This window comes from Diuraphis noxia, unplaced genomic scaffold, assembly GCF_037042655.1.
Source record: "Diuraphis noxia isolate RWA-SAM2 unplaced genomic scaffold, SU_Dnox_SAM2 contig0003, whole genome shotgun sequence".
Lineage (NCBI taxonomy): Eukaryota > Metazoa > Arthropoda > Insecta > Hemiptera > Aphididae > Diuraphis > Diuraphis noxia.
The window spans coordinates 15,978,582-16,050,670 of record NW_028301713.1 but is presented as its reverse complement, the minus strand read 5'-3'; the positions used below and the strand labels follow the sequence as shown (position 1 = coordinate 16,050,670).

The following is a 72,089-nucleotide window of genomic DNA, read 5'->3' as shown; positions in this document are numbered from 1 at the left end:
TTTAAAGAAATGTCTCTAAAATTTTCTATTATATCTGTTAATAGTAAAACATCGATCTTATTATATAATCTGGTGAATTCACGAAGATTTTGTATATTAAATACTTTCCAAATTTTTTGTGAGTTTTCATATTCCTCTTTGGTTATATTTTTATCAGTGAGAGAACTATAAAAATTTTCTATAGGTGGTAAACATGTTTCATTAAATTTTTCTTCAGAATCCATATACTCATAAGGATAAGCTAACTTCCTAGTTATTAAATTTAAATGTTTTTTAGGAAAATATTTACTAAGTTCTTTAAATTGATGTTTTTCAAGATTATTTGCTAGTTTATCTAAAGAACTTGGTAAAAATTTAAATGAATCAATAAATCTTAATTCTGTTGTTAATATTGTTTCTTCACCTTTGATAACTTTTGTACGTTCTATAATTTTTGAAAACGAAAAATATTTTTCCTCATTACTTGAAATTAGTTTTATATCATTGTCATCATTCCCAAATTCTTTTATAAATAGATGGTCATCATAACCTGAAAGATTATGACATACAATTGGGATAAATTTAGGATTTTGATAAAGAAGATTACATATAGAATGAGCCGCCCCTCTATATTTTCCTGTCAAATGATCATGATCACAAACTTTTCTCATATTAATGTTTTTATTTATTTTTTCCTTAGATTTTGATATTTTTCAATATTTTCATCATCATTATATTCTTTATAATATTCAATAGCATTGTGAAAGATTTTTAATTTTTTCTCTAATCTTGGAGGTAACTCACTTAATAATCTTTCACATATATGACATTTATTAGAATTATTAAAATTATTTTTTTTGTTTGCAGTCATTAATTCCTTAGGAACTATTTTATCATATATTTCTGAAATAGCTGTTTCTTCATCATACATACATCTTAAAAATTCTTGAGCTACATTTGGACCAGAATATACTACAGGAGGTTTATAATCACCATTACTATATTTAATATAGTAACAAAAATTATTAGGTATATGTTTCTGATAACATTTTGTAAAAGACTCTTTATCATTTGGTTGACAAGTGTATATTGGTACGAGTGTACATTCATAGTCAACATTAATCTAAAAAGGGATTCTAAAAGAATGATTATACTTCTCAAATTCTAAAGTTTTATTAAAAGGTTCTGGTAGAATCATTTTAGCTGCTTTATTATTACAACAATAATGTTTATGTTCATTTAACTTATTTTCTGTATCAAAACTATTTAAACACATTTTACATAACTTTCTTTTTTGACCATCTTTTGTAATTTGACTCCCAACAAGTTTCCATAAATCCTTAATCCAACAATAATGACCTTTATTCTCATTATCCTCTCTTAAATACAACAAATCTATATGATTAGTTTTTTCAATTTTAGTTATTTCTAGTGGTAAAATTATATTTATATATTGTCCTTATTCTTCTAGATAGTAAATATTAATAGAAATATATTTTGTTCTTTTAACAAATTTTGGAACGTCTGTAGTTTTTACTGGAAAAGAAATACCTTTTAAGTCTTCATCAAATTCATTTTCCCATTTTTTACATTTTGTAACTCTTTGTGCATTTTGTTCAGCAAGGTGTAAAGCAGAGAGTACTTATCAAAGAAAACATTTATCATCTTCATTTTGAACATTTATAACAGCGTGTTTATTTTGAATATCTTCAGGTAATGGAATATATGAAGAACCTTTAAAAGGAACATATTTATTTATATTTATTCCCAAACTTAAAATTTGATCAAGTCTCCATTGAGATTCTTTCATTACAAAATCTTCTATTTCATTTACAATTGTAATTTTTACATTTGTATAAAACTCATTTAAGTTAGAATTTTTTGTTAAAATTTCATTTTGTGTTTTAAGATTACATTCTTTATATATCATATCTTCTTCAGATTTACCTTCCTTATATATAGCTAACATCATAATATTTACTTTTAAATCTTTCTTTTTTAATTCACGTTTAATGAGTCCTATTACTGGGTTATCTAAACGATTTAAAAACACTTGTGGATCTTTAATACCCATGTTATTTTCAATAACATAAGTTATAATCTACTTTTAAATGCAGTTTCTTCAATTTTTAGAATAGGTCGAATAGGTCGATTATCTTTCTTTTCAAACATTTTTGCACTAAATTTGAAAACCTTATGTGGTTTTGGTATTCTTTCTTTTTTTAATCTTATTTGTTGTTGTGGTTTTGGTATTCTTCTTTTTTTGTTCTTATTGGTTTTGTTGACATTTTTTTGTACATTTTATTAAATTTAGGTTTAATTGTTTGATCTACATAATTTGTTTGATGACGAATAGATTTCAAATGTCTAGACCAATTTTTGTAAGTAACTGTTAAGTTACATTTATCACAAGTTTTGTTAGGATATGTTTTTTTGTTCTCCATTTTATTATAGTTAACATTTCCTTTAACTAAAGGTTCATTTTTATTTAAACGGTTCATTCATTATCATATTATATATATATTTTTTTTACAGTCAATTTTTTAATAGAAATTATTCTATTAAAAATACACTTTTAAAATCTGATAAGAGTTGACCTACTTACTATCCCACCTCTCGTCTGTTGTATTATAGATATCACTTCCTTTAACTCATGTCATTTAAAAACAATGTGAAACATATAGTCGATTTATTTAATTTAATATTATTTTAATATTAAGATCCCATAATAAATTTACACATTTTCATATTTCCTAAATCTTGAAAAACATTAACATCTTCTAGAAAACGATGTCTATAATCACCTGTTGTAATTATCATATCGTTGGCTATTCTACAAAGTTCTAACCAACTTGGTGAATGTAATCGTTTAGAAATATAAGGATTTCTAGTATTATCATCTTCTTGATCAATAATGAAAATATTTCCATAAATTGGAATTTTATGTAGATTATATTTAATTGATTCAGTATTATCATGATATTCAAAAGCACAAAATTCAACATATAAATTATCTTTTTTTGAAAATTTTTTCATTTTTTTTTTTAATATCATTTTTCATTAATTTCAAATAATTATATTTGTTTTGTTTTTCTTGATTAATTGGTATACCTTTGTATGTTTTATTATATCTAAAAGGTACAATTGTTTGATCTATATCATTTTATTGATGACGAATAGATTTCAAATGAGCAGCCCAATTTTTGCTATCAAGTGTTAAGTTACATTTATCACAATTTTTGATATTCATTTTATTATTGTTATCAATTTCTTTAACTATGGGTACAATTGTATTTAATCCATCCATTCTTTATTATACCTATTCCATATTATTTTTTTTTTGCATTCAAATTTTTAACAGAATAATTTCTATTAAAAATATCATTTAAAATTTTGTTTTTTGCATTTCTTCGTTATAAAAACTCCCTTCAACCTCTTCATTATTTAAATCTATAATTGTATAGGTTATAGGATTTGTGTTTAAAATTTCATTAACTATAAATATTTCTCTTGTCCAATTATTACTATATTTATTACCAAATGTTTTTTTAAAAGCTTTTATTCTTACTCTATCACCTACACTAATTTTTGATTTAGTTTTGTTTTTTGTAGAAAATAATTTGTGTAGAACATTGTTTTCGTTAGATTTATTTACTTCACAAGGTTTCATACCAATAGCTCTATGTATATCATTGAAATTATATTCATCTAATAATGTTTGTAAAATTTTAATCCATTTTTTAGAATTTTGAACTTCAAAATATATTCTCATTTTTCCGTTTAATGTTCTATTAAAACGCTCAATAATTGCAGATTTTTCTTCGTTTTGTGTATGATACATATGAATATTATATTTTTCCAAAGTTTGTTTAAAATGTTTATTTACAAACTCCAAGCCTTTATCAACATGTAGTAATTTTGGTGGTTGATGTTTTTGTGATTTAGCTTGTTTTATTATTTTTTTCAAATGCTTTTGAAACACTAATACCATCTTTATTTTTGAGTGGAAATACCCATGCAAATTTTGAAAAAGTATCTATAACAGTAATTATATAACAATAACCTTCATTTTTATTTGAATAATTTCTCATTATAACTAAATCAGCAGCCCATAGATCATCAATACCTTTAGTGATAATCCTTCTTTTAGGAAATCTTAATCTGGCTGGTTTATGAAGTTCTTTAGCTAATAAAAATTTGTCTGTATTATTTGAAATATTTTGATTTATAGATTTATTGGTGACGGGTTGTTCAATTTCAGGTGATGTAAATTTACTTTCATTTGTTTTACAATCCAAACATTTTGTTGAAATTCTCCATCGACCATTAACTGTTTGAATTTTAATAGGATTAAAATTGTTTGTTCTTTTTTTAAATTTAAGGCAATGTATAGTTTGTAATAATTCATCGCTCATTTTAAATTACAGAAATTTTTTCAAAAATCTTTGGAAATGGTTTTAGACTATCAGGCTTTGAGAGGGACTTAAAAAGAATTAAAATTAAAAATGTTTAATCAAAACATGAACATTCTAACATAAATAGCATCCGAGTTGTACTTAAATCAAAAACATGAAGTGGAGGGTAAACTTTTAATATGTAGTGTAGATAAGTATATAAAACATGTATGTGCTGTTCCAACTTGATAATATCAAATATTAAATGAATTATCAGACTTAATAATAATAATAATAAAATATTTTAAATTGAAAAAAAAAATGCAAAAAATTTGCTTAAGTAGCCCCCCCCCCCCAGTTGTACAGACGTTTGAGTTGACCAGCTTTCCTCACACTTTTTAATTTTTTTATTTTTTTTTTTTCAATCATCTGTACAACTGGGGAGGGGGGGGGCTACTTGTTGTAGATAAGAGCCTTCATCGTAGCACAACACAGTGAGGAAGGTGTTATTTGTAGACTCCAGGGACCAGTGAGGAGAACATTAGTAATGATATCACAGGCGACACCACAGCGATTTCAACCCGCCAAGTATCATTACTTAACGAACAAACCACACATTGTCTGTAGCGCTGTAATTACCAGGACTAAATTCCCCCCAGCCAGTATCGAACATACTATGAATGCATTCAAAGCCTAACGCCTTACCCACTGAGCCACACTACTCAGGCATGTGTAATAGTATAAAACACACTATTTAAATAATAAAATTGGTATTCGACAAATGATAACATCCTGTAAATGTATACAATAAGTATTATTGTCACCCTATATATTAGATAACACTGCAATAACGGATGTTAAAAAAAAATAATCAGTCTAGCTACACAAACGTTGATATATTATATATTATTATTAATATTATACGTAAATATTATTATACGTAATTATTCAGCTTATAGTTATACAGTTATACGTAATTATTCAACGTAGTTATGTTGTTATGTTTTAATATATGTTTTAACGTTTCGATGTTTAAAAATTTTTATTTTTATTATAATAAATAATAGAAATGGGAAATGAAAAAGTTAAAAGTTAAATTAATTATATAAAAAGTCGACGTGCAGATCTGCACGGCAACTTTTTATATGAAAATCAACAATGTCTACGTGAATGTGAACGTGAACGTGAAAATCAACAACGACAACGTAAAAACACTAAACGTCGACGTGAACATAATTAATTGATTTACGTAGATATGTTGTTATGCTTAAATGTATGTTTTAATGTTTCGATGTTTAAAATTTTTTATTTTTATTATAATAAATTTATAATAGAAATGGAAAATTTTAAAGCATCTTTAAATAAATGCGGCAACACTCAATATGATTTTGTAAAATTAGATACATTAGAACAAGGAAAAAAATATGAGGTGACTTTTTTCGAATATTTTGATACAGAGCATGGTAAAACAATAACTGTTGTATTAGATAATAAAATTAGAGTATTTTTACCAAATAGTTATTTAGATAGGTAATGATGAAATGACAGATGAAAATATATCATTATATAAAAATTCGTAAACAAAATTTAATCTTATTTATAAAGGAATGAAAAAATTAAACAAAGGAAAATCAATGCATTTGATTGATTTTGAATAAATTAGAAAAAAAAAATATATAAACTTTTATAAATGGTATTTATAAAAGTAAAAAAAATGGTTATATTCATTTACCACAACCAGAATTCAATGATAATAATAAATTTAAAATAGGTCTCGAATCAATGTATTTAAAAAGTTTAAATTTGATTAATATTGAATCAGATTGTAAAATAGAAATTAAACATAGAGAAATATATATAAAAAAAAGGTATATATAGCATTTCATATTTAAATAAATTAATTGAACGGGTATTTTTATCTTATAATAATAAAAAAATTCAAATTGAATCTCCTTGATATTATAAATTAGATGAAAAATTAAAAAAAAAATTTAGGATTTGAAAATACAGAAGTTGATTTTTCATTAGTTGGTAATACTTTAATGTATTGTCCTAGTTCTGAAGAAAAATATATAAATATAGATCAAGAATGTACAATTAGATTAGTTAGAAATGGTGAAATACTGAAGATTGAAATTCCAATAGGAATATACACAATAAATGAAATTGAAAATTTAATGAATTGTTATGATTTTCCTAAAATAAGTCTTGAATTAATTGATGATTTTTTAAATATTACAGCCTCAATCGGTCTAAGTTTTGATGAATATTTATCAAATTGTTTAGGTTTTGATTATATGGGATATTTAATCCTTATAAATAGGGTATGGCCTGATTCATGGAAACTAGCTCCTGATATTGAATATAAAATAACAGGATCAAACAAACCAATTTTTTATACATAATGTTTTTAAAAAAATATAAACGGTGTTATATTTAGCCAAACAAAAAAAATTGATAAAATATATAAAACTGAAATTGAAGGTAACTTCAATTGATCAATTGAATAGTTTATTACCTTCAAATATCAAATTACCAAATGATAATAATTTTATTAAATTAACTTCAAAAAATACTTGTTTGATAGACGAAAATTTAAAATTAAGTTTAGGGATTGATAATAATTTTTTATATAAACATGTAGGAGATTCTGAAAAATTAGATAATAATATAAATAAACAATTATTAGAAGTACATTGCAACATAATTTATTGAAAAGTCTGTTTCATCTATTGATGAAAAAGTTATCGAAGAGAAACATTTGTTTGTTTTTTATTATGATTTAAATAATCTTTTTATAAGATGTAATCCAATAATGTACAGACAAGTAAATGTAAGAACAATTCAAAAGATAAATATATATATTCTTGATCAAAATGGTGATATTGTTAATTTTGGTGATGATTTTATTGTTTATCTTGATCTAATTGAAGAAAAACAAAATAAATATTAAAATTATTTTTCAATAGAAATATTTCTATTGAAAACACAAAAATTTATTCCAGAAAGAGGTGGAGTACTATTATTGTTGTCAGAAAGACATGAAAATAATTGTCTTAAAAGAAGTGTAAATCTATTATCTAATTTAATCAGTAAAAGATTCTTCAATTGTTCCTTTTTCAATATCAAATAAAAATTCATAATTTCTGACGAAAAATGCATAGCAAATTGTACTTTTAGGTAAATCTTCATTGAAATCCACATGTAAAATAATATTTTGTTTAGTTACAGAAATATTTGTTGGTTGTCTAGTCATGTTTACAAGATAGTAAAGAAAAATCTTTATTTGAAATACCTTCACGAGTTTTAGTGGTAGGAGCATCTGGCTGTGGTAAAACAACTTTGTTGTATAATATGATTATAAGTTATTGGATTCCATATAAAAATCTATATATTTTTACAAAAAATATTGATCAGCCAGTTTATAAAAAATTAAAAAAAATATTTGATGGAATATCTTCTATAAACATTCATTTTTCTAATGGTGATATAATATCTGTTGATGATTGTGAACCTAATAGTGTAGTGGTTATTGATGATTTTCTTTTAGAAGATCAAAAGTTGATAATAGAATATTTTATAAGATCGAGATCAAAGAATATTAGTGTTATTTATTTAACACAAAGTTATACTTCAGTAGATATAAAAACAATAAGAAATAATTTAACTGTTATAATTGTTTTTAATCAGTCAAATTATTATATTGAAAAAATATGGTCCGATTTTATTAGCAAAATTATACCATTAGACAAATTTAAAGACATTTTTAGAACTTATTGTAAAACATATGATAAAAAAAATAAAATAAAAACATATGGTTTCATAACAATAGACATAATAAAAAATTTTATCTATGACAATAAAGGTAATGATATTTTAAGTATTGATGAACGATGAAAATTATTTTTTATATAATAAATGGATATCAAACAAATTGAAAATGAATTTAAAAAAAAAATTAAAAAAAAAATAACGTTTGAAGACCAAAACAATTCCAAGGTAGGAAATAACATAGAAAACGAAACAGAAAAAATTAAAAATTAAAAAATATATTTTGATTCATTTTCGAGTACTCCTCCTCCTGAAATTTTAAATTATTTAGGTGATGATAATCTGTGGTATAACAATGACAAGTTTCAAAACTATAATGATCCTCCTATATGTGGACATCTATGTTTAGAATTTATTGACAATTATAAAAAATGTATTTAAATATAATATATTAAGATATTTTTAATAGAAATATTTCTATTAAAAAAATGACGATTATTTAGTTATATTCTAAGCAATTTGTGATCGGAATCTGTACCTCCCATGCCAAGACAACAAATTTTAATATTTCCTAAATCTTGAAAAACACAAATATCATAAAGATATTTGAATAAAAAAGTATCTGTTGTAATTATTAAATCATTAGCTATCTTACAAATTTCGAACCAAGTTGGTGATTCTAGTATTTTAGAAGCATAAGGGTTTCCATTTCCAGAAATATTGTGTCCATGATCGACAATTATAATATTTCCTTTAATAGGAATAGCATTAAGATTATATTTCATGATTTTAATATTTTTATTATTAGTAATATAGTATTCATATTTACAAAACTTAACAAATATTTTATTATTTAATATTGATTTTTCTATTTCATTTTCTTATAATTTATTAAAATCTTTGATAGTTGTATCCATTGTTTTATTATACATTTCAATTCCTTTAACTAAGGTATTCAATTTCTTTTTAATAATTATTGCATTTCAATTTTAATTATTAATATCATAAGTTTTGTAAAAAAAATAAAAAATATTTTAATAATTATTGCAATTCAATTTTTAATTATTAATTTCATAAGTTTTGTGAAAAATATTTTTGGGGAAATATTGCATTTCAATTTTTAATTATTAATATTATAAGTTTTGCGAAAAATATTTTAATAATTATTGCATTTCAATTGTCTGATCTTTTTGCACATTGTTTTCTTTGTGATCTTTTACTGATGGATTTAAGGACTGTGCCAGGAATGGTACATTTATACTACTTGTGGTCAATTGACCACATGATTCACCCCCATCCCAGATACGATTAGGAGAGTTAACAAATGAGGTAAATCCATAGTGTGACATTAAACTAACGTAGTTATTAGTCAGATATCATTGTTTAGTAAGTTAATATTTTGTCACCACAGAAAACTATGTTCATATTCTTGTTATCATGTATTAATTTAGGTAGAAGATATTTAACTGTTCTAAAAAGACGTTTCCATTACCATTTGGGGATCTGTATAATGATATTATACAGTAATTGTGCTTGTTTATTTTTGTATTCGTTATTATACAGTTAGCTTCGGAAAATATTAATTCTTTGTATGTAAATATGCAATCGTTTCTAATGAACAGAACAACTCCGTCACTTTTGTTAATGTTATTATTTGTATGGATTATTTGGTAATTATTTAGAAATACGAAATTTTTATCAAAATGTTTATTTAGCCATGCTTCAGATAATGAGATAATATGAACATGATTTCCGATTACTTTAATTATACAAGATAAGTCAGCTATGTGTTTATTTATACCACAGATATTCATGTTGATTAAATTAAAACTTGTGTCTATGTTATTCATTTTGTTTTTTAATTCATGAACGTATATTTTATCATTTAGGTATTGTTTTGATAGAATATTATTAAATAATATATTGTAATGAGCCATAACTGTGATATAAAGAGATGGTTATTTTTGTTTTAGATAAAGTTATATCAGTGTGGTATAGGTAGTATATATATATATATGTATATATATAAATTGAATTAAATAATGAATGGTGGATACAAATTGATTCAAAGTTTACGTAAATATAGTGTGGAATAATCTTTAATAACAAAATAAAACAGATAATAACTATACGGTGATTGTAGTACAAGCAATTGGGTTTCATTAGAACAAGATTAATAATCTAAAGTTATATTTATCGGAGAGATATTGAAGTAGGAGAAGATCTTGTTCAGTAAAAATTGTTCGTACCTTTGTATTTTCGTCTTTTCTGATTAAAATATCTGCGTCCTGGTTGATCCATATGTATTTGTAACCTTTTATTTTGGTGTGGCTCTAGCTTTACCGTGTAATTGTCTTTTATGTTTAGTGAGATGCTGATTTATATATAGTCGTTTATCATTAGACCACTCGGGATTAATGTTGGATAGATTTAATGTTTTATTTTGTTTACAGTTAGTGATTATGGCATTTTTCATACCCGGCTTTGCAAGACGGGCTATAATATTATGTTCACCATTCACCGTAATAGAAACGCAATAAGCTTCCTTTACGGTTATGACTGTGTTTAATACTGTCGCAAGTTGTGTTACTGTATCTATACATTTCTCATTGGTTACCTTAGGCATACCAATTATTTCTATTGTTGAATTAAGATTATTTTGTTCAATGCTATCTAATCGATATTTGAGATTCTCAATATCTTGAGAAAGCCTCTTATTGTTTTCATGAAGTTGTGTGTTCTCTTTACGTATTTCTTTCATTTCTTCAAGTAATTTGTTTACAGTACCGTTGAAATCATTGAATTTTTCACCCATAAATTTAACTGAATTAGCCAGGTCTTGTAATGTGAAATCTGTTGATTGGTATCCATATTATTCTTTGAGATATCCCATTTACATACGTTGCAGACACATCTGGTTCTTGTATTTTTAGAAAGTTTTCGGAAAGATAGCGTATTTAGACCTCCACAGGTGAAATTATAATTGTTATCGCACTCAGAACAAACAATTTTGTCTTCCGAAATTACCGTTTTCTTGCACTTCAAACAGTTAGACATCATTATTTTAAAATTTAGAACGGTGGGTAAATAATAAGATAAGACACTAATGTACATTACACACGTCGTATCCCGACGAGCGCAGGAATGAGACTGAATTCAACCGAGTACGTAATTATACCTACGGGGACGTATAAGTTGGATCAGTTGGAGTCAATTATACAAAAAATGATGCCCGACTATATCAGTATGTTTGAATTAAAAACAAACAGCAGAACATTTAAGTGTACGATATCGTGCTACATGAAGTCGATTTAGGGGTCGAAAATAGCGTAGCGAAATTGCTAGGTTTTAGAAATGTAGTATAAACTACTGGTGCTGCTCAAGAATCGGAAAATATAGTAAACATAATGAAAATAAACTGTATAAAAGTAGAGTGTAATTTAATAACCAGCTCATTCTGTGACGGAGCACCGAGCCAGATCATACACGAGCTTTATCCTACTGTACCTGCGGGATATAAAATCGTTGAGGTACCTAGGCATCCAGTTTTTTATGGTCTCAACACGACTTTAATAACTAAGGTAAATATCGTGCTAAAATATCAGAACAATTGTCTAATTAATCTGCGTGGTGAACCGATAACAGTTCATTTACGAATAACGCCTGGATATGGCACTCAAATTTAATTTAAAAAGAGCTACAATCAAAAAACCTCTCAGTATACCGCCTGCCGTTAAGAAGTCTACATCTAAACCGAAAAAACTCGAGATCAAGCTCACAAAAAATAATTTAAATTTTCTTCGTTCTTTGCAATGATGGATGACTCATATTTAGACGTGACGGCCGACTATGTCAACGATTGTAAGATAACACAAAAAAGTTACCATTCGTTCACGCCGTATTCAAACACAGCTCTATCATATAATGAGGAGATTAGAATTAACGTTCAAAACATGGATTCTTATACTTTGCTGTGAAAAATAAATATTGTTTTTATTTACAAAAATGTTTATGTAAATTACCTCTGACTGTCTAAGTGTAGCATATCTGAGTAGTGGATCGTCGTGTATGTTTAGATATAGGTGAAAGCATGGTGACTTCAGTGAATCAATTTCACGATTCTGTGACTAAAACAATTTTTTTTATTAAATATTTTATTTTTTTCCGTGTATAATAATAATATATATTTATGAATTACCTCATGCGACATCTGGTTTAGCACAGATTCTGCTAGTTGAACAGCTGCTCACATTTGTATTTGGCCGACCAAGTTTGGACAAGTTTTCTCCGTTCCATCGTCTGGCACGTTCTTAACGAATGTTATTATCTCTTCTAAATTTTTCGGTGGTGGTCTAAGGAGATCGCATTTCTCACATAGGTATGCCGCAAACTTATCAGTCTGTTTTATACATAATGGAGCGGTGTATATTTCTTTACACACAATACTCTCGAAAATACAGCATTCGAGATATTGAAGATGATAAGATCAGCTCGATTTAAGAGTACTCTGCATCCGTCTTCGGTTTTTGATTCAATTACAAGAACATCTTTACCGCTGTGGATCATGCTGGATATTTTATAAAATTTGGTTTCCAAAAATAAAATACGCTTATATTTCTCGGGTTGCTCCAATACGAATGACAGAATATTCCACATCAGCGAAAATATGCGTCTTAGAGATTCTGGTGTTATTTTGACATGTCATGATGAAGTTAATAAATGGACAACGACTTGTTACTTTTCAGTCGGGTCAATACCGATATACACAAACTTACGGGCTGCAAAATAAAGTGTGTAGCTTGCGGATTCGACGAGTTCAGCTTGCGACGTAGGTGGAATATATTTAAATTATTTCGGGTATACGACAGCCATGTTTTTGATCGAACCAGCCATGTTAATATTTATTTTAAACAGTAAAATAAAACCTCACGAAAATATTTTAAAGACAGAACGAGCAATTTTTACGTTAACTACGGATTATGGTAGATAAACGACTGCCAACTCTTACAGTCAAGAGTCTCTAGATGTTTTAGGACATTTTATCTACGCATGCGCTGATCAAACTGGGAGGGGGTTATCTGCTGCCAAAAGACAACGTAGTTCCCAGGTTCACGTTAAACCTTAACCGCTTACACTCGTCCTACATATAAATCGGTCACATCAAATACAACAATAAAGAGAAGACTATGGTCTGAGAAAGCTGTATAGCTGTAAAACTAAAGAGTGTGATATAAAAGGAGAGTCAAAAAGAATATCTGCCTGCCAAAGGACGAACCATGCTCACGATAATCCTTTGAAAAAAGCCTTCTACACTCACTGGTCAGCATCCCGTATCGGCAGTGTTTGAACACCTGTCTTCTCAAATCATAACATTTCTACACTGCGGTCGGCGAGCGCTATAAATTACCAATGACACAAGAGAGGACTATAGTCTAAGAAAGCGGTTTAACGGTAAAAGCAAAGAGTGTTACTTTCTTACATAAAAGGTTATCTGCCACCAAAGAACAATGCAGTTCCCAGGTTCCCGTTAACCCTTACCCATCTACACTCGTCCCACATATAAATCGGTCACAAATAATAATATACCAATGACAAAAAGAGTAACGGCACACACGCTTACTAGTATAAGGGTAAAATAAAAGAGTGTTACATAAAAGGAGAGTCAAAAAGGATATCTGCCGCTAAAAGACGAGCTATGCTCACGATAGTCCTTTGAAAAAGCCGCCTACATATAAATCGACCATGTCGTTTTTTTCAAAAGATATTAAATATAATTTATATTATTATGATTGCGTATTACAGTAAAACTAATGTTATATTTGATACATAATATTTATTTTTTTTATATTTTATTAAAATAAATATATTTTTATTTGCCTAGTTAATTGTTTTTTCCCGTCATATATCAACATTGTACACGTCTTGCGCGGATATTATATGATAAGCGATAACTGATAAGTGATAACATGAATAATATATATCTCATGCACGAAGAGCGTCCGGGTGCGCATGGTGCGGGTGCGGGTTCGGGTGCGGAGGGTCAGGGGATCAGCAGTGGCTAGTAGGGTCAAGGGGCCAAGGGCTAGGCACCAGAACATACATTTTTATCTTACTTATAATCATAAGATTAAACTTTAAACATATTTAAGAGGCATATTATAAATCGTGTAAAATTAAATAATTATTTAAAATTAAATCAACTTACCTGTTTCTATAATAGACAGAGAATACCCGATAGTAATAAATAAGTGTATAATATATTTTATAATTATGAAATATTCATAAAATGTTATGATTAAAGTGGAGAATCAAGTGATTTATTTGAAATGTTTGCAATGAATTTTAAAGTTTTTTGGTAAAATATAAATTTCAAAACATGGTAATAAGATTAGAAAAATCATTTGAACTTAATTTGAATTAGATTTCATAATTATAACATATTCTTACTTATATGTCTACTATCAGGCCATGCATAGAAGTAAACATTATAAACCCTGTGAGAGTATAGAGTTTTTAAAGGCTCTTTATACCACCCACAATGTAAGGGGAACACTTACATTGTGACCTGCAGGCCGCACCGCGTGTTGGCCCGAAGGCCAAGTCGGTGGAACTTGCAGGCTTTTATACACGCAGTGGGAAATGAATCCCAAAGATTTATTTAAAAAGGGGAAAAAGTAAAAAATAATATTAATAAAAAAAATGTGACAGAATATAAGGTAATCATATAGTTATATTTTACACGGTTATAAGTAAATGTTGTGTTTCAAACAACATGAATAAAATAATATAACATTAGGCACATGGAAATTGCAATTCAGAAAATATATAATAATTTAGCACATGGCAAAGTGCATAAAATACAGGGAAAAAATATATAATAATTTAGCACATGGCAAAGTGCATAAAATACAGGAAAAAATATATAATAATTTAGCACATGGCAAAGTTATAAGGAAAGTAATGGAGAAAAATACAAGATATAATGCTACGGCTCCGACAAGCGGTTACCGGCACGGAATGATAATCATCCGTCGGTATGACACATTATACTCTTAAATATATGTATTAAAGGAAAATACCCACGGCTCCGCATGACGGTTACCGGGGCACCTATTAGGAAAAATGGAGCATAAGATGAAATAAGTTGTAGTGATACATAATCAAAATGAAAAAAGGGGAATGTTGGGGGAAAAATAATTACGACTTTTGAGCTGCACGGTGTTGGCTCCGCCCGCCTCGGGCCCGTAGTGGTTAGCTTAGCCCATCATTTTGGCTGGTGACCGGGTTGACAACGTAGAAAAAAAACAAAATACACCAGGACCCAACGTGGTATTGTGTGCGGCACCTAGGCTCACGAGGTATCCGGCAGACAGTCGGTAGCTCTGCACGAAAGTGTAGTTGTAGCCGTTGAAAAAGAAAATGTCAAGCGAATGACGGTGGCGGTGTGCCTACGGCCGTCGACGGAACTTGATGCTTCATTTGTGTAGTGGGGCAGCTCAGTGTCGTACTTTTGCGGGATTATTACAATTATATCGTGGGAGTACAGTATTACATGCGGGCTGTACCGGCGGACGCGACGAAATCGCTGGAGGCGACGGGCGGCGGGCAACCACGGCACGTCGATGACGAACTGATGAAGGGGGAAACGGGGAACATTTATTGCATAACGCTGCGGTCATTGGTGCATTAGCGCGCGATATCTACGTTTTATTACTAATGGTTATAGGAATAAAGGTGCGTTGAATTGTCAACAACGTTAGCAATAGGTGTGTTCGGGGATTGTTATTATGATTTATAAGGCTACAAATTCCGTGACGTTACAACCCGTAATTTAAGGTTAATATTTAATTATAATAGATTATAACTAACAGCTTTATTATTTTAGAACACGGAAAATTGAATGCAGATATTTAAAATAATATTACACTACTTCTTTAAATCATGTTTAATATAATTTAAACATAAGATATAACTTTAAAGGTATTTAAAAGATACATGTTATAAATCGTGTGAAATTATATAATTATTTAAAATTAAATCAACTTACTTAATACTATAATTGAGAGAGAATACCCGATAATAATAAATAAGTGTATAATATATTTTATAATTATAACATTATTCATCAAATGTAATGATTAAAGTGGAAAATCAAGTGATTGATTTGAAGTGTTTGCCATGAATTTTCAATTTTTCCGGCAGAATATAAATTTCGAAATATAATAATTAGGGTAGAAAAATCATTAGAACCTTATTTAATATAGTTCATAGTTATAACATATTCATTCTTATAGGTATGTCTACTACCTATCAGGCCATCCATTGAAATAAACATTACAAACACATAGTTTAATGTAAATATTTAATTATAATAAATTATAAATAACAGCTTTATTTTTTTTTTAGAAACTAGGAAAATTGAATGCAGATAATTTAAAAAAAAATCACATTTCTTATCTAAATTATGTTGAACATTATATAAACATAAGATTCAATTTTAAAGGTTTTTAGATGCATATTATAAATCATGTAAAATTATATAATTTTTTGAAATTAAATCAACTTACATTGCTCTATAATAGACAGAGAATACCCGATAATAATAAATAAGTGTACAATTAATTTTATAATAATAAAATATTCATCAAATACTAAAGTGGAAAATCAAGTGATTAATTTGTAATGTTTGCAATTAATTTTAACGTTTTTCGGTAGAATTTAATTTCAAAATATAATCATTAGTGTAGAAAAATCATTTGAACTTAATTTGAAATACAAGTTCTTAGTTATAAAATATTCATACTTATACATGTGCCTACTATCATGCCATGCATAGAATTCAACATTATAAATAAGTGGATTAAGGTAAATATATAATTATAATAGATTATAACTAGCAGATTTTTTATAGGAACTCAGAAAATTGAATACAGATATTTAAAAAAAAAAATAAGATTAAACTTTAAACATATTTAAGATGCATATTATTAATCGTGTAAAATTAAATAGTTATTTCAAATTAAATCAACTTACTTTCAGCTAATAGACAGAGAATATCCGATAATAATTAATGAGTGTATAACATATTTTATAATTATGAAATATTCATCAAATGTTATGATTAATGTGGAAAATCAAGTGATTTATTTGAAATGTTTTCAATGAATTTTAACGTTTTTCGCTAGAATATAAATTTAAAAATATAGTAATTAGGGTAGAAAAATCATTTGAACTTAAATTGAAATATAGTTTTCAGTGATAAAATATTCATACTTATATGTCTATATTCAGGCCATGCATAGAATTATAATACAAAATAACTAACGATTTTTTTTTTTTTAGTAAATTGGAAAATTGAATACAGATTGTTGCATATTCAGCATTTATATTATATGATATTACACCTATACTGTTTATACTAACAATAATCATAAGTATCATATTACGATCGGTGGGGACTGTCCATCGGTTATTAGCGAGTAGAAATATATTGTACGTCATTACGATTTATACTGTTAACAATAAATGTCTATATAATACGTTTATGTTATTATTTATATTTATAATACATAACAAATTGGCGACGAAGAAAATAATAATTTAATCGTAATCACTAGTGCATTAGAAGTTTCAAGTATTGTATTCATACTAATACAAAATGGCAACTCCTAAGACAGAATCCATAACGAACTTCAATCAAGTTATTGGGTCACCTGGAAACTTTGAAACAGGTATGGATATCACAATTTTTGAGTCAAAATTGACAAATTTTTTTTTAGCAAATGCCATCGAAAATAATATTCAAAAAAGAGCCATTATATTATCATCAGTCAGTGAGGAAATTCACAAAGTACTTTTTAGTTTATGTGTTCCTAGCACGCCAAACGATGTTGAGTATGAAACTCTAATGAAAAGTTTGAACAAATATTTCAAACCAATAAAATCGTACTTCGCGGCTAGGTATACATTTTATCAAGCTAAACAAAGACAAGATGAATCGGTGTGCCAATGGGGTGCACGTGTCAAAAATCTTGCTTCAAAATGTGGGTTTTCGTTGGAACTAACAACAGTCATTAGAGACATATTTGTTTTCGGAATGGGTTCAGGACCAATCCAAGATCGTCTGTTAGAAGAGGATGCCTCAAAAATTGGAGTTACATATTCAAATCTAATGGAAATCGTGACAGCCAAAGAAGCTGCAATAAATGACAAGAGTGGCTGGAAAAAAGAAGAATACGCAGACTTGAAGTACCAACAAAAAAATAATGGACATACAGCCAAGCAGGGGTTCAACACATACAAGGAGTCAAAAATCAAATGCGGGATTTGTGGCCGTTCCAATCATTTTCAAAAAGACTGCAGATACAAGGACTTCGAGTGCAACAATTGTGGTGAAAAAGGTAATTTGTCCACCGTATGTAAAAAGGGTAAGAAAGAAAAGAAAAATATAAAAACACAAAATAAATTTTTGTATGATAATAATGATGATGACGAAACAGTTAATTATGATCTTTCGAATACTTTTTTTTCCATAATTGATCAAAATTTTCAAAATAAAGCGGTGAAACCGTTTACAGTTAATTTAATTGTACAAAACAATAATGTAAGCTTCGAAATTGATACCGGTTCACAACATAGCGTAATTTCAAAAAGATTATATCATCAACTGTTTAGTCATATCAAATTTAAAAAAAATGACATTTCGCTATCTGATTACGTCGGCAACGACATTAAACCGATAGGAAAAATATTTGTCGATTCGGTGTACCAAAATAAAAAATTTACAATGTGCCTTTATGTTATCGACAATGGTGGTCCTCCATTAATAGGTCGAAATGATATAAAAAACATAAAATGTTTTACCTTGTTTAGTATTGAAAATGACGTAAGTGTCGATAGTATTATAAAAAAATATAACAATGTTTTTAAAGATGAAATAGGCACTTTTAACAAATACGAAATTTCATTAAATATCAAAGCGGGGGCAGTACCTAAATTTTACAAACATAGGTCTATTCCATTAGCATTAAAGGGAAAAGTTGAAACCGAAATTGAGCGTTTAATTAAAAGCAACATTTTAGTTCCCGTCGACCACAGTGAATGGGCAACTCCAATAGTACCAATATTAAAACCAGACGGCACGGTTAGAATTTGCGGTGATTTTAAAATAACAATAAATCCGGTATTAGAAGGGACTGAATACCCTCTTCCAAAAATAGAACATTTATATGCAAATATTAGTGGTTCAAAATATTTTTCGAAAATAGATTTAAAAGACGCATACCAACAAATGGTTATTAAAGAATCTGATCGCAAATATACCACTATTAACACACATAAAGGTTTATTTAGCTATACACGTAACCCTTTTGGAATAAAGTCGTCAGCAGGGGAGTTTCAAGAAGCTATGGAAACTTCAACAGCAGATCTTGAGGGCATAGGTATATTCCAAGACGACATTATTGTTGCAGGTTCCACTATCACAGAGCACAATGCTCGTTTAGACAAATTACTAAATGTATTGTAAAATGCAGGTTTCAGAGTAAAGTTGAATAAATGCAAATTTATGCAAAAGTCAATTGAATATTTGGGTCACAGGTTAGATGAAAATGGTTTACACACACTAACAAAACACACAGATGTTATAAACGATGCCATTGTCCCAGAAAATAAAACATTGCTAAAATCATTTTTAGGTTTAGTTACGTATTATATAAAATTTATTCCAAACGCTGCAAATATTTTAAAACCATTGTACACTCTTTTGCGTAACGGCAGTGAATGGAATTGGACACCAAAATGTGACCAAGCATTCAATAAAGTCAAAAAAATTTTAATTTCGAAACCCGTATTGGCACATTATGATCATAATATTCCGATTAAACTCGTTGTAGACTCATCATCTTATGCACTAGGCGCAGTTCTTTCTCATGTGTACCTAGATCGTACTGAAAAACCTATAGCATATGCATCAAGAGTTCTATCTGCGTCAGAATGTAAATTTCCACAAATTGAAAAAGAAGCTTTAGCAATTGTTTACGGGGTTACGAAATTTTATGACTATTTATATGGTAGGCATTTTCTATTAGAAACCGACCATAAACCGTTAATATATATTTTCGGTGATAAGAAAGGTATCCCAATTTACGCGGCTAATAGGTTACAACGATGGGCCTATATTTTATCATCATTCGATTTCGACATAAAATATGTAAAATCCGAAGATAATACAGCCGATTTTTTATCACGAATAAAAAGTTCAAAATTAAAAATTGAAAATCATAATGAAGAATGTATTAGTCTTAATTTTATTCACGAACAATCGCCTTTCACATTAGACTGGTCTAAAATAAAAATTGAAACAAGTAGAGACACAATTCTCGCCAAAGTATTAAACGCAGTCAAAACAGGAGAATGGAATAGTGATTTTTCTAAAAATTTAGAACTTAATTCATATAATTTACGAAAAACTCAAATTGCAGTGGAACAGGGATGTCTATTATGGGGTTACCGTGTTATTATACCAGCTAAATTTCGAAATAATATACTCAAGGAACTTCATTCGTGTCATATGGGTTCTTCCAGTATGAAAAGTTTAGCGAGATCATACTTTTGGTGGCCAGGAATGGACAAAGAAATCGAAAATATCACACAAAGTTGCGACAATTGTATTAATGTCAGGCAAAATCCGCCAAAATCTGTAACATCACCTTGGAAATGGCCAGAAAAACCGTGGACTAGAGTGCATTGCGATTTTCTTGGACCATTTCAAAATAAATATTTTTTTGTCATTGTTGACGCAACCACAAAATGGTTAGAAGTATTTCAAATAAATTCTATGACAGCAGAAATTGTTATTCAAAAATTTTCAGAAACGATAGCACGATTTGGAATTCCAAAAACAATTACATCAGATGGTGCAAAATGTTTCACTGGTTTTGAATTTCAAGCATATTGCAAAAATCTAGGTATAAGGCATATGACAGGCGCTCCATTTCACCCAGAATCAAACGGCTGTGCGGAATCAGCAGTCAAAACAATAAAAAAATTTTTTTTTAAATGCTCGACTGCACAATCCCAATTATATACATTTCTTTTGATGTATCGTAATACACCTCATTCAACAACACGAGAAACGCCAGCTAAACTAATGTTAGGTCGATCAACACGTTTACAATTTGACGCGTTAATGCCGAATACAAGTGAAGTGGTTATTGAACGACAAATATCACAAATAAACAATGGTGGTAATAGGATAGTATCATTTAATACAGGTGATAATGTTTTAGCTAGAGATTATAGGAATAATAACAATAAATGGCAAAAGGGTAAAATTATCAAATCCATTAGTTGTAATACACACGATGTAGAGCTCGATGACGGAACTATTTGGAAGAGACACAATGATCAATTACTCATTGATAAATCGCTGACACCAGCGAATAATTCAATTTCACTTACACCCACTAGACAAATAAATGAAAATACTGAAAATATCGAAATCGTAGGTGCAAAACAAAATCCTGATACTATAATAATAAATAAAACACCCAGACCAATTAGATCTAGAAAACCACCTCAGCGATATTCTCCAAGTGATTATAATTAATGTAATTAAACTTACTAACACACTAACATAGCGATTAAGCAATACACAAAATACTACTTATATATATATATATTTTTTTTTAAGGAAAAAGATGTTGCATATTCAGCATTTATATTATTTGATATTACACCTATACTGTTTATACTAACAATAATCATAAGTATCATATTACGATCGGTGGGGACTGTTATTAGCGAGTAGAAATATATTGTACGTCATTACGATTTATACTGTCAACAATAAATGTCTATATAATACGTTTATGTTATTATTCATATTTATAATACATAACACAGATATTAAAAAAAAATCACCCTACTTATTTAAATGATGTTGGATATAATATAAAAATAGGTAAGATTAAACATTAAACATATATAAGATGCATGTTATAAATCGTGTAAAATTAAATAATTATTTAAAATTAAATTGACTTACTATCACCTAATTGACAGAGAATATCCGATAATAATTAATAAGTGTATAATATATTAGTAGTAAGTGGGGCACTTGAGCACACTTTTATTTTTTTATTAACATTAAAAATCATAAAAAAAACCATAAAAAACATAAACATTAAAAAAAACCAACCTTATATTTTTATGTTAAAAATTACAAAAAAATCTAGACATCTGTTAAAATTACAAAAAATATAAACTATTTTTAAATGAATCTAAATTTATATTTTACCTATTAAACAATACAAAAAAACATTATTCATAGAGTTATAATAATGATAACAGTAATTCTTCTTCATAAAATGTACCTTCTATATCATAAATTTTATAATAAGCAACATTTGATATAAAAACTTTTTCAATTGTAAATATTTCCTTAGACCAATTTGTTTTTAATTTATTTCTATATACATCAATTATTGATGATAATCTAACTCTATCATTTATCTCAAATTTAGGTATAGAATTACTAATATCATAGCTATAAACACTATTATGTAAATCATACTCATTATTCTTATTAACTTCAACAGGTTTCATTTTTATTGTTCTATGGTATGTATTGTTATATGTCTTAATAATCTTCGGCAATTCAGAGACATTATTTAAATAAAGTACTTTCTTTAATTTATCACCTAATGCACGGTTAAAACATTCGATCATAGAACTATTTTTATCAGTACCAGTACTATACATTGTTATGTTATATTTGTTTAGTAATTGTTTTAAATCTTTATTATAAAATTCTTTTCCTTTATCAACATGTAATTTTTCTGGTACAATATATTTAAATATTTGTGAAAATGCTTTAGATACTTCCAATCCAGACTTCGTCTTCAAAGGTATTGAATAAACATAATTAGAAAATGTATCGATGACATTAAGAATATATTTAAAGCCATTATTAGCCTTATACAATGTCTTATGATTATCATTAACTTTAATTGCATTATATTTATTTCTTAAATTATAATTGGGATCAATAATTTTTGATTTTGGTCTATAAAAACAGTATAAATCAGCTTGCCAAGTATCATTTATACCTCTTTGTATAAAAGATCTTGTATCAAAATGTTTTCTAGCTGGTTTAAATAACTAATAAACTTAAAGTTTAATAATAATAACCTAACCTAACCTAATAAAGTTCGGGTGGTTTTGATATATTGTTCTTTTTTGTATTACATTTTTTACAATAATCCATTTAATTAAGATATTATTATCTATATATTTTCTCTAATTGTATTACCTATTTGGAAGATCATAAAAAAATTCTGAACCAGATACTAAACAAATATAACAAATGGTAGCAGGCACATCTTCATTAAAGTCTGCATGTAAGACAATACTTGTTTTAGATCCAGAAATCTGTGATGGCTGCCTACTCATATTAATTACAAAAAATGGTCTGGTATCTTTAAATTGTTGTGGACTTATATACATTAAAGACAAATCTCGATGTAATCTACCTATTATAAACATGCTTATAATCCATCAACATATCATAAGCAATATTAAATTTTTCTTTTTTTAAATCTAAATTCAATAGTTCTTCCGGATATCTAATACTATCAATATCAAGCCAAATATTTTTAAATTACAATTATCAAACTGTATTGGATCTCTTAATTGATTATCTAGCTTATCTGTTTGGAAAGCTATGATATCACACAAAGGATTATTAATATTTCTATACATATTTGTTATGTCTTTGGTTAGTGTTTTACCACTAATATTTCTTTCTTCAATACATTGTCATGATTTGAATACAAACATATTATATTCGTTTCTTTTAGACTGTAAATTTAGTTTATTTATCAACTTAGTTTTATTCAAATCATCATAAGTCACAATTGGTATTCTAATAAGTAATTCATCAATAACAATTTTTCCAACACCAGCTAGATCACCTTTTTCATTTTTATCTCTAAATAAAGCATCATTGTCAGAACGTCTTAAAAAACTTATTTCAAAACCCCCTTTATATACTGGATATTATATATCTTTAAAAAATCCTAAACCTAAATTAGACAATTTGCCAATAGCACTCAAATAACCACCTTTATTAAATTTTGATTGAAATCCACTATTTATTGTGGGACCACTAAGATCTGCAGAATAACTAACTGTACCTTTAATTAAACTACATCTTCCATCATTATCAATTCTATCTATTTCTTTACCATGTTGTGTAACACAAATCCATTTAAACAAAAATGGAACAAAATTATCAACTAACAATATTTTTGAATCTGCTGGGTAGTTATTACCATCAGTAGGGCTGGGATTTTAATGCCCTCAAAAACCACGAAAAATGTCCTAAAAAAAATGCTTTTATGACCTAAAAACTCAAAATAATGCCCTAAAAACCCCTAAAAATGCCCTAAAAAAGGGCAATAAATCCACAAATTTTTTAATTTTTAATAATTTTAGTATAAATTACAATAAAAAGTTACTCAAACCTTTTCCGATAATATAATACGAATTAGGAGTACCTACTTATAATCTGTTATATTTATTTAAAAACCATGTTGGTGTAAAAATCTTAAAATCTTAAAATAAAATTTCAAATTCATACACTTGGTTTCCAAAAACTCAAAAAATACTCCAAAAACTCTAAAATGCCCTAAAAAATTAAGAAAATGACCTAAAAACTAAAAAATGCAAAATAAACTTTCTTATTCTCATTCAAATGTACATAAAATAAATTTGTGACAAGACGAGCATTGCACAGTAAGCTTTGAAAAACAATGCAAAGTGCATCAAAATCCCACCCCTAACCATCAGATTGTAAGACAGAGCCAGAAATTTGATACTTTGCTTTTTTAATATTTAAAAAACTATTTTCTTCCTTTATATTATAAGTAGTGATTTGATTAGGAGAATTAAGATTTGATGAAGATATAGGCCAATACACCTTATCTTGTTCACAGATAATAGCATGGTCATAATTAGCAAATATATTTTCCATTTATAATGAAAAAATTTATTAAAGTTTATAATTCTGTATAAAATCTAAACATAAATGACCACATATAGGTGAATCATTATAATTTGCAATTGTTCAGTGTTGTAATATAAATTATCTTTTCCTAAATAATTTACAATTTCTTTAATTGGAATTGAATCTCCATAAGAGTCAAATTATACATTTTTCTTATCACTTTTTAACCACGCCACCCAATGTGAACCAGGTTGATTACAATTATTTAAATTTAATATTCCACATTCATTTTTCCAAGGCACTGCATGTAACTCATCTTTCATAAAACAACCTCTAAAATTTTTTATATTTTTTGCTGCTTCAATAATATCATAATTAGTTAATGGTTTTATTTTTGTTTTTTTTAGTCCTGAACCAATTGTAAAGTCTTAATATTTTTAACATTCTCTCCCATTGCTTTATTATGTCTTTCTGCTTCATCTCGTTTTAATTTCTTATCTTTTGTATTGATAACGGTATTTGCAATAGCACTAGCACCTCCGGCTAATGCACTAACTAAGGGCTCCTATACCTGCTATAATAAGAGGTAAAAACACAACTACTTTATCCATATTTCCAAATTAAGATTTTGTAATTTTTAATCACACTTTTTTTATTATTTTTAGCATAAATTAGTTTATTTTTTTATCTATCAGTTAAATTAAATATTTTCCTTTTTGGCTACATTTTCAGGTAAACTATGCCAAATACGTCATTTTCAAATATTTTTCTCCTTTAATTGATTTAACAAGCCCAGTTTTTTTATCATTATTTTGATACATTGAATCAGTCTGAATTAATATATCTTTATACAGTAGAATCTCTCTAATCCGTCACCTTCAGGACTGTGGGTATGATCGGAACGTGAAAAAGATCGGATTATCAGAATATACAGAACATTTTTATTTACATATTACATACAAGATTATATTAGAAATGTATTGTATTTTACAATACTTAGAAAAAAAGCCAGTTATAGATTTTTGTTTAGCAAATGATATTCTAGACTTAGCTAAGTCTAATAAGGGAAATATTAAACTAGCAATTAATTTTATATACGAGGTGTGGCAATTAAATAACGAGAATTTGTTTCTAGCTTCTATAGTGGTAACACTGATACCTTGAAAATTTGTTGACTTAAAGTTCACGAGGTAATACACAAGTTTGCCAAGTTTGATAGTGATCGGTGTTATATTTTGTGCTCCCCGATTTTTTAAAGTTAGTAGTGTAGTGTCGTGACGTACAAAAATGTGTGACGTGAAAAACGAGCAACGAATCGTCATCAAGTTTCTGGTGAAATCTGGTGAAAAAACGGCCGAAATTTTTCGTAAATTGCAGCGTGTGTTCGGTAATGACTGCTTATCAAAACCACGTGTGTATGAATGGGCATCACGTTTCGCATCAGGTCGAGAATCGACGCAAGATGATGCAAGGTCGGGTGCCCCTAAAATTGTGCACACTAGGCAAAATGTTGAACGTTTGAGTGTGTTGGTGCGAACTGATCGACGCCTCACAGTCCGAATGATGTCCAGTGAACTCGGGATCAATAAAGAAACCATTCGCCAGATGTTACATGGTGATTTACTGATGCGCAAGCTCTGTGCAAAGCTTGTTCCGAAAATGCTGACGGTGGAGTAAAAAGAGTTGCGACGGTCGATTTGTGAGGACTTTCTTGAACGAATTCAGAGTGAAGGGCGTGACTGGATGAGTTCAATTATTACGGCAGATGAAAGCTGGGTATATCAATATGACCCTGAAACACGTAGGCAGAGCAAACAGTGGATTGAAGAGGGGGGAGAGCGCCCAACGAAAGCCAGGATGTCTCGAAGCCAAATCAAAACCATGCTGATCTGTTTCTTCAATGTTAGGGGTATTGTGCACAAAGAATTTGTTCCACAAGGTCAAACAGTGACAGGAGTATTTTATATTGAAGTTCTTAAGCGATTGTGTCATAGAATGTCTCGTGTAAGGCCGGAATTAGCCAAAAATGGTTGGATCCTTCACCATGACAATGCGCCTGCACACTCCTCATTAAAAGTCCAACAGTTTTTGACCAGTAGGAACATAACAACGCTCCCCCACCCCCCGTACAGCCCCGATCTGGCTCCACTGGACTTCTGGCTATTTCCAAAGTTAAAGGAACCAATGAAAGGACATCGCTATGAGGATTTGGAGGACATTCAACGTGCCGTAACAACGGTGTTGAAGAGTTTAACTTCTGGAGACTTCCAGGAGTGCTTCCAGAAATGGGAAGAACGCTGGACCAAGTGTGTTAGACTCGGAGGAGAGTACTGTGAAGGCATGGGCGCATAAATTATTGTAAATATTAAATAAATGTTATAAAATTAAAAATTCTCGTTATTTAATTGCCACACCTCGTATCTAAAAAAATTGGAAAATCAAATTGTACTTTTTAAATTACATACATAGTATTCATATCAATAATACTATGGTCGGATCAACCGGAGCGGCGGACTAGCCGAGGGCGTATGAGAGGGGTTCTACTGTAATTGTCAAAATCTGTCTCTGTATAATAATTAGGGGTTGCATACACAGAATAACATAATAAATTAAATAATCCTGTTGTTCCTTCATATGTTTTTCCATTTAAATTAAATTACCATCATTAAATACTACTACATCTTTTCCAATCATATATTGTTTATTATGAGTATTATAATATAATCCAAAAACTGAATTATTAATTCGAGGTAAATATTTGGTTGTATTTGGACCTAAAGTTATTATATTCTTTGAGGGCATATTTTTTTTTAATTGGTGACCTTATTTCTAGAGGTGATTTAACTGGAGTATTTGAACCATCTGTCAGCCTTAATATTTCTGGTCCTTTATATGGAACCATCACTTTTTTCATATCTTCGTCAGTTTTAATACTTATTTCTTTAAATTCATTAACTGCATTTACAATATTTTTTAATTCATTTGTTACTGGTCCAAAAGATTTTTCCTTTTCTTCTTCAGCATATATGTTTCTTAAAGCCGCATTTTTATAATCCTTCTTTAGCTTATTTTTAAGTTCAATTATTCTGTCTATTTCCCTAATTGAAACTTTTTCATTTTTTTCATTACAGAACCTCCTCTTTTTCTATCTTTTTCCAACCTTTTCATTCCTTGTAAAAAAATATTTCTCATATCCTTTATATCCATTTAATATGAAAAAATTTTAATAACCGTTTGCGTTTGCGTTAATGTTTATGTTAATATCTACGTTTGGGTTTGCGTTTGCATTAATATCTACGTTTGGGTTTACGTTTGCGTTGCTGAATTTGTTATAAATGTGTATACCTGTTAAATCAATAGATATAAACCCAAACTTATTTTTCCAGCAAGTTGAACATAAATTTTAAATTTATCAAAAGCTATATCATTACTCAAAAAATCTTTCCATATTCTCCTAATATAAAAATCTGACTGCTTAAATATAATTAAAAAATTACAATTTGTTCTTATTTCTTTTAAATCTAATAAACTTTAATATTCTGACTTATATAAATACACGGAATATTTTTAGATCTAGATCTTACAAAATAATCTTTTATTCTATCTTGTTTATCTAAAATATAATCATCAAAAACAACTAAACTATCTGATTCACAATCATCAACAGATACTATCTCTTCATTAGATATATATGCCTCAACATCATCCACACCATCAAATATGTCTTTTATTTTTTCATAGATTGGTTGCTTAATATTCTTTGTAAAAATATAAAGATTTTCAAAAGGAATCCAATACTTAATAATAATATTTGTTTAATAAATTGGTTTTCCCCGACCCGGACGATCCTATAATTAAACATCTCATAGGTATTGGAAATATTGATTCTGATATAATATTATCATCTAAATGAAACAATGTAATTTCATATTTTTTATCCATTTAATAAAGAAAAATAATATAAGCTTATAAATTAAATTTCCTATTAAAATTGTCTCTTACTAAATATAATATAAAAAATAAAAAATATCTGAATTAAAAAATTCTGACGCAATACCTTTAAAAGTACGTTTAAATAAACAGGGTAACAAATAAATTAAATTATCAGAATTGGAAATTAACAAAAAGTATGAAGTTACTGGTTTTGAAATTATTAACACTAATCAAAATGAAAAAATCCCTGTAATACTGGATAATAAATATAAACTCTTTTTACCAAATAGATATTTAAGAATTATCTCTAACAATCTATATGAAATGAATGATTTTCAGTGGAATACATTTTACATTTATTACAGACATGAAAAAATGTTTGATAATGGAAATGTATACCATCATTTAGAGTTTGAAGCTGACATTCCAGATAATGTTGCAGATAATTTAATAAAAGAATTAAATACAGAATATTTCAAATACAAATACAAATATATACAATTATCTAATCTAAATATCAATGAAAAAAAATAGAATAACATCCTTTAAAAAAATAACTACAAAATATGTAGAAAGAGTTTTTGTTTTATTAAATAATAAACATATATTATATTACCTTACAGATTTGTTAACACTATCTCTAAACAAGATATAGATAGATATAATGGTGAAATGTATATCATATATAAAGGAAAAAAAGTTCTTGACAGTGGGAAATCAATCAATTTGATAGAGTTTGAATAACTTATTAATATTTTTTCACTAATAAATGAAATTAATTAAAATCATATTATATAATCATATCTATTCATTTAGAACATTATATACATAATGAAAAACAAAAAAAATGTCTATTGGACTTTATGCTTTCTCATTTCCCCGTTCTGATAATTTAATTAAAATTGAAAAGATTGCCAAATTACAACTAACAATAACATAATTAATATCAATAATGGTCAATATACTAAAGAGCAACTAAATAAATTAATCAGTCCTTTAGTTATATCTTTTGTTGTAAAAAGGTTAAAATTGAATCCCCGTGTTACTGTAGTGATCACGTCGCCTACAGGTATCAGTAGTCAAGGATGATGTTTGGAAGGTGACTCTTGAGTTAATTACACAACGTAGAATTGTTCTTAATTAGATTAATTGTTTATTTATTGTGGTAAAACATATATTTATTTATAACATGAAAGCTGAATGTAAGTTAAGTATTCTGAATGATTAGAATAAATTCGGACTCGAATATTTTCTAAGTTCAAAATATTGTTTATAAGAAATTTTCTAAGTCCAATAAATTAAATTAAACAACAGACTGGCGTGAAGGTGCTCTGGCTAGTCTGGTCAAGTCGCGTCTGAATACAGGCCAGGCCGTTTCGGGGTCTCTTATATAGTGCTACCCTCTACTCCCATAGTCTACTTGCTCTTGTCGCTGTTCTCACGGATGTGGTATACTTATCTAGATTGACGGAAATGCCACTCGCCCACGTACGAGCTAAATGCGTATCACATGCAGCTACAGACCTCAATAATTTATATTATTATTAACATTATTATTATGTAAAAATATACATTATAATATTACATTATGACATTGTTTCTTGTAACTTTTTTATTGATGCATAACCCCACATCCTGTGCTCGCCTATCAATGATCTTTTATGGTCGTCTAACCACATGATTTCGTGTTGCCCTAACGTCAATGATTTCCACGAAATGCTTTCTCTCTTATAATTACAAAAGGTTCGGCTGGTACCTAGTTGACCGTGAACTAGACAATGCGGGACGCTAGTCCATAGCATTACTATAATCTAGATGAAAACTTAAAAAAATATCTGGGTTTTGAATATCTAAATTTTATAAAAACAAGTAACAAAATAATGATTTACTATCCTACTTCAGATGAAAAATATATAAATATAGAGAAACAATGTGAATTTAGATTAGGTCGAAATGGTCAAATCCCGTTAGGTACAATATTTATAGGTGTATATTCATTAAGTGAAATTGAAAATGTATTTAATTCATTCGGAGCTAAATTTGTGGAGGATTTTCCTAAAATAAGTCTTGAACTAATTGAAGGTTTTATAAATATTACAACCTCAATCGGTCTATGTTTTGATGAATATTTATCAAATTGCTTAGGCTTTGATTACATTGGAGACTTTAAAAAACAGATCATTCCTATAAATAAAACATGTCCAGATGTCCTAAAGGGAAAGGAGCAGCATTTGGTATTGAGTATACACCACCAGACATTGCTTACACGCTAATAGGATTAAAACCTCCAACATTTTACACACAAAGATTCTTAAAAGATATAAATGGGATTATTGAAACAAAAGATATCAAAACTGTAATAGAAAAGAAAAATTACAGTATTGATCAATTAAATAAATTACTACCATCTAATATAAAAATCCAACAAACAAATAACTAAATAAGATATAACAATTACATCTAAAGATTATTATTTATTGGATGAAAATCTAAGGCTTAGTTTAGGATTTGATGATAAATATGTTTATAATCATATTGGGTCGGATAGTATACATGGTCAATATTTTGTAAATAAACTTTTGGAAATACATTGTAATATAATTGAAAAATCCATTTATAACCATAAAACTGAACAATATTTGCATGAAGACGGTGATATCTTATATGTAATCAAATGTGATGTTGAAGGACAATATATAGCTAATGATATTAAATATATTCCTCTAAATGTAAAAGATTTTAAATATATTAAATTATTTATTTCTGATCAAGATAGCAATAAAATAAAAAATATTGAATTTGTCGCTTATTTAATCCTGAAATCATAAAAACATTAAACCCGAAAAAGGGACACGTTATTAATTAGGCATAAGATGTCAAAAGTTCATTTTTTAGAGTTTTTATAAATGATTATAAAAAATATAGTAAGAGATAGATATCCCCGAAAAAGGGACGCGTTTTTAATTATAGTTATTATAAATAGTCATATTTAAATGGAAACATATTTAGAAAAAAATATATTAGTTTATAGAAAAAGTTACAATTATTATACAAAAGTCAGTTTTTGTTTACTAGCTTTAAAATTGTTTCTGAGTAAAATTGGACCAATTGGATATGTTTTATTACCTTTATTAACAATGTTTTCATTATTAACTGGAATTGTAGACATTTTTGAAAAATCTTATAAGCTTAATGAAAGAATTATAGAATACAGAATTTGTTATAAATTTTATAATCAATTGACATTGATGTATAAGTCTAATAAAACAATCGAGGATAGTATATGTTTAAAAGAAGCAAATTTTAAAGAAACTATTAACTTTTTCCCTAGAGAAAAATACTTAAAGCAGACACAACTTAACGGCTACAAGTATACAGTATAATTAAACATTATATTAATTTAATTTCTTATAAATGGGTAATATATATTGTGTTAAATGTAAAAATGATTGTCTGCAAAGTGTAAAAAAATGTAATTCTTTAAAAAGTTGTTTCATTAAAACATAATATTAACTAATTTCTAGTAATATTATAATTTAATATAATATAATATAATATGTGCTCTTAAATATACCTTTTTCCTTCTTATTATCAACAAATGCCTGTAGTCTAATGGTTAATGCGACAGCATGCTTCCTGCCGGTAGCCCGTTCAAATCTCTGTGATTTTTTTGGGATTTTAACTGTTCTAATAAATGCCGCAGCGCGCTCTTCGTAGGAGCGAAGTCAAATAAAAATATCTCAGTATTAAAATGATAAAAAATATGATTTAAATGTAGGTAATAGGTGGTTCAAAGATATTTGGTTTCCATTATTTGAAGAAAAAATATATTAATAACTAGTGACATTTTAACCTTTATACACTATGATATTTCAGGGTGTATTTCCATACACCCTAAAGATATTGAAAATAATAAAGGAAATTTAATTAAAATTCTTGATACCTAATTATAATATAGAATAATAACATGTGTGTGAAATTCACGCATGTTATTATTCTATAAATCATGTTATAATTCTATAAAATTATGCATTTCTTTCTATATTTAACGCGTCCGAAAATAACGGACGCGTTATTAATATCACAAAATCCCATAAATTCTCAGTTATTAAAATTTCTTTTTTATTAAATAATGGAATCCATAATTCTAAAAATATATCATTTTTAAATTATATAAAAAATATTTATGTATATCCGTATGGTATTGTATCATAATTTGGTAATATTATTCTTTTAACATATTCAAAAGAGATTTTTTTTGTAACTGTTTTATTAACTAAAGTTTTATTAAGTGGATTACGTGTTATTTGATTGTATTCTAGTTCTATATTATTATTATTATTTTCTTAAATTAATTATATCATTGATTCCCCATTAAGTTTTAATAAATTTTGATAATTTAAAGTAAAACCCTTTATAACAGTTTTAAATTTAGTATAATTTGTTTTATAATAATAACTTTTAGGACCTGTCGATGCTCAATCTGTTATATATACAATATACATTTTCACCTAATTCATCAGTCCATTCTCCCAACAATGTTCCTGTTTTAATTTTATTAACACCATTATCGATATAGAAAATAGAGTCGGTATCAAAATAAACTACAGATCTACCTAATTTATCCAACATTTTATATAATCTTAATCTCACACTAGATGTTGTAAATAAAGCTATTAAAATATTTGTATTCTGAAAATTTTGAACGTAATAATCTTTATAATTATAACAAATTTGTATCATATTATCGTTTAATAATTTTATATTTATATTTTCTAATCTATCATCTAATAATATCTTGTAGAATTTTTGTGGGTCTGTAACAAACTCAGTTTTTTTTCATTTTTGCCGTTGTCCAAATTTTCCCCATAAACTACATAAACACTATTTTGCTACAGCCCGTCTACCTGGATTATCTTCTATTTTATCTTTACCTAATAATATGCCCAATTTATCAAAAATTATTTTTATATACTCTTCATTAGACCTATAATTATGTTTTGAAGTTTCTAATTTAATTTTTATAAAATCCTTAACATAGTCTTTAAATAAATCTGTTGATTTTTCTTTAAAATTCCACACCTCATAAATGTTTGTTATAATGTATCCTTTTTCCAAAGCTTTATTAACTTCATCTGTTGTCCATGTTCCTATAAATTGTATTTCGTTTTTAGAATGATCACATCTTTATTTTTGGTCTACAGCACATTTATAACACAAAGGAAATAATAACTTTTCACTTTTTTTCATTTTTATTTTAACTGGAAGTACAGGGTGATAAAGATTTCTTGGAGGTAATAGTTTACATTAATTAATCCAAACCATTTTTTATCATATACTTTTGGTTTAAATATTTTTTCAGGATGTCCAACAGGATAATAATCATAATAATTCACAGTTGGATATAAACTACACACATCAATATAACGCATTTTTGTATTTTTTACTCTTAATTTTGTAGCATTTGTTCTACCTCCAAAGAAAGCATCTCTTGGATTAATAGGTTCAACTATATCAGCTTTATCCATTTTTTTGTATGTATTGCTATTTATCCAATCACATTCCCATGTTTCAACAAGATTAATGCATTTTACTGATTTTTTTATTTGCATACTTCTGTCAATTGTATTTTCAAACAAATACTTCATTGTTTTATGATTTATATTATTTATAGTTTCTCTATCTTTATAGCATTTAGGACATCCATGCCAAAAACATCCATGATATTGATAAACTGTTAATGATTTTTCATCATAACCATCTACTTTAGATCCTGCTATTATTTTTTCACCACCATTTAAAGCGTGGCAGATATTTTTGTTATTAAAATATTGTAGCCATGATATAGATTGTTTTGAATATTTTCATTCTTTTCTTTATTTAAAATAGCTATAGTATCATTTATCAAATATTTTGACCTATAGATAGCCATAAAAACACTTGCTATGGTTATATATTGAAAAGGGTCAATATTAGCTATTTCTAAAAATTGCTTTCTGAATTCTAAAGATCCTCTTCGTAAAATATCTACATCTGAACTACAGTACGGCTCTAATTCTTCTTTTAAATTAAATATATAATTTTCTTTAATTTTAGTATCATACCATTTTTCAAATTCTTGTTTATTCTCTGTTTTCATTGTCTTGTATCCATAATATTCTTTATCAGGCAATACATTTATATAATTTGTATTCTCTTCTGTATTAAAAAAATGCGGAAAGTAACCTTTTTTCTGTACTTTGAGACCAGACGTTTTGCAAAAACTACTGATAGGACCTTGAATAAAATTAGAACTATCTATTATTTTTATATTTAAATTTTTAATTTCTAATAACATTAGTTTTGTACCATTATAAATTGTAAATGGCTTTAAAGTATTATCAACCAAGTATTTTAATATAAATTGTGAATCATATCCTTTTGCATAATGTGCTATAAATGTATAACCTTTATATTTCCTGGATATTATATGATTACAAAATTCTTCATTTGTGTCAAACATAATTTTATTTCCATCAAAATCATGTGCAATTATTTTATTTGCAATATGAATTCCTGTTTCTTTTTGAGGTTCATAATCAAAAAACATATATTTTTCTTTATAATAACAAAATTTATTTTTGATATTACCTTTTTTACATTTAGTAAAATCAATCATATTACAAATACCACCTTTCTGGTTTATAGGCTACATATAACATTTATGTTCATTTATTTTTACATATTCATTACAATTTCTACCTTCACTATACCCACATTTATGTTGTATAATATTTACTGTACGTTTTCTTGTTACTACTATATTGTTTCTGAATACTATTCAGCAAATTTAAATATCTTAATACATACCTTAGAATGATTATCTAAGCATTCTTGATTATAACAATACCTGTTACATTTTTTACAATATATTATTTTTTTTCTATCACTTAAATGTTCAGGTTGCATACACAATTTACATTTTTATCTATATTTTTTAATGAGTTGTTTTCTTGTTTGAATAAACTTTTATCTAACTTACAGAAGGGATTTTTATCTAACATTTTTAATGCAACTTGTTTTTTTATATTTTCTATTAAACAATCTTTTTTCATTTTACAAACATTTTTTATATCGTATTTTTTTGCTATTAACTTAAGCTCAGATACTTTCATTTTTTAAAATATAATATGATTCTGTGACTGTATTTTTTATTTTCATATTTTTATTTATAAAAGAAATTTTTTGTTTATTTTATTTTTATATTATTTAATGAATTTATTTTTTAATAACAAAATTTATTTCTGAGTAATGTTCTCTTTGGATATATAATCCGACCTCTTTATGTGATTTTTTATTTTAATTTATTGAATAAATTTTTATTTTTATATTATTTAATGAATTCATTTTTGTGAAATGTTCTCTTTGGATATATTATATAACCTCTTTATGTGATATTTGGATAGCAAATGATTGCTATAACATCTTAAATATTTTTTTTCCACATTCGCATTTTTTAAAATCATTATTAACTGTGGTTTTCATACAAACCTTAGACCATCTTTGGTTTTTAGTAAATTCATCAGGCCTCTTAAAATCTTGACATCTTGGACATAAAAATACTTCCCCTGTTTTTAATGATTGCAATAATCCTTCATTATTTTTATCTTTTCATAAAGACCAATAATTTTATTGTACTTGTTTTAATCCATTGTTTATATTTTATATTTATAGAGAAAATTGTTTTAATAATAATAATAATACATCTACTAGTTTTGAATTGTTTAATAGGTAAAATATAAATTTAGATTCATTTAAAAATAGTTTATGTTTTTTGTAATTTTAACAAATAAGTCTAGATGTTTTGTAATTTTTAAAATATAAAAATATAAGGTCGGTTTTTATTTAATGTTTATGTTTTTTATGGTTTTATTTATGATTTTTAATGTTGATAAAAAAAAAAAAGTGTGCTCAATTGACCCACTTACGACTTATATTTTATATTTATGAAATATTCATCAAATGTCATGACTAAAGTGGAAAATCTAGTGATTGATTTGAAATGTTTGGAATTAATTTTCAAGGTTTTCGGTAGAATATAAATTTCGAAATATAATAATTACGATAGAAAAATCATTTGAACTCAATTTGAATAAGAGATCATAGTTATAACATATTCTTATAACTTACATGTCTACTATCGGGCCATGCATAGAATTAAACATTATATACCCGCAAATTAAGGCTAATATTTAATTAAATCAACTTACGTAATACTATAACAGACAGAGAATACCCAAAAATAGTAAATAAGTGTATTATATATTTTATAATTATAAAATATTCATAAAATGTTATGATTAAAGTGGAAAATCTAGTGATTGATTTGAAATGTTTGCAATGAATTTTTAAGGTTTTTGATAGAATATAAATTTCGGAATACAAAAATAAGGGTAGAAAAATCATTAGAACCTTATTTGAAATATAATTCTTAGTTATAACATATTCGTAGTAATATATGCCTTCTATCAGGCCATGCATATAATTAAACATTATAAACACGTAGGTAGTTTAAGGTGAATATTTAATTATAATAGATTTTAAATTAAAAAAAAACCCCATTTCTCATCTAAATTAAGTTGAATATTATAAAAGCATAAGATTCAACCTTAATGATATATAAGATGCATATTATAAATCGTGTATAATACTCTATAATTATTTAAAATTAATTCAACTTACTTATCTCTATAATAGACAGATAATTCCCGATAATAATTAATAAGTGTAGTATAAATTTTATAATTATACAATATTCATATAAATGTTATGACTAATGTGGAAAATCTAGTGATTGATTTGAGATGTGTGCAACGAATTTCCAAGGTTTTCAGTAGAATATAAATCTCGAAACATAAAAATTAGGGTAGAAAAACCATTTGAACTTAAATTGAAAAAGAGTTTTTAGTTATAACATATTCATACTTATATGTCTACTATCAGGAAATAAATAGAATTAAACTTTATATATACGTAGTTTAAGGTTCATGTTCAATTATAATAGATAACTAACAGCTTTTTGTTATGGAAACTCGGAAAATTAAATAAAGATATTTAAAAAAAAATCATACTAGCTACTTATTTCAATCATGTTGTATATAATAAACACATAAGATTAAACTTAAAATATATATAAGATTCATATTAATATAAATCGTGTAAAATTAAATAATTATTTAAAATTAAATCAACTTACTTTTCTCTATAATAGACAGAGAATACCCGATAATAATGAATAACAGTATAATAATATGTTTTATAATTATAAAATATTCATCAAATGTTATGACTAATGTGGAAAATCTAATGATAATATTTGTGATGTTTCAATGAATTTTCAAGGTTTTTGGTAGAATATAAATTTTGAAACATAAAAATTAGGGTAGAAAAATCGTTTGAACTTAATTTGAAATTGAGTTTGTAGATATATATATATATATATATATATATATATATATATATATATATATATATATATATAATTTAATTATTGCAGATTATAACTGACAGCTTTTTTATTTTAGAAACTCGGAAAATTGAATGCAGATATTAAAAAAAAAATCACACTACTTGTTTAAATTATGTTTAATATAATATAAACATAAGATTAAACTTTAAAGGTATTAAGATACATATTAAAAAAGGGGTGAAATTATTTAATTATTTAAAATTAAATCAACTTACGTATTACTATAATTGACAAAGAATACCCGATAATAATAAATAAGTGTATAATATATTTTATAATTATAACATTATTCATCAAATGTAATGATTAAACTGGAAAATCAAGTGATTTACTTGAAATGTTTGCAATTAATTTTCAATTTTTTCGGTAGAATATAAATTTCGAAATATAATAATTAGGGTAGAAAAATCATTAGAACCTTATTTGAAATATAGTTCCTAGTTATAACATATTCATACTTATATGTCTACTATCAGTCCATCCATTGAAATAAACATAACAAACACATAGTTTAATGTTAATATATAATTATAATATATTATAATTTAAAGATTCTTTTTTTAGAAACTCGGAAAATTGAATTCAGACAATAAAACATAAAAAAATATAAAAGGGTAGAAAAATCATTTGAACTTAAATTGAAAAAGAGTTCTTAGTAACAACATATTCATAATTATATTTCTACCAAAATATCTTGAACTAAATTAAACATTATAAACACGTAGTTTAAGATTAATTTAATTTTAATAGATTATAACTAACAGTTTTTTTTTTTTAGAACTCGGAAAATGGAATGCAGATATTTAAAAAAAAAATCACACTACTTCATTAAATCATGTTTAATATAATATAAACATAAGATTAAACTTTAAACATATTTAAGATGCATATTATTAATCGTGTAAAATTAAATAGTTATTTAATATTAAATCAACTTACTTTCAGCTAATAGACAGAGAATATCCGATAATAATTAATGAGTGTATAATATATTTTATAATTAGGTAATATGCATCTTATGTTATGATTAATGTGGAAAATCAAGTGATTTATTTGAAATTTTAGCAACTAATTTTCAAGTTTTTCGGTAGAATATAAATCTAAAAACATAATAATTAGGGTAGAAAAATCAATAGAACCTATTAAATAGAGAATAGAATAGAAATCAAAAGAATATAGTTTTTAGTTATAACATATTCATACTTATATCATATAAGTATACAATAAGTTATTGTCTACTATGAGGACATGCATATAATTAAACATTATAAATGCATAGTTTAAATTAAATATTTAATTATAATAGATAACCTATAACTAACAGCTTTTATATTTTAGAATCTCGGAAAATTGAATTCACATAATATTGAAAAAAAATCATACTTCTTTTTTAAATCATGTTTAATATAATATACACATAAGATTAAACTGTATAGCTATTTAAGATGCATAATATAAATCGTGTAAAATTATATAATTATTTAAAATTAAACCAACTTACTTAATACTATATAATAGACAAAGAATATCCGCTAATAATTAATAAGTGTATAATATATTTTATAATTATAAAATATTTATCATATGTTATTATTAAAGTGGAAAATCAAATGATTGATTTGAGATGTGTGCAATGAATTTTCAAGGTTTTTGGTAGAATATAAATTTTGAAACATAAGAAAGAAAGAGGAAAAAAGGATTATATTATTATAGTCTCAAATTTCAATTGTTACGATTAATATCAAAATATCAAAATATAGGAAAGTAAATTTATTTTAGGAGACATTTTTGATATAAATTGATTCCTTTTTTTATATATAGATTAAAGCTACCTGAAAATAATGAAAGTGGAAAAAATAAAGAAAATTGTTCTTAGTATTGTTCAATAATTTTTATTTATAATATATTGTATTAATTAAATGTTCCAAAAATAAATTTTTTTATGCATATTTTTTTTTATTATTAGAAAATAAAATAATATACAATCTGTAAATATATATACAATAACTAATTTTGATGGTTTTTTTTAACAAGGCTTGATGACGTGAGTGAAGAAGGTGCCCAGTGACACTACTTCAACTTGATTAGATTGGTGGCTATTTAGTTAAAATGATTTTTTTTTTTTTTTTTTCTTACTGATGGTAATTGTTTTTAAGTGTTAAGTAGGTTGCGTAGCCATTTACGTCAGAGGCGGCGGAAAAGGTTATCTGTGAGTGAGAGAGAAGAGAAGTTTGAGATGAGAGGGTTAGGATGATTAATAGTATTTTTATGAAATATTTCGTAGTGGTTTGACGCTATTTCAGAGATAGTTGTAATTTTTAGATCCTTATGTAGAGTGCGATTGCTGACATACCAGGGAGAATTGGTTAAGAGTCGGAGATTGATTGATTGAAAGGCTTGGAATTTATTTAAGTTAGAGTTTTTAGAGGTTCCCCAAATTTGTATGCCATAAGTCATTGCAGGTCGAATGATTTGTTTGTATATGAGAAGTTTATTGTTAAGAGAGAGGTTAGATCGCAGGAGCTGTCTGAATTTATGTAGTTTTAGATTGAGGGAAGCTCTTTTGTTTTTTATGTGAGCTGTCCAAGTTAGCCTTTTGTCAAGATGAAGTCCAAGGTATTTTACGGAGTTTTGGGTTTGGATTGTTTTGTTGTTTAGTATTATGGGTTGACTGTTTTTAAGACCAAGAGTAAATGTGATGAATATTGATTTGTTTTCATTGATTTTTATTCTCCATTTATGGAACCAGTGTTGTAGAGTTACTAGATGTTCTTGGAGGTGGTTTGTGGAAGCTTGAAGACAAATTTTGGTAGATAGAATATCGGTATCGTCGGCAAAAGTAGCTAGAGTTGAGTTATTTGAGTGTGGTATGTCAGAGGTGAAAAGATTATATAACGTAGGAGCGAGAATGCTTCCCTATGCATATTTTAACATTTTAGTGCATATATTTATGCATATTTAAGATTTTTTAGCGCATATTCCATTGATTTTTAATGCATATAAATCCGCGATCTACTTATAAGATATTCATACTTATATGTCTACTATCAGGCATGCATATAATTAAACATTATAAATACGTGAATAGATTAATATTTAATTATAATAGATGATAACTAACGTACCACTTTTTATGTTATTACGCTCTGAAAATTGAATGCAGACATTTAAAAAATAAAATCACACTTCTTATTTAAATCATGTAGGATATAATATAAACATAAGATTAAACATTTAAACTTAAAATATATATAAGATGCAATATAAATCGTGTAAAATTAAATAATTATTTAAAATTAAATCAACTTACTTTTCTCTATAATAGACAGAGAATACCCGATAATAATGAATAACAGTATAAATTATTTTATAATTATGAAATATTCATCAAATGTTATGATTAGAGTGGAAAATCAAGTGATTTATTTGAAATGTTTGGAATGAATTTTCCAGTTTTTCAGTAGACTATAAATTTCAAAACATAGTAATTAGGGTAGAAAAATCGTTTGAACTTAATTTGAAATTGAGTTCGTAGATATAACATATTCATTTTTATATGTCTACTATCAGGCTATTCATAGAATTAAATATTATAAACGCGTAGTTTAAGGTTAATGACTAATAAAATAGATTAAAACTAGCGGCTTTTTGTTTTTAAAAACTCGGAAAATTGAATACAGATATTTAAAAAAAAATCACACTACTTGTTTAAATCATGTTGGATATAATATAAACATAAGATTAAACTTATACATATTTAAGATGCAAATTATAAATCGTGTACAATTTAATAATTATTTAAAATTAAATCAATTTACCTTTTGCTATAGTAGTCAGAGAATACTCGATAATAATAAATAAGTGTATAATATATTTTATAATTATATCATATTTATCAAATGTTATGGTTAAATTGGAAAATCAAGTGATTTATTTGAAATTTTTGCAATGAATTTTCAAGGTTTTCGGTAGAATATAAATTTTGAAACATAAAAATTAGGGTACAAAAATCATTATTTGAACTTAATTTGAAATAGAGTTCTTAGTTATAACATATTCATAATTATATGTGTTCTATCAGACCATGCATAGAATTAAACATTATAAACCCGTAATTTAAGGTTAATATTTAATTATAATAGATTATAAATAACAGCTTTATTATTTTAAAATTCGGAAAATTGAATGCAGATATTTAAAAAAATATTACACTACTTCTTTAAATCATGTTAGATATAATATAAACATAAGATTAAACTTTAAATATATTTAAGATGCATATTAATATACTTCGTGTAAAATTAAATCAACTTACTTTCCTCTATAATCGACAGAGAATATCCGATAATAATTAATAAGTGTATTTGATTTATTATCAATATTTTTTTATATATATTTATTATATAATAGATTTATTTGAAATATTTGCAATGAATTTTCAAGTTTTTCGTTAGAACATACATAATATCAAAACATAGTGTTGCCGCCCGAAATGCAACAACATTATTAATAATATGTTAAGGCCGCTTACCACCACCAAATCACAATCCCACTCGCACAATATAGTATTTGTTTTTACCAGTATTAGGTATATTATTATTATTTTTACTATGGTATAATAATATTGTCAGCTGCGAATTATATAATATGTAGATTACGAAGCGCATTATCACAATGCAGCTGCGTAATTATTATAAGACACGGCCGCTGTAATCCAGTCAGTTCGCACACCGCTGTCATCAAGACACGAAATTTATTGAGTGTGCCGGTCGCCGGTTTAAATTATATTAGTTAAGTTGAGGCGCGAATCGTCAATTTAGTATTATTATTATGCAAGGCGCGAATTGCCTTACATATTATAATTATTCAACTGTACGTCCGTACTTTTATTCTCGTGCACGAATCGCCGTATTTTTATTATTTATTAAAAAGGTGCGAATCGACAAATTATATTATTATTAAACGTTATTTGTACAGGTACTAATCGTCAATTATTATTTGTTGTAACTTATTGTTATATTTTGTATTATTTATTTTATTATATTGCTATAGTATAGAAGGTTAGGTAGCAGCTGGCCCGCGGTGCTCCGTCATACATACATTGTGAGTTTTATTTTACATTTATTTATTATCATATTATCATATTATTTGGCCATATATATATAATATATATATGTATATATAATTATTGGCGGCTCAAATAGATTGTCAAAAAATATAATAGATTGTTTTTTTTTCGCTATTGGCTATGGTATTATTTATTGTGATTATTTAAAACATATCATTATATTATATTAATATCATTCAATTTGTGTATTTCAATATTTAAAATACACACCCATACACATACACACATACTCACCGCACACTACCTAGCACTCAGAGTATTTGCTCGGCGATCCCGTCCACTATTCTTGAGTTGCTATATACATATTATACGCTATACATATCTGTCGTTGTGTGAGTGTTCTTGCGTACGAAGTATTTCGGTACCGGGCACACGAACTATTATTGTTACGATCCCAGCCCAAACACATAGTAATTAGGGTAGAAAAATCATTTGAACTCAATTTGAATAAGAGTTCATAGTTATAACATATTCATAATTGTATGTATTCTATCAGACCATGCATTGAATTAAACATTACAAACTAGTAATTTAAGGTTAATATTTTATAATTTAAAGATTTTTTTTTTGAAACTCGGAAAATAGAATTCAGACATTAAAAAAAAAAAACACACACTACTTATTTCAATCATGTTGGATATAAGATACACATAAGATTAAACTTAAAATATATATAAGATGCATATTAATATAAACCGTGTAAAATTAAATAATTATTTAAAATTAAATCAACTTACCATCCACTGTTATAGACAGAGAATACCCGATAATATTAGTAAATAAGTGTATAATATGTTTTATAATTATAAAATATTCATCAAATACTAAAGTGGAAAATCTAATGATTGATTTGTGATGTGTGCAATGCATTTTCAAGGTTTTCGGTAGAATATAAATTTCGAAACATAAAAATTAGGGTAGAAAAATCATTTGACCTTAAATTGAAAAAGAGTTCTTAGTTTTAACATATTCATACTTATATGTCTACTATCAGGAAATGCATAGAATGAAATACTATAAATACGTAGTTTAAGATTAATTTTATTAAAATAGATTATAACTAGGTAACAATTTTTTTTTTTTAGAACTCATAATATTGAATGCAGATGTCTAAAAAAAAATCACACTACATCTTTAAATCATGTTTAATATAATATAAACATAATATTAAACTTTAAAGGTATTTAAGATACATACATATTTTAAATCATGTGAAATTGTATAATTATTTAAAATTAACTCAACTTACTTAATACTATAATTGACAGCGATACCCGAAAATAATACATAAGTGTATAACATATTTTATAATTATAACATTATTGATCAAATATAATGATTAGAGTGGAAAATCAAGTGATTTATATGAAATTTTAGAAATTAATTTTCAAGTTTTTCGGTAGAATATAAATTTCAAAAAGTAATAATTAGGGTAGAAAAATCATTTGAACCTATATTGAAATAAGAGTTCTTAGCTATAACATATTCATACTTATATATGTCTACTATCAGACCATGCATAGAATTAAACATTATAAATACGTAGTTTAAGGTTAATGACTATTAAAATAGATTAAAACTAGCGGCTTTTTGTTTTTAAAAACTCGGAAAATTGAATACAGATATTTAAAAAAAAAATAATCACACTACTTATTTCATTAATGTTGGATATAATATAAACATATGATTAAACTTTAAACATAATAAATTAAGATGCATATTATAAATCGTGTAAAATTAAATAATTATTTAAAATTAAATCAACTTACTTTTCTCTATAAAAGACAGAGAATACCCGATAATAATGAATAACAGTATAATATATTTTATAATTATGAAACATTCATCAAATGTTATGATTAAAGTGGAAAATTTAATGATTGATTTGTGATGTGTGCAATGCATTTTCAAGGTTTTCTGTAGCATATAAATTTTGAAACATAAAAATTAGGGTACAAAAATCATTTGAACTTAATTTGAAAAAGAATTCATAGTTATAACATATTCATAATTATATGTGTTCTATCAGACCATGCATAGAATTAAACATTACAAACAAGTAATTTAAGGTTAATATATTATTATTATATATTATAATTTAAAGATTTTTTTTTAGAAACTCGGAAAATTGAATTCATACATAAAAAAATAAAAAAAATAAAACACTGCTTATTTCAATCATGTTGGATATAATATACACAAAAGATTAAACTTAATATATATATAAGATGCATATTAATATAAATCGTGTAAAATTAAATCAACTTACCGTATTCTATAATTGACAGAGAATAGCCGATAATAATAAATAAGTGTATAATATATTTTATAATTATAACATTATTCTTTAAATGTTATGATTAAAGTAGAAAATCAAGTGATTTATTTGAAATTTTAGCAATTAATTTTCAAGTTTTTCGGTAGAATATGAATTTTGAAACATAAAAATTAGGGTAGAAAAAGCATTTGAACTTAATTTGAAAAAGAGTTTTTAGTTAAAACATATTCATACTTATATGTCTACTATCAGAAAATGCATAGAATGAAACATTATAAATACGTAGTTTAAGATTAATTTTATTATAATAGATTATAACACACAATTCTTTTTAGAACTCGGAAAATTGAATGCAGATATTTAAAAAATAAAACCCCACTTCTAATCTAAATAATGTTGAATATTATATAAGCATAAGATTAAACTTTAAACATATTTAAGTTGCATATTATAAATCGTGTAAAATTAAATAATTGTTTAAAATTAAATCAATTTACCATCCACTGTTATAGACAGAGAATACCCGATAATATTAGTAAATAATTGTATAATATATTTTATAATTATATCATATTCATCAAATGTTATGGTTAAATTGGAAAATCAAGTGATTTATTTGAAATGTTTGCAATGAATTTTCAAGGTTTTCGGTAGAATATAAATTTTGAAACATAAAAATTAGGGTACAAAAATCATTTGAACTTAATTTGAAATAGAGTTTTTAGTTATAACATATTCATACTTATATATGTCTACTATCAGACCATGCATAGAATTAAACATTATAAACCCGTAATTTAAGGTTAATATTTAATTATAATAGATTATAAATAACAGCTTTATTATTTTAAAATTCGGAAAATTGAATGCAGATATTTAAAGAAATATTACACTACTTCTTTAAATCATGTTAGATATAATATAAACATAAAATTAAACTTTAAATATATTTAAGATGCATATTAATATACTTCTTGTAAAATTAAATCAACTTACTATTCTCTATAATCGACAGAGAATATCCGATAATAATTAATAAGTGTATAATATATTTTATAATTATATCATATTCATCAAATGTTATGATTAAAGTGGAAAATCAAGTGATTTATTTGAAATTTTTGCAATGAATTTTCAAGGTTTTCGGTAGAATATAAATTTTGAAACATAAAAATTAGGGTACAAAAATCATTATTTGAACTTAATTTGAAATAGAGTTCTTAGTTATAACATATTCATAATTATATGTGTTCTATCAGACCATGCATAGAATTAAACATTATAAACCCGTAATTTAAGGTTAATATTTAATTATAATAGATTATAAATAACAGCTTTATTATTTTAAAATTCGGAAAATTGAATGCAGATATTTAAAGAAATATTACACTACTTCTTTAAATCATGTTAGATATAATATAAACATAAAATTAAACTTTAAATATATTTAAGATGCATATTAATATACTTCTTGTAAAATTAAATCAACTTACTTTTCTCTATAATCGACAGAGAATATCCGATAATAATTAATAAGTGTATAATATATTTTATAATTATATCATATTCATCAAATGTTATGATTAAAGTGGAAAATCAATCGATTTATTTGAAATATTTGCAATGAATTTTCAAGTTTTTCGTTAGAACATACATAATATCAAAACATAGTGTTGCCGCCCGAAATGCAACAACATTATTAATAATATGTTAAGGCCGCTTACCACCACCAAATCACAATCCCACTCGCACAATATAGTATTTGTTTTTACCAGTATTAGGTATATTATTATTACTTTTACTATGGTATAATAATATTGTCAGCTGCGAATTATATAATATGTAGATTACGAAGCGCATTATCACAATGCAGCTGCGTAATTATTATAAGACACGGCCGCTGTAATCCAGTCAGTTCGCACTCCGCTGTCATCAAGACACGAAATTTATTGAGTGTGCCGGGTCGCCGGTTTAAATTATATTAGTTAAGTTGAGGCGCGAATCGCCAATTTAGTATTATTATTATGCAAGACGCGAATTGCCTTACATATTATAATTATTCAACTGTACGTCCGTACTTTTATTCTCGTGCGCGAATCGCCGTATTTTTATTATTAATTAAAAGTCGCTTCAAGTTCTTCATATACTTCACTTGCTGAAATATTGTCGATTTCAATTATCGTTATTGTGTCGCAAACTACCTTCAATTGATTTTGAATAAAATACAACCATGCATTAGAAACAGGGTTATCGAAATACTGTTTCAAAATTGTAGAACATTTATCTTAAGTTATAAAATACGTTTTTAATGCTGGAAATAAATCAAAAAATTCTAGTAGCAGCTAGTAACAAAGATAACCATCGTGTTTTTAACAGTACCCAAAATATTTTTGTACTTGACATTTACAAAATCACAAAATTCTTTGAATTGCTCCACATAAGACTACAGGCTTGTCGATACCGTAATACTTGTATTTGTAATAATTGAAAAACAAAAATAGCGGACGACAGTCGGCGTACACATACTTTTATATTTAAGGAATAATAATAATGGTGTAGCACAGTGGCGTGTACGTGGTTTGGTCGGTAGGTGCGATAAGACGACGACAACCGAAACAGTCGCTCAGCTGAACCACAGAATAGATGAAATAAGAATGGTCACTTCGGCCGCCCAAATAATAGTCCGCCATATTGAATGCAAGCACCAGTTTGACCATAAACTCAATTTTACTAAATTAACTAAATTTTATGTTCATTATAGCGACACTGTTGTAACGATATTTACCTTTTGAACCGTCTCTTATCCGATTGATTAACTAGTTGCTTGCTACCGTCGTCGTGCGGTCGTGGTGTCGTGTGAAAATCACGTTTTTCTAAAATTTTATTTAAGTTTTAAAGTTTTGTAAACTTGCGTCTTAGACCTTAGTGTTTATTTGTCAAATTTTAGTTGTTTTGCAATGGAATTTTCTGTAAATCAACGAGCCAAACAGTATTCAAAATGTTGCTTTACTAATTGTAAAAGCCACATTTTGAGTAAGGATTCTTTAAGTTTTTTCACTTTTCCAAAAGAACCTGCTAGGTAAGTAATATTTTTGCTAATTTGCACATACATTTTATTTTTGTTCACATTTTAAATACAGAAATGTATTACCCGTTAATACTTCATTCAGTTCAATTATTTTATAGTTACATACCTATCATTAATACAAATCTTAATAAAAATAATAAATTACACATTTTTAATCACAAACTTTTCAAGTACTAAATTAATTAATTAATTAATTATTGTGAGCATTAATTTAAGTCTAAACAATTTATATTATGTATTTCCTTAGGTCTTAATGAAATTTATTAAACTGTATTATTACATCCTAATGTCTTATTATTTGTTATTATTAATTATATTTATAATAATATTTTAGATGTGCTGTTTGGATTGAAAATTGCAAAAATCATCAATTGAAAACAATTAAAAACTTGGCTGTTAACACTAAGTATCGTCTTTGTTCATTGCATTTTGAAGCTGACATGTTTTCTAATTTTCAGAAAAATCGTTTGAAATCAGAAGCTATACCAACATTGTTTGATGCCATTGAAGTTGAGTGTGTGGATGAACCAGACAAAAATGATGATCCTGAATGTAGTACTTCAGACTTCATGCCATTGTCATGTTCAACGCCTGGTATGTCTTATACAATATACTTTTAATAATATACCTAATAAACTCTCGCTTGTACTCCATTGCCTCAACAACCTATTCCACAGTAATAGTATTCAACATTTTTTTTAAATCTTTTATTCATTGAATATTTTATCTTTGTTATAAGTTATTGTTTGTATAATGAATATTTGTGTTAGGGATAAGTAACTTGTATGTACTATAAAAAATAATTTTTACAGGTTCCTCTGCTCAATTACCAATGAACTCACCTTGTTTATCTGATGCATCAACTTCAATGGATATTGAAACAAGTGTTGTGGGTATACAAACTCCAAATTATTTATCATCTAGAACTCCCCGAAAAGTTACTCTTCTGAAAGAACTCAAGGACAGTGAGCGGGCTCAGGCTGAGTTGAAACAAATTATTATAAATTTGAATCGACAACTAGCAAATGAACCTAAAAATAAAATGGATATTTGCATGGAGGTATGTAAAAAAGAATTGTTACCTACCCTCTTCATGATAGTCAAATCTTATATTCAAAACAAGGAAAGAAACTACCGAGGGTTCAGGTATTCTAACGAAGTTAAGCAGCTTGCATTAAAGGCATACACAACCCAAAAAAAAAAAATTTTTTTATGCTTGGTTTTTATACTTAATGGTATAAAAAAATATATCATGAAAACAGAATGTGAAAAAAAAAATTATTTACAGAGTTACGGTGAAATCCAAATATACCTGTGACGTCATTGCGTCGGATGTCTCCGCGCGGCACTGGCAGGCGGTCGCAGCAACCGTATGAAGAATACGTATAATAATATTCTCATCGCCTGCCGATCGCTGATCGCCGATCAAATATATATTTTTGATTTCCATAAATAGATCCTTAAATTATTTTTAAATTATAAATATAACACTATTTCTAAATACTTATAAATGATACCCAAGACTTATTGTTGATCGAAAAATGCATTAATTACAATATTGTGTTTCAATAACAAATTCGTCACTTCGTCAGTATTCAGTTTTCGCCTAGTCGGTACGTAGTACACTAGTGCATCGCGTAATATTATTTTTATTCTGTATGTACACAATAGTTAATAATATATCAATATTCCAAGAAAATAATGCCGTATTGTAGTGTATTTGGATGTAGTAACAATAAAGGAACGCATAGATTTCCCAATCGCGATAATTCACCTGTGCGTTTTAATAAATGGACCAATTTTTGCAAGCGCAAACATTTTAAACCAACTAATAATTCTGTGATATGTTCCCATCATTTTAAAAGTCAAGATTTTGATGACTCAGACATTTTAAAACAAAAATTATTAGGAGACAAATACAAGTCAAGAGCACCCCGCTTAAAATCAGGTACAGTACCAACAATATTTGTAATAAATAATGATAAAAGTAGCGATGGTAATACAACAACTAAAAAATCCCGTTCTGAAAGAATAAAAAATCAAGAAAAAAAAGATATGGTTGAGAGTTTAATACCTAAAAAATCAAATATTGATTCATATGAACACAATACAAATGAGGAAAAGTTAAGTTGTATGGAGGATAATATAAGTGATGTAGAAGAAAACGTGTCATTTACAGATAATGATTTTTATGATGATCCCGATTTTGAATGTGAAAATGAAGAGGAAGACTACACAGAAGAATTTGATAATGTTGAAAATACCGATATAAAATATTGTTTAGTTTTTATTAATTCATTACTAACACTGTTTACAATTTGTAATATTTGTAAAAGTAAAATAATAAATAAAAAATGGTACGCAATTGGTGCAACAATATGTGTAAGATCAGAATGTAGCGAAGGTCACTCATCAAAATGGTTTTCACAGCCTGTTAATAAACAATTTTCTAAGGGTCACGTACATATTGCTACATCTATACTCTTATCTGGTACTTTATTTGCTACGTTTAAAGTATTTTGTTCAAGTTTAAAACTTGTAATGTTTAGTAGAACAACATACGATAAAATTATGAACAAATATTCTTACCCTCTTATCGAAAAAATATGGGAGAAAAAGAGAACAGAACAAATTAATTATGTCAAGGAAAGTGGACAGTTATGGATTGCTGGAGATGGTCAGTACGATTCACCTGGTTTTTGTGCCAAATATTGTACTTACACTTTTATGGACATACATTCTGGTTGTATAGTAGATTTTCAATTAATTCAAAAAAACATGATGCCGGGAGATTTAGAAAAAAATGCTTGTAAACAATTAATTGATAAATTAATAGGTACCGATAAATGAAAAATTGATTTATTATTAACCGACCGCCATGTAGGAATAAGGCATTTGTTGAAAACATCTTACCCAGAAATCACTCATGAATTTGATTTATGGCATTTATCTAAAAGCCTAATGAAAAAATTTAAAACTATTAATAAAAAATACGAAGAAGTTTTGGCATGGAAGCAATCCATAAGTAATCATTTATGGTGGTCGGCACAAACATGCAATGGCGATTCTGAAGTATTAGTCACAAAATTTACACCTATATTCAAACATATTAAAAACGTTCATGAATGGGAAGAGGATGGAGTAAAAAAAACTTGTGAACATCCACCATTAAGTGATGAGTACAAAAAACAAAAGCTATGGTTACTTCCTGATTCAAACCTTATGAACTATTAAAAGAAATAGTTTGCAACAAAAAGTTTTTGACAGATTTAAAGCAAACAAAAAATTATGTACATACGGGAAGATTAGAGTCTTACCATAATTCAAGGTTAAAATATGTTCCAAAACGTGTTCATTTTTCTTTTAAAGCGATGTACATAAAATCAATAATTGCTATAATTGACCATAATTCTAATTTAAATAAAAAAAAAATAGGTCTAAATTATTTATTTTCCAAACCTACTGGAAAATGGATTACTAAAAATATTTATGAAAAAGGTACAAATAATTGGAGAGATGAAATAATTAACACAATACTGGATCATTTAAACGGAGTCGAAATGTCACCATTGAAAACACCACTCAATGTAACTCTGCCTAAAAACATCGCACCTATTGAACGACCTGCATTGGAAATAATGCGAAATTCCCATCGTTCACGGTTTATTAATATTAGTTGAATATCTTTTTTAATGTTTTTTATATTAATCATTAAATAACCATTTTGTATATTTAGATTGTGTTATATTAACAAAGTATTACAATATTATTATATTTTAATTCATAAATTACAATGTCCTAAAGAAAACAATTAAAAAATGATTACACTTGTTTAAAATAATTATATTTTTACTATGTATATATATTTATACTCTGATTCACAATATTGTTATTTGTTAGTAATATTATATATATATACTTGATTAAGCCGGTAATTTTTTTGAATTTTTGAATCCTATATATATTCCATTTGGTTCTGGATATTCTTCTCTTATTTTCTGTACAACACATGCTGGCAAAACCACTCGGTTTCCTTTTCCCATAGCAATCCAAGAATTAACCCAAGACGTATACTGTTTATAACAAATAAATCTCCACGTTTTATTTTCTGGATGATGTTGCTTCAATTTTTTTTTATTAATTCAATTTTTAGTTTTTAGTATTAAATTGTGTCTAGTTATATTTAGTATTTCTTTATCCAATATTAGTTTCGAAAACGATTGATTTAAAGTAATACATTTTCCTTCTTGTTCTCGTATTTTTTCTAAATTTGGTAACTCATTGCAGCATAAACACTCGATATCACTAAGCATGCCTTTACAATATCCACAAGAACACCAATTCGAATTATTTAATCTACCTTCATAATTGATAGGCACAGAATTGTCATCATCTTCTTGTAAGTAACGGTCTATACTTTCAATGTCAGGATCAAAATTGAATGGTATTAAAGACATTATTATTCTGTGTATCAGTAATGAGTTTTATAATGTAAATGTATTAATATATTTCACTTGGTATTATAAACAAAATTAAATTATAGCAAATAAAATAAATACACAATGAAACTGCACCAAAATAATGACAGTCGACATGTCAACACTCGACATTCGACGATAATAATAATAATTTTTATACGTTTGCCGATGCCGCTCGAAAACAATCGACGCAATGAATTGTATTAAAATAATACTATTATTAATAACTTTATAAGTATTTAGAAATAGTGTTATATTTATAATTTAAAAATAATTGAAGGATCTATTTATGGAAATCAAAAATATATATTTAATCGGCGATCAGCGATCGGCAGGCGATGAGAATATTATTATACGTATTCTTCATACGGTTGCTGCGATCGCCTGCCAGTGCCGCGCGGAGACGTCCGACGCAATGACGTCAAAGGTATATTTGGATTTCACCGTAACTCTGTAAATAATTTTTTTTTTCACATTCTGTTTTCATGATATATTTTTTTATACCATTAAGTATAAAAACCAAGCATAAAAAATTTTTTTTTTTTGGGTTGTGTATGCCTTTAAGTATCTATTTTTTAGGTCCAAGAGTTTACAATTTATTGCGCAATTGTCTATCCCTTCCCACTAGTCGAACATTAAGGAGAGTAACTTCTAAATTTAAATAAATCCGGGTCTAAATGATTTTCTTTTTAATTTTGTATCATTTAAAATCAGTAATTTTAAACCAAATGCGCTAGATTGCATACTTTGTGCCGATGAAATGGCTTTAAAAACAAACTTATTTTATAATGTTTCAAAAGATAAAATTATAGGTTTTCACGAATCAAATTCACGTAAAAAGTATGAACCTGAAAAATATGCTTTAGTTCTTATGCTTCGAGGAATAAATGAAAAATGGAAGCAACCAATTGCTTATTTTCTGGTATCAAGTAGCTGCACTGGTACTGATCTGAAAGACATAATCATATCAACAATTTATCGCCTCCAAAGTATTAAAGCTTTTGTTACAGATCAGGGTGCAAATTTTGTAACTTTTTCTAAAAGCTTTTATGTTTCTCCTGACAAGCCTTATTTTGAAGTAGATGGAAAAAAAATTTTTTACATATTCGACCCACCTCATCTTTTGAAATCTACTCGGAATATGTTTTTTAAACACAACTTTCTAATTGGTGATTCAATAGTAACTAAAGCACATCTTGATTCTTTTTATAATCATGACTCACAAAATAATCTTCGCTTAGCTCCTAAATTAAAACATGCCCATATTAATCCGGGACCATTCGAAAAAATGAAAGTTTACTTGGCTGCCCAAATTTTCAGTAATAGTGTTGCTTCTGCAATGTCTACAACTTTGGAATCTGGTATTTTGCCACCTACTGCTCAATTTACAATTAATTTCATCAGTGATATGGAAAAATTATTTGATGTATTCAATTCTTTTAAAGCTCCCAATCTTAAAGAATTCAATAGACCTTTTAAAAATACTGAATCACAGCTTAATCATTTAAATGAAATGGCTGAAGTTTTTAGGAACATAAAAGTTATAAATAAATTTATTGGATCAAATGTTACTAACAGGATGAATTTTATTAATGGTTGGTTGATTTCAATATCCTCACTAAAAATGCTCTGGTATGCCTTAAATCCAAGCAAAGATCTAAATTATGTGCTTTATACTAGGTGCCTAAATCAGGATTGTTTAGAAAATTTATTTTGTTATTTCCGCCAACAGAATGGAAACAATTTAAATCCTACACCCATTGAATTTTCTAGGTCATTTAAAAAATTTTTTTGTGCTAACTATTTTAAACATTCACCAAATGCAAATTTTATTGAAGACTTAAATGTGATTTTAGGTTCAGGGTTACCACCGCCTGATAAAATTCTTAACTTTGAAGGAATAGATAAAAATCTTTTTAAATTCAAATGCATTAGTATTGGTACAGTTGATTATAGACAACTTGACATCCCAGAATGTAATGCATTAACATATGTTTGTGGTTATTTTATGAGAAAATGCTTAGAAAAACATATTTGTCAAGTTTGTATAGATTATGCGTACTACCAAAAAGATTTAGAATCCTCATTTCTCTTAAGTTTCTTTAAAGCTTATCCTACTGGACACCCCTTTACATTTGGAAATTTGATAATGCCTCATGATGATTTTTACAATTTCATATTCGAATTAGAAAATATATTTATTGAAAACTTCCCTTCTATTTCCTATGAAGATGGTGTAGGTATCAAATTAAAACAACAAATGAATAATGTACCATTTAATCATCCATGTGAATCTTTTAATAAAATCTTTTTGATCAATTTATTTATACGCTTTAGAATTTTTTCAGCAGTAAAATTTTTAAATAGAGCTTTAATTTCAGAAAAAAAATTAAAAGATAGGAAACTGACCATTCTAAAACATTTGTAATTTTAAGTGATATTTTTATATTCCTACAAATTTTTTAATACTAACAGGTGATCCATTATTTTTAAATAAAACAGTTCTTTTCAGAACTTTCCGTCATTAAATAAAACAGTTCTTTTCAGAACTTTCCGTCGTTAAATTAAACGGTTCTTTTCAGGACCACCAAATATCACATTTTTTTTTTTTTTTTATAATAAGCTTCAATGAAATATGTACATAACTTTTATTTAATGCATTTAATAAGAAAGAAAAATATATTTTTACAAACATTTTATTTTTTTTTAATTTAAACCTTGTACCCTATTCCAATTCCTATTATCTATTTCATTAATTTTAATTTTAGATTTTGAATGGACCAAAAAGTACAAACATACCTATTATTTTGTTTATTAACAATTACAATGATTCAATTAGATTATTTATAATTATGGTGACCACACTGACTATTTTTCATATGACAGAACTTGTTTAATGCATGTCCTATTGTCTTTAACAATAGTGTTAAGTAGGTACATGAAATTGTACACTTATTTTTTTGAAAATGTATTTGGTAATATACATGTCAATGATTTTTTATAACTTGCTATTAATTTATATTTGATGGTTCTACCTAATGAATTCTAATCAGTTGGTACATAGTTAAATGCATGTGTTCTCTGTTAAGCTAAGTTTTAAAATTTTAAAAAATTATAACTACCTACTCACCATTTAATTTATAATCTATGATTGAAATTAAATTCAGCTGAAATATTGTACCTTTTGTAAGAGGTCAATTAAAAATTTTTTTCGGGGCTGCACTGATGCTTGCATTCAAATGGCGGACTGTTTTATCAGCTTTCCATAACAATAATGGAATTATTTAGGATGTGACCATTCTGATTTCATCTATTCTGTGGCTAAACACTGTTATTTATAAATTTGGTTTCTAATTTTAAACATATATACGAGTAAAACTGTTTTATATTAATTGTTTCATACATCGATATTTTTTTCACAAACATAATATAATAATATTGAAATAACGGGATTAAAACAGGACCATCTTCTAAAAACGTAAGCGTCTAATAATAAGCGTCCCGTTCGAAGTTTGTCGGGACAACAGGACATAATAACCAAAAACGGGACAATCCCGTTTTAAACGGGAGTCTGGTCACCCTAAGATAATATGCATCTTATTTTATGATTAATGTGGAAAATCAAGTGATTTATTTGAAATTTTAGCAATTAATTTTCAAGTTTTTCGGTAGAATATAAATTTCAAAATGTAATAATTAGGGTAGAAAAATCAATTGAACCTATATTGAAATAAGAGTTCTTGGTTATAACACATTCATACTTGTATGTCTACTATCAGGCCATGCATAGAATTAAACATTATAAATATGTAGTTTAAGGTTAATAACTATTAAAATAGATTAAAACTAGCAGATTTTTTTATAGAAATTCAGAAAATTGAATACAGATATCTAAAAAAAAAAAAAAATCGGTACTTATATAAACCATGATGGATACAATATAAAAATAAGATTAAACTTTAAACATATTTAAGATGCATATTATTAATCGTGTAAAATTAAATAGTTATTTAATATTAAATCAACTTACTTTCAGCTAATAGACAGAGAATATCCGATAATAATTAATGAGTGTATAATATATTTTATAATTATAAAATATTCATCAAATGTTATGATTAAAGTGGGAAATCAAGTGATTAATTTGAAATGTTTGCAATGAATTTTCAAGTTTTTCGTTAGAACATACATTAAAAAACATAGTAATTAGGGTAGAAAAATCATTTAAACTTAACATAAAATAGGGTTCTTATTAGTAACAACATATTCATAATTATATTTCTACCACAAGATCTTGAATTAAATTAAATATTATAAACATGTAGTTTAAGATTTATTTAATTATAATAGATGAAATTAAACAATTTTTTTTTAGAACTCGGAAAATTGAATGCAGATATTTAAAAAATAAAATCCCACTTCTTATCTAAATTATGTTGATTATTATATAAGCATAAAATTAAACTTTAAACATATTTAAGTTGCATATTATAAATCGTGTAAAATTAAATAGTTATTTAAAATTAAATCAACTTACTTTCAGCTAATAGACAGAGAATATCCGATAATAATTAATGAGTGTATAATATATTTTATAATTAGGTATAACATATTCATCAAATGTTATGATTATACTGAATTGATTGATTTTAACAGGAAAGCGTTCATAAAACCCATATTTTTTTAAATAGTATGATGCGACCTATTTATGTACCCAATTTCGGGAAAATGATTTTGAATAACACGTGCTCTGTGGATTCTATTTTATCAATTTTAGCTTCATCAGCTGCTGACAGTTTGGAATTTAGAAATTATGTTCAAAGTGTACCATCAACCAACTTGACTGCTACAATTATTAAAAAAATGTCCTGTGAAAGTGATAATAAAAAAATATATCATGACCGTTTACTACTATTGTTACAGTTTTTTTCAGATAAAGTAGAATGTTTAATTGGTGGCTTAAAAACAATAAATATAACGGCCACTGTGGCATCTATAGTTGACATAGTATGTCTAACGATATGATTACAACTCAATAAAGCTTTCTGTAAATAAATACAATGAAGAGTATTCAATCCAGAATGAACTAGATGACATAGATTACAATAGATTACACTAAAGACAATGAAAAAGAATGTACTACTGTGGATGTTTGAGAAATTCGAAGTCGAGACCAACCACACACATATTAATTGAAACTAATTATGTACCTTTAGGTAAATAATATTATTAATTATATTTTAACCATAAAGTAAAATAAATTATGATAATTTTCTTTTTGTAGGATTAGAAGCATCAACGAGTACCGGAAACATTGAACATGTACAAATGGATTTGATAAAACAAAACTTTGCACGATCAAATCTAATAAAACTAGATGATATTGAAAAGTTGTTAAAGGTAAATAACGAAATATACCATCTTAGAGGTGTAATCAATTTTTTCGGTGGAGAGAGAAGTGGTCTTCATTCTAGTATTGGACATTACACAGCTAGCACACTAAGAGAAAATGGTCAATGGGAAGCATACGATGTCACGAAGCTCAAAGCCAAACCGACAAAAACATCAGTTAAAACAGATGTAGAATTTTTAGTTTATACTTTATAATAATTTAAGTACAAAATTATTTATAAAATAAATGTATTTTCAAATTACAAACTTTCATTAATAGGTAATTAAGAAAGAATGTCACTGTTTTATTAATTTATTAAAAATTTTTATTTTAAATAAATTTTATATTGAATAACTTATGAAGTTAAATAAAAGGGAATGTTAACTATTTATTAATTGTTGGTTAAAATTAATAATATAGACAACCCTATGTACAAATGAAATAACAATCGTTGGTACCGTTTTGGAGTCTCTAAGTCCAATGTACAAAAAGTGGGGTGCTGGTGTAACGTTACATTAGCACCATCGCGGAAAAAATGGTTTTTGGGGCATTTGGGGAGGTGTACAAATGTTTGTATCAGGATTACAAATGTGTACAAATGAAATGACAATCGTTGGTACCGTTTTGGAGTCTCTAAGTCCAATGTACAAAAAGTGGGGTGCTGGTGTAACGTTACATTAGCACCACCGCGGAAAAAATGGTTTTTGGGGCATTTGGGGAGGTGTACAAATGTTTGTATCAGGATTACAAATGTGTACAAATGAAATAACAATCGTTGGTATATTTTTTGTTTGGAATTTTGAATATGGTGGTGCTAATGTAACGGACCTGTTACAAGCACATGAATTTCGTTAACACAAATTAATTTTAATAATTCCAATATTAATAAAGCCAAATAACATAAAAATTAGGTACCTACCATTTTTTACTTGAAAAAAAAAATTATGGTAATTTTATTAATATAAATTATAAAATATGATACCTAACTTTTGTTTTTTATGAACAATAGATTTCATGATTTTATAGTATTTAGAATGTAGGCGTTTCTTTTTGTAATTTTGTCAATCATTTATGTTTTTATATTTGAACTAGCTACACGATTTAAATTTTAAATAATGGATACATTCGCAGTAAAATTAATCAAAATTATGTGTTTATCTATATGTCGTTACAAATTATAAGAGCAATATTTTCAGTTTTCAGAAAATAATAAAAAGTGAACCTATTAATAGCACTAGTGTTTAGAAGACTTTCAGTAGGGGTACTCCGTCATTGAAAGATGTAATTTAAGTGTGCGATTTTTAATCAATGACTAATAATTGAATAGAGTTGGTGGTTAGCCTATACTACAAAGTATTTTAAAAGAAAAGTATTAAATTTATTTATTTTTTTTTGTATTTTTGATAAAACTCTGACAAGAGCAATAAAATGTATTGATTTTACTTTAATGTACATATTTTTTTTTCAGTGACTCTATAATGTACAGGCCTTGTAGAACACAAGACTCTATAATTTTTAATTTTGAGTGCGGTTTCCAGGTGGGAGTTAGATTCATTTGATCTGGTTGCTAATGAGCTTAAACACTTTTTTGATACATTTTACATATTAGGTTTATTCACTAGTGATAGATAGTAACTTTATTGACGAAAATACAATCTAAATATTGATATTGAAATCTCTTATGTATTGATTTTACAATGATGTATGTTTTTTTATTAAAATTTTTTTTTATTTTTGGTTCTGTCATCACGTTTTGGAGTAGAAATAATGCTTTGATTTTTGACATCAGCCACTCTTTGAAAACTAAAATATATTAGTTGGCATGTACTTTGAAGCTGCCAAAAGTAAAAAATGTCCAGTAGTTTTCAAAAGCTTTAATAAAAACGCTAAAAAAGTAACGAAAAAACGGGAATTTCATTTTAGGTACGCATAATCAGTTTTCGATAAAATCAATATTTTTTTTGCCGTAACTCAAATACGAATTATTATAAATACTTGAAATTTTCGATTTATATAAGTTTTTTTTTCCTTTTAATGCCTACAAAAATTTGCTACCTAAAAATTCTTCACAATTTAATACAATGTTCATTATAAGTCTTACTTATCGTAGTAAAAATAAATCAAAATTCATTTGTTACCATTTTTGTTTATAAGCATTTAAAGTACAAATGTTTACAAAATATGTCAAAATCGTGAAAATTTACATGGAATTATGAAGTTGAAATTCATAAAATTCTTGTGATTTATACATGAGTTGAAAACTCAACACAGGGTTCTCCATAAGTTTTCTTTAAATAACTGCAAAAAAAACTAGGGTCAATGTAGAAAACATTGTGTGAGTGTATAAAATAATATTATAGAGTACGAGTTCGACCTCCGTCCAGAGCACACGTTTGTTACCTATCTTGGGATAACAGTATATATTATAGCATGAACATTCTCCGGGCAGGTATGTAACATCTTATCTTATAAGTTATAGACCCTCACTAGTTTGCTAATTAAGCCGCTGTCGCTCCGCACAGCACAATTAACCGATGATATGGCTTCGGCTACTTTATCAGTCACGACTCACGGATACCCACAAACAAACACAATCTACATCTCAATTAAAAACCAACACTCCTAAATCATTCGCAGAAACCACAGCAAACACCACTTTCCCAAAAAAAGAACAATCTATTGTTCTTATCACCATTAACGACATAGCCCAAATTGAATACATAAAAACTCTTGGAAAAATCACTCCAACCAAAAATATTACATTTGAATCTCGCATTCCAAATAACCATTTTTGCATTTATTTTAGCGACAAGCGTATCGTCGATAAACTAATTAAAAATCATTCATCTATATCTATAAATTAATATCAGATACCTTTTAGCCGGCTAATTCAACAAAAAGATTCATTATCTCGAATGCTTACCCGATAATCCCACATGAAATAATTACCAATCATCTATTATTAAAATGCATCAAAACTATATCTCAAATAACTTTTCTTAAAGCCGGTTTTCATGACGACCTGACATACATTAGTAGCTTTTGTTGCCAGGTATATTAGTTATACACCCCGATGACATTGCTAATGTACCCGGCGCTATTGTCATTATTTTGACAACACAGACTTTAGAATTATTTTAACTGACGATACATTGACTTTGGCATGCTACACATGCCACCAAAATGGACATACATCTGCTTTCTGTAAAAAAAAAATAAAAACAATAATCACGACAACACTAGTAGTATCCAAATCCCAACTAGTGATGAGGACAGTGTATTACCTAATTCCCTAAGTTGTACTCAAACGATATCTACATCCAACGAGAATGAAATCGTTACCCAGGAAAAAACCTCATCTCCAACAACACTCAAAAGTTAACCCTTATCCATAAAAAAACAAATGTTATCCAGACCTCCAGTACTTACTCAACTGAACCACTTAAGCCTATTAGAACAACTTGTATCCCAAATGAACCAATCAAAAGATCTCCACCATCGCCAACCAGCTCTTCATCACCATCAGTCCCATCTCACCATATCGATAAACAGAATAATTAAAATCCCAAGCAACCCAAAAACATAAGAGAAAAACTATTAGATTCAAACAAAACTAAAATTAAAACACTTGACTCATCCAAAAAACTCAAAAAAAGCAACTCGCTCGAAAATATATACTCAAAACTCATTGAAGGACTCAAATTCGCTGAATCCTTTTTTTCTAATAATATTGAAACACCTATATCTTACGCTCAATACACATACATAATGGTGAACTTCAGTAATAAATCCATCAATATCAATTCTCTGTGCGAGAAAGACAATGTCGACATCCTTACACTTCAAAAAATTACGGAACAAGTTAGAACAATGATAAAGCTACAAAAGCCAAGCTTACCAGACTACAAAACCTTTTATTCCAATCTCTCCCAATACATTAGCTTTGACAAACCTCCTATTCCAGACACACCAGTAAGGATTCCTAAAACTATAAAACAAAAAAAAAAAGCTTTTAACTATGACCTGTATTATAAAAACCGTACAACAGCTGATATAGCAAGTGGAAGAGTGGCCACATTCGTAAAAAATAACATCATAAGTAAAGAAATTAGCATCCGAACCCACCTAGAGGCAATAGTCACATTAGTGGAACTTGATAAAAGAATACACATTTGCAATATTTACATCCCAGACAGTACTCCGTTCACGATTTTGGATATAGAAAACACAATACACCAACTCTCGAAACCTTACATAATCTTGCGAGACTTTAATAGCCTAAATACATCCTGGGGATGCAATCGCACTGACCCTCGTGGTAAGACAATAGAACAAGTAATTGAGAACGACCAATCCCTAATTTTATTGAATAACGAAGACCCTACCAGACATAATAGTTCTAACGGATCACTATCTTCTATTGATCTAACCTTATCCTCCTCTTCTTTAGCTTCTTCAATGAAATGGCACGTTCTTACTTTATACTCTGGAAGTGATCACTGGCCCTTAGAAATTCGGATCCAAAGTAAAAATACTCTGTACGCTCCTTCTCCTAAATCAAATCTCGCAAAACCAAACTGGAAACTTTTTGCAGAACTAATTGAAGAAGAACTGATATCAAATCCGATAGACTTAAGTCATCTTATCACTCAAGAACAAAGTGACTCTAAGGTTAACTATTTCTCCAACATAATAACTAGAGCTGCGAACATAGCTATTGTATAAAAACAATTGAACAATAAAAACAAAGCATCAAAAATACAAAAAAGCTCTAAATCGTTTCAAAAAATCAAAAGACCCTAATGACCACATACTTCTAAAAAAAGCAATAGCGGAATCCAGATACATTACCAAAAGAAATAAAACTATCTCATGGAAAAACTTCACCTCCTCTATCAATCACAACATTGATCCCTCTACACTATGGAACAAAATTCAGTCCTTAAAAGGATACAAATTTCATCCTTCTCCTGATAGACTAAGAGATAATAATACAGTTTATGTTTCTCTGGTGAACATCGCAGAAGCGTTTGCGCAATCTTTGAAGACCAACAACAGTAACCTAAAGTACTCAGACAAATTTTTATCATTCAGAAATTCCTACCCTCCTACATCAAATCTCATCCCTTCCTCCAACGAACATAGTTTCATCCTACCTCTGAACCTCAAAGAACTACTTACTGTCCTACAAAACAGTATGAGTAAAAGTCCAGGACCAGACAACATTCCAAATGCATTCATCCAAAACCTCCCTGAAAACGGAGTCACAACAGTGCTCCTAATCTTCAATTCGATATGGTCTGAGGGAGTTTTTCCAAATCAATGGCGGAATGCAACGGTAACTCCCATCCCTAAACCTAATAAAAACAAATTCGAAATAAACAACTACAGACCCATATCTCTAATAAACACTATGAGCATGATTTAGGAAAAAAAATCATCAACAGAATATGGTATCTGGTATCATCTGGTATCTCGAATCGACCAACCGCATCTCCAAACACCAATGTGGCTTCATATGCAATTATTCCACCATACATTACCTCTCAACACTACACACCGGCATAAGCTCAGCTTTCAAAAGAAATCAAAACCTCCTTCTTATCTCATTGGATTTACAAAAGGCTAGACCATATCATACGGTCTAGAGAGACAGAGTATTATCGGTTCTCATGAAATGGAACATCAACGGTCACATGTTCAAGTTTATAACTAACTTTTTAATTAACCGTTCTATTAGAGTACAAACTCAAAACACACTATCTAACCAACATCACATTGAGAATGGTATACCGCAAGGCTCTGCTCTCAGCGTCACTCTATTTCTGGTTGCAATAAATTACATTGGCAAAAATCTTCCCCTGCCGGTTAAATACAAACTCTTCGCGGACGATTGCATCATTTACTGCAGCGGGTCAAATCTAACAACCTCAACCCAACTGATACAATAATCACTTAACATATTAACTCAGTGGTCTTCAAGAACTGGCTTCATGTTCTCTCCTTCCAAAATGCAAAGCATCATTTTCAACAAAAAAAATAACTCGCCATCACCGCAAATCACCTTTGACGAAACATCTCTACTCTTTGCCAATAATTTACGTATACTAGGGCTTATCTTCGACCACAAACTATCTTGGAAAGCACACATAAGAAATCTTAAAACTTCCTGTAGCACCAAAATGAACATAATCAAAATCTTGTCAAACCTTACATGGGGAACAGATCAGAACAGCCTTATCTTAATTTACAAATCACTTATATTCTCTCTCTATTTCTCTCCCTTCCAACGCAGGTGTACCTCCACTTCAATTCATCCGTGACATCAATACCATTAAATATAAGATTAAGACGTTAAACGTGCCAAACCATATATCCGCCTCCAACTTCCATCATCCTTTTCCAAAATAAAGATAAAAAACACCCAACACGATCGTTGAAAACTTTAACTGAATCAAGGAAAATATCAATCTGAATATAGATACAATCAACAAAATCCCCATCTCTTCATGTGCACCTTGAATTGATCCCCTTAAATAAATACCGAACTTCTCAAGTTCAATAAAAACTCAATCATTGTATCTCATTTTCGTGAATTAATCGATTTACACTACCACAACGACGCGCGACGTTTTTGATTGTACTTTTTTCTTTTGAATACTTGATTTTAAATTAACGATTTAATCGTTGCATCAGTTTCACGTTGTTCTTTTTGAATTTTGGAGATAAATGAATGCATACCAGGGTGTGTTGATAATAAACGATGTATTTTGTTGTGCCAACCTTTTTCGGAATTAGATGTTCTTGGCATTTCATTAAGTTCGACTGTGCACTGACCACATTTCAATTGGAAAACATGGTTCGTAACACGCTGAATCTTTTTTTCTAAACCTCATTCTAATTTTTCCAATCACGTAATTTTCTTCAAAATATGTTACTAGATCAATTTCATTGTCCTCAAATTCAGATTTCAAAATAAATACCCCACGCTCCCTTCAACTTTCACCGGGTGCAAAAATGCTAAACTTGCAATTTTACGGGCTCGAAAATTGAACTCGAGCACATTTTTATACTTTGTAACCAAACCTAACACTTGGATATTTTGATATATCGACTGTTGTAAATAAAAAAATATGCCGAATGGATTGCAAACGGAAACACGTTATTGATTGCTTTAATCGCTGCCTGTTCGAAATCGATTATTATTTCCAAATTATTATTTTCTTTAAAAAAGATTAAATTTTCTTCAGTAAATTTATTTAAATTAGAAAATAACATATTATATAAATCTTCATCTTTGCCAGTCATTAATGCAAATACTAATAGAAATACCATTTCGTTTCCATCCCGTGAAATTGAACCGTGCACAACATAAAATTGTTTAAAAAGCTTAGGACACGATTTAAAAGTTCCGTCTAAAATCCGAAATTGTAAATTCTTTAAATAATTACAATCTTCAATCGTTGTGAAAATCATGATATAATCATCATTTCGTTTAACAGTTTTAATTAAAAATTTCTTTCCACTCAATGTATCAACAGATAAATCATTAAGATCAGAAATGTGGTTAAGCTCTTTCATATTTATTTTTCTTTGCCATTTAACAATTGATTTAGCTGAGCATTTTGAAATTTGAGAAGCTATAATATTTTCCACTTGTGAAATTGAATCTTGATAATATATAGAACTTGGTGTATCTTTAGTCTCAGTAGCCTTTCTTTTTATGACATTTTTAATTTTTTTACATTCAACTATCTGCGAAATTGGGCCATGACAGTGATCGGAAATACTAAATAGCTTACCTTTATCACCGGATATGTGTTTGTTGGCAATCATAATAGTTTGGAACTTAGCTGCACAGTCGTGACATCTCCAATAATAAACTATTTTGTCATCAATTTTACGATTATAAATTTTATTGAAAACGTATAAAAACCCGTTTACATCTAACATATCATGTTTTTGATGAGTCGATTTCATCAACGTCAATGTCAATTAGAAATTGTATTTTGCATTTCGGCAAACAATTTATAAAATTCTACGTGGGTATTTGGTACGCAATGTACGGCACTAGACTAAGTCTACTTTTAGATATTTCTCGTATTCGAATAGATATAAAATAATCATCATATCAATATAGAACCATAATTCTACAATAATAGTGGGCAATATCAATAAAATAGAAACTTGATAACAATTATTGAGTAACAAAGCATTATATTTATAAATATTATGTATTTTGACATTTCCCGTTTTCCCGATCAAACATAAATTAATTACAGATTTGGAAAAGTATTATAATTTCTACACTCTGTATCGTAAATTCTATTACAAAAAAGACAGTATTTTATTTTAAAACTCTGTATTTATTTCTTTTATTTTCTATAACACAGATTTTCTAAAAGTTTCATATTCTAAAATATAGATTTTCTAAATCTTGTCATTCGAAAACTTGATTTTCGAAAACATGCACCCAAATCGTTTTTTTATATATGTGATTCATATAATAATGTGTTTCTTATCACATGGTAATACTAATATAATGATAATAAATTCTCCCCTTTTTAAACACAATTTTTTAAATACATTTTTTGACATAGTAAAACTATTATAATATAATATTTAAAATCTGATAGACATAAATTAATTAAGACAAATTAAAACAAAATAATTATTAAAACTAACTAAATTATTAAAACAACTCAAAGAGTAATATTTTTACATAATTTGTTTACACAATACAAATCAAAATATTAAAGTTAATACGTTAACAATAAACAGTATTTAATAAACAAAATATTTTGTAAAAATATAATCCTCAATACTCATATCTTACTACTTTTTTATATAATGGGTCATTTTCTAGTTACATAATCCTCCTCATCTCTATTTTTTGTTTTATTATCCTCATCCTCCTCATCTTTAATTTTAGTAACATTTTCATCATCTTCAAATTTAGTTTCATTCCCCTCATCTTCAAATTCATTTAACCTATCATATTTATTAATTTTTTTAATAAATTTAGTGTTCGCCTTAACAGTCTCCCCTTTTCATTTTTTATTATATATGATCTTGGAAAATCTGTTTTATTTTGAATGACCGCTGGTAGCCAATAGTCATATGTATTTTTAAATATGTCTTGTACAAGAACTTTTTCACCGTTATAAAACTTTTTTTCTTCTTTACCAGAATTTTTATTATAATAATTTATTTGTTTAGTTTTACATTTAATGATTTCTTGTTTGCAATCAATTGCTTTGGGCTTTAAAATAATATCGTTTGAATTATTTATTAATGTCCTCAAATGTCTAGATTGTAACAATTGTGCTGGGTAATATTTTAAACCTGCTGCTGGAGTATTTCTATAATTCATAAGATATAAACTCAAGTCACCGCTTTCTTCACTTAATTTATTTAACATTTTTTTAGTAATACCAACTGCTTTTTCCGCTAGTCCATTGCTTTGATGGTAATTAGGATTACATGTTACTAAAACAGTATCCCAGTTTTTTTAAAATGTTTTAAACTCTAAACTGTTAAAGGGATTATTATCTAATACTTACTACTATTTTAGGTATCCCAAATCTACTGAATAACTTTTTTAATTACTCTATTACTTTACCACTAGTTTTTCTTTTGAGTTTCAATACCTCTAGCCATCTAGAGTAAAAATCTATTAAAATTAGATAACTTTTCCCAAAAAACTGTGCAATATCCATGCCTATTTTATAAAATGGTAACTCAGGCGTATCATGACTCTGCATGGGTTATTTTCTTTGAGATAATATACTGAATTTTAAACATATTTTACGGGCCCCAATGTGATTTTCAATTTCTGTTTTCATACCTGGCCAATCAAATAACTGATTTGCTTTTTTCACTGTTTTGGCTATTCTCAAATGTGTACTATGTAGCTTATTTATTACATATTTTCTTAATAATTTAGGTACTATTAAACGCATTCCCCAATATAACATTTCATTTTCCAATATAATCTCATTTCTTAATTTATAAAAATGTTTTAGTTCCTCACTTAATGTACATTTTTTAGGCCACCCATGTTTTAAATAATTGCAGACTTACTTAAAACCTCATAATATGATGTAGCCAATCTGAATTCATTTTCCTTATTTTTTCAAATTTAATTTCAAGTTCATTCAACGTATGTACAAAATCTTGCATTATCTCATCACTTTTCTCTTCTCTTTTAATGTAATTTCGACTAAGAAAATCTGCATCATACATATACTTTCCAGGCAGATATTCTAGATGTACGTTATATGTTAAAATTTTAACCCTCAACCATCTGAGCCTATTATTAGGTATTTTATTAATATCTTTTTTCATTACCGACACTAACGGTTGATGATCAATGAAAATGTTAACTTGTTTTTGTCCATAAATTAAATAATGAAATTTAGTGCAAGCGAATACAGTAGCAAGCATTTCCTTCTCTACTTGAGCAAAATTTATTTCAGAGTCACTTAAACATCTCGAGGCATAATGAACATATTTTTTATTTTGAAATATACAACATCCTATTGCTTTTTCCGAAGCATAAGTTTATATTTCGAAATTTTCATTTAGATCAAAATTACTTAAACTGGTTATTTCACATAAAATCTTATTAATTTTCTCAAAAACTGTATTTTGACTTATTGTTCATTCCCATAAAACATATTTCTTTAAGAACTGTCTGAATGGTTCAACTATTTCTGAAAGATTAGGAATAAATCATCTTAGATAATTAACCATACCCATAAAAGATTGTAACTCTTTTTTGTTTTTTGGCTCTTTTAATTCTCTTATTACTCTTATTCTCTCAGTGTCTTGTTGTATACCTTCAGCACTAATTATAAATCCTAAAAACTCAACTTTAGAAACTTTATGCTGTAATTTTTTTGGATTGAATTTATGTTAAACTGTTTTGCTCTTTTAATTACCTTGCTTAATGCCATATCATGTTCCTCTTTTGTTTCTCCAGCTACAAGAATGTCATAAAAATACACATGAACATTATCTATGGCCAAAGTATTTTGAAGTTAGTTCTTGAAATTTTTCTGGAGCTGATGCCAGTCCAAAAGGCAATCTTAGAAGCTTATATCACTATATGTGTGCTAAAACAACATAATTGTTGAGACTCTTCATCAAGCTCACAATGGTAAAATCTATTATTCAGATCTAATACAATAAAAATACTTTTATTCGTTTAATTTAATTTAATTTGTTCCAGCGTGTGTATTTGATACATTTCTCTTATCATACTTTTGTTGATTTCTCTAGGGTCCAAACAAATTCTCAAACTTTTGCCAGGCTTTTCTATAATTATTATTGGACTTTGCCACTCATTTGGTTTAATACATTTTTCAATTATTTTTAGTTTACTACTTAACGTTTCTTTTAAATTATTTAATATATTATAAGGAACTCTTCTAGGAGGGACTGATATAGGAACTGCATTATTTTTTAATTTGACACTAATTTTGTCTGGAAATTTTCCTAGCCCTGTAAAAATATCAACATTTTCTTTTACAAAGATATCTTTTTCATTTTCACTTCTTTTGATTTCATTTATTTCACTCATATTAAAATTCAATTTGATACAATCAGCTAGTCCTAGTATTGACAACTAATCATAGTCTACTACTTCAAAGTAAGATCCTATTTTGTTTCTCTTGTTTTTTTATACTAACTTTAATTTTTCCCAATGATGCAATTTGAAACCCTCCAAATACTCTAATTATCACCATACTTTTTTCCAATTTTGTATTTAATTTTTTTAATTGCTTTAGCGGCATTACATTTAATTGAGCACCAGTGTCTAATTTATCCAACATTTCTGTATTATCTATACTCACTGTATCAGTCCAGTTATTAAATTTCTCCGTCTTAATTGAGTAAAACTATAGATATTTCACTTCTCTCTCTACATTCTGATTTACTTGATTTACTTGATAATTACTATTTTTTTCTTTAGATATACACTTAACAGCAAAATGATTTAATTTACCACATAGTTTACAATTTTTTTCCAAATGCAGGACATTTTTTTATACCCTGTTGGTTACCACATTTAAAACAATTAAAAAGTTTTTTACCATACTTACCATCTTCATCTTTGCATTTTCCCTCAACATTGTTAGACTTGCCTTCACTCCATTCACTGTATTTTCTATTTTCTTTGTTCTTTACTTTATTTTGATTTTGACTCCTACATGTCTCCTTAGAATTGAAACGCCAATTCTTGCCTTTTCTCATTAGGTCGACACTTTTCTCTTGATTTTCTTTCTGCACTAAACGACAATTTGCTTCAGATTGCTCTACCACTTGACAATATTTAATGACTTTAGTCAATGGTAAATCTTTTCTAAATAATTTAGACTGTAATTCCTTGTCATTAATTCCTAGAACTACCTGTGTACGCAAGAGTGCATCTTCAGTATCACCAAACGAAATTGATTTAATTAATTCACGTAAATCTGTATAGTATTTGTCAAATGGTTCACCTTCGGCTTGTTTACGTGTGAAATACTTGTAGTGCTCCATCACCTCATTTTTCCTTGGGACACAATATTCTTCCGATGACTTGAAAATATTGTCCACAGTCACAACATCAATTTTAAACGTGTTGTATAATTATAACCCATCTCATCCTAATAAATTGAGTTATCTTGCCACTTGAACTTGTTGGCGTTTGGTATTTGTCTCAGTTGCCACAAAGTATATTTCAATTTGTTGTTTCAAAATCTTGAAATTGTCATTTAAATTACCTGTCAGTTTTAAATTTGCAGGTCGATTGAATTCGATGATGCCTTAAATGTATCTGTTTCAATCCAGCGAATAGGTACTTTCAAATATTATTTCATAATATATACGACTGCGCCATGTTTTATTTGAAATATTTAAGTTTTATTTAAGTACTATTAATTAACTATGTAGACTTATTACAAATAAATTGAGCAACGTTTTTTTGTATATGTGATTCATGTAATAATATGTTTCTTATCACATATCTAATGGTAATCCTAATATAATGATAATAAATATAAGATAGTAGTATACAACAAAAATCAAAGTATTATTTCAACAACTTGTCGTGTACACAGACACACACAAAAAAAAAACAACACAT

At 27.3% G+C, this 72,089-nt stretch overlaps 2 protein-coding genes and 2 pseudogenes across 2 annotated transcripts; 3 read left to right on the top strand and 1 right to left on the bottom strand.

Moving 5' to 3' along the window:
* Positions 1-12,243: 12,243 nt before the first annotated feature.
* On the bottom strand, positions 12,244-13,037 carry LOC107172465 (uncharacterized; annotated as a pseudogene).
* A 13,402-nt stretch (positions 13,038-26,439) lies between these two features.
* LOC149056803 (protein GVQW3 pseudogene) lies at positions 26,440-26,829 on the top strand (annotated as a pseudogene).
* A 22,127-nt stretch (positions 26,830-48,956) lies between these two features.
* Positions 48,957-58,408, top strand: Dlip2 (Dorsal interacting protein 2). The gene is given in 6 exon segments (XM_089223183.1): positions 48,957-49,078; positions 49,422-49,681; positions 49,900-50,259; positions 54,124-54,225; positions 54,228-55,606; positions 58,343-58,408. Coding segments are annotated over 6 exon segments (2,289 nt in total).
* LOC149056801 (uncharacterized) lies at positions 58,222-59,224 on the top strand. The gene is made up of 2 exons (XM_089224261.1): positions 58,222-58,781; positions 58,850-59,224. The coding sequence occupies exons 1-2, from the start codon at positions 58,700-58,702 to the stop codon at positions 59,170-59,172; spliced, it is 405 nt and encodes a 134-aa protein (XP_089080387.1). The 5' UTR covers positions 58,222-58,699; the 3' UTR covers positions 59,173-59,224.
* Positions 59,225-72,089: the final 12,865 nt, after the last annotated feature.

Excerpts from the sequence above, each read along its gene's own strand:
- LOC149056801 (XM_089224261.1), top strand. The coding sequence starts at position 58,700 with ATGTACTACTGTGGATGTTTGAGAAATTCGAAGTCGAGACCAACCACA. Across the intron at positions 58,782-58,849 it reads AACTAATTATGTACCTTTAG|GATTAGAAGCATCAACGAGT; the intron begins GTAAATAATATT and ends TTCTTTTTGTAG.